Raw genomic sequence first — 72089 nt, forward strand, 5'->3', positions numbered from 1 at the left:
CAAATTCGTGAAGCGTTCCACATTTTTTAAAAAAAAAAACTGCTGGGAATATTGCATTCAATTTTTCCTACAGGTGTATGTTTACCTATCTAACTGTTGCAGTGTCTGTGAATGTGTTACATTTTAAGATATGCAGATCTGTGATCTAAAATGGTCATTCCCTTTGCCTTCCCACCCACCCACAGTAATGAAATGTCCAGGTTTTACATTACTCTGCCAGCATATGTGATTGGTTTTTTTTAAATAGTAGGCCAGGTAATGAGTATACTGTTAACTTGTTTTTTTGTTTTAATAACATTTCCCTAAGAATTCTTGGTGGTGAACATTTCTTCTTACATTATTTACACTGTCTTTATCTCCTTTGTTAAAATGTCTGCTCAGGATCCTTTGTCTACTTTTTCAGCTAATTTATTATTCTTACCAATAGGAGGACAGTGCAGCATCTAAGACATGTGTTTGAGTTTCACTCCTTCCTCATTGACTCAAGTCATTTCTTTGCCATATGGAAGCATTGGTTTTCAATTTTGGAAAGAAAGTTGTTTTTCTCAACTTTTATCCTATGGACAATTAATAGCCACTCATACCAGACACTTATAACTTTAATCTGCATTATTAATATTCTCCACCAGTGTTCTTTAAGTCTAAACATTTAATAACACATTAAGTCAGTGGTTCTCAACTTGTGGGTCGTGACCCCTTTGGCAGTCGAACAACCCTTTCACAGGGATCACCTAAGACCATCCTGCATATCAGATATTTACATTATGATTCATAACAGTAGCAACATTACAGTTATGAAGTAGCAACGAAAATAATTTTATGGTTGGGTCACAACATGAGGAACTGTATTTAAAGGGCCAGAAGGTTGAGAACCACTGCATTAAGTGAAGTCTAGGTTTGCAGTATTTCTCAGTTTCCCTGGTGTAAATACTCTCATCATCACTAGGTTCAAACTGCCAAAATGATGACATAGAATATGGACATGATAAGATATTTCAGTAGTACATTGTTATAGTTTATTTTCAGCATACTGATACAGTAGCAATGAAAATGCTCAAGAAAACTTGTAATAAAACAGCTGAATTATTGGGAAGTGGCAAGTGTTAAACATCTTTAAAAGTTTGATAAAAGTGTAATTGATTTAAAATATTTATTTGACCTGAATACACACACACACACACACACACACACTCTTATATATATAATATATAATATTTTTATTGACTTCAGAGAAGAAGGGAGACATAAAACATCACGGATGAAAGAAAATCATTGATCAGCTGGCTCCTGCATGACCTACACTCTGTATCAAGCCTGCAATCCTGACCAGAATCTAACCTTGACTTCTCGGTTCATAGTTTGTACTCAACCACTGAGTAATATTGGCCGGGCTGAAACACACTTTGTAACATACACTTTCATGTTTCCATACGCGCCTGTCTCCCTGAAACGAAATCCTCCTCCCCTTTTCAGTGCTTCCTCATTGGCATATGAAATTACTGCTGCAAGGACATAATCTACCTTTGTAATAGCTTATTTCAAATATATCCATATAAAGAAAACATGATGAAACTTCATGAATTCTATTCTAGCCTTTGATCACTATCTGTCATCATGGTGGTTGTAGTATCTATTCTCAGATACATTAGTGACTTATTTTACTTAAAACCCCTGGTAAATGGCCTGGACCATAGAGCTCAATTGATTAAAGCAACATCTCAATGACGCCAAGATTGCAGGTTCTATCCCCAATTGACCCATGCAAGAATCAAATGATGAATATATAAAATTTGTGGAACAACAAATGGATGTTTCTCTCTCTCCCCCTCATACTATCTCTCTAATCAATATATCTGTGCGTTCCTGTTTGTTTTTTACCAAATGAGTGAACACTATCACAGACCAGGGGCCCTGTGGTGACCCAGCCATAAGGGTTCTCATGAGGGCCGAGTACACAGTGAGGGAGAGAACAGGAGGGGAGGGGCCCCTGCTGTCAGTGTGGAGGGTGGGGAACAGGCTGAGCTGCACAGTCACCCTCAGGTAATTATGACATCTGTGCTCCCTGAGACTAAATCCTAAGGGGCTGGGAAAAGCTCTGGGCCTGGACATCGGCCTTGTGGCCTCAGCACCTTCCAGCCACGGGTTGAGACTGGGCTATTTTGGATTCAGGTAGTTGAGCCCAGATCCCTCCCAGGTGTTCCGGAGCAGCTCCTGATACTTGAGGCCCTCAAATCAGCTCACCTGCCTCTGAGCAGCCCACACACACCACTGAGCCCCACAGGTATTGTTTGAATCTCTCTACTTTTGCATTTCTCGGTAATTTTCCATTTTCATTTCATTGAAAATATTTCAATGGTGAGACCATTCTGCAGTACAAGCATTTCCAGAAGGAAAGGCTTGGTCTCAACATGATACCACATTGGGGGATGCATTACAGGTGGTCTCCCCCCTCCATCAGTTTGGCCTGTGCAGAACAGACATTTGCACCTTAAGTGAGGTCATGGAGCCTGGACTCTGAGGGACAGTATACTGTGGGATGTGAGGTTGAGGGGGCAGAGCGGTGGGGTGTTGGGACAGGGTTGGTGATAGGATTTTCTGCAGCATATGGGGGAGTGTCCATTGTGTATGTGTGTCCTGTGGCACTGTCTGGGTGGCCCCAATTATTTGTTTCTGTGTGTTTGTTCCCCTCAGGGTATTGCCCATGTCTACAGTGTGAATCTATGTGAATCTGGACATAAGCCCAGCACCTGAGTGCCCTTCTGTACCTGTGTATTTCTGTGCTTGGGTTATCTGTGAGCCCCCAGGTGAGCGCCTTCTTCTCTTTCAGGCATCTGGTATCCCTCTGGAGGTCCCATCTCAGGTCTCAAGGATGGATTAAGCATAGGGCCCGTTCAGAGAATCCCAGGCTGTGGGAAGGTGGGGAATTGGGGGAGACTCTGATGACAGGAGATAGTGTGGAATGGGAACATTTGTGAAGGACACTAGTCTGTGAAGGAGTTGAAGGATCCAGGATCCTGCGAAGGAATATGAGGATGAGTTCATGTGGGGGGAAGCTGAGGGGGAAGACTTCTGGGCTCCTAAGTCCCCACTGGCAATGAGGAAATAGGCATCCCAGGAGAGGGGTGTCCCTTGCCATGTCAAAGCTAGGCTGACAACTAATACAGGAAGCTGCCTGGGGCTCCGTGGAGCATCACTCCTGGACTTCTGAGCTCTGGTCATCTACTGGGTGTGCATGGCCCACCCGACACTGGAGCTAGGAGGGAGAATGAGGACCAGTGTGGAGAACTATCCAGTGACCCTGTAGCACAGGTTCATACACAGAACAAATGGAAAGGACAGGATCGCCATTGATGTCAACGTCAGCATTTTTCACCATCATCCTCACTGGGAGCACTCACCAGGTCAATGCAAAAGATAAGGAGAGTTGGAATCAGGTACTGACTGATGTTAATTGAAAAGAACAGAGATGCTGGGATGCTCACAGTCCTTGCCCTTCCCAATAAACATTCTTAATATGTGTGAATTCACCTTGACCATAGTAGGGGAATCCAGGCAGCCAGGGGTTTACCCAAGGTCATACTCAGAAGTGGTTTTGAGTTTGCTGCCCATGACATATTGCCAAAATCCTTTTTTGGAAGTTCACTCCTTTGAATCTTGAAAATCCATGTTGATGAGAAAGCTAACCATCATGACTGACTACCACTGTCATTTCCTACCTGTCCCACTCTCCTTTGCCCTAACACAGCCCAAAAGAGGTTGGCACTATATGCTTACCTTAATGAGGCCCATCAAGTATACCAGGTTCTGCTGGTGAGGTTTGCTGCAGTTCTGTTATGTACGTTGACCAATGAAATGTGGTGGGAGTGAAGCCTATCACCACTAACAGAAGACTCTGGATCCATTGAGACTGTCCACCCTCTGTGTCCAACTCTGATAATGTCAACAGGTACCTACATGGTGGCACCTCCTTTATTCTGGTCCTAGGAGAATCAGGATGGACATGTGGTATGAACAAGAAAGATACCTTCTTTAAGCAAAGCCACTAAAGATTTGGGGCTGTAACATCTAACCAATCCTAATGGCTATGACGCACCAACTCTACTCTCTAGGAGGCTTTGATGTTATTGTCAGCCTAACATTAGAGGCCAGACCTCTGTTATAGACACACCAGAGGCCCAGTGCATGAAATTCTTGCACAGAAGGGGGTGTTCCATCAGTCCAACCTGCACCCACTCCAATCAGGACCCCTCAGGGGATGTCCAACTTCCAGAAACCCCTCTTACAATCAGGGACTGCTGCCTCCTAACCACTCATCTGCCTGATTGCCCCTAACCCCTCTGCCTGCCTACCTAATCACCCCTAACCTCTGCCTGCCTGAGTGATTGCCCCTAGCCTCTCTGCCTGCCTGTCTGATTGCCCCTAACTGCCCTCCCTTGCCAGCCTGATCTCTCCCCTAAGTGCTCTCCCCTGCTGGTCTGATTGCCCCTAACTGCCTCTGCCTGACTGATCACCCCTAACTACCCTCACTTGCCGGTCTGATATCGCCCAACTGCCCTCCCCTGCAGGCCTGATCTTGCCCCTAACTCCCCTCCTCTGCCATCCAATTTGGTTCTGATTGGTCAGTTTCTATGCCAGTTAGCATCAAAAGCTCCACCTACTAGGCAGCCATTGGCTCCTTACATTCACCCAGATTGGTCCGTTTCTATGCCAGTCAGTGTCAAAAGCTCTGCCTCCTAAGCAGCCATTGGCTCCTTACATTCTCCCAGATTTGGTTCTGATTGGTCAGTTTCTATGCCAGTCAGCATCTCTGGGCCTATCAACAGCGCCTGATCAGAAAGGTGGGGCTGACCAGCAGCCCAGGTGGAGGGCTAGAGAGAAATGGAGGCACTGCTGTTGGCCAGGCCGGGAGAGAAAGAGGCAAATTCTGATCAACGGCTACTACAGAGGCTTTGGATCACAACTGGCCTCTCTCTCTGCAGCCCTCTCTCCGGGTCTGATCCGCAGCCCCCAAGGCAGTCAGTGCTGGGTCGGGGTGCCCACAGCAGCCCCAGTCAGTGGCGCTGACAGAGGAGGGCAGTTGGGAGCAAGATCAGGCCTGCAGGGGAGGGTAGTTGGGGCGAGATCAGACCGGCAGGGGAGGGCAGTTAAGGGTGACCCAGCACTGTCTTCCGGTCTGGTCAAGCCTTGGGTGGTGATTGGTGGTTGGGACCCTAGCTCTTTATTATATAGACTAGAGGCCCAGTGCACAAAAATTTGTGCAATCAGGGAGGTCCCTCAGCCCAGCTTGTGCCCTCTTGCAGTCTGGGACCAATCAGGGGATGTTTGACTGCTGGCTTAGGCCTGCTCCCCAGGTAATCGGGCCTAATCTGGCAGTCAGACATCCCTCTGGCAGCCCAGGAGCCCTCGGGGGATGTCCCCTTGCCAGCAGGGAGCAGGCCTAAGCTGCAGTCGGACATCCTTATTGCTGCTGAGGAGGCAGGAGAGGATCCCACCACCACCGCTGTGCTGGCAGCCATCAGCCTGGCTTGTGGCTGAGCAGAGCTCCCTATGTGGGAGCACACTGACCACCAGAGGGCAGCTCCTGCATTGAGCATCTGCCCCCTGGTGGTCAGTGTGTGTCATAATGACCAGTCATTCCCAGTCGTTCTCCTGTTAGGGTCAATTTGGATATTATCTTTTTTATTATATAGGAGTGGCTGGCCAGCCTGGGTGAGGTGCTGGTGGCTGTTTGCAGGCTGGCCACAGCCCCTTCAGGGTGGGGATCTCCACTGGGGTGCCTGGCCATCCTGGGTGAAGGGCTGAGGGCCGTTTACAGGCTGGCCACAGCCCCTTCAGGGTGGGGGGTCCTGCTGGGTTGCCTGGTCAGTCTGGGTGAGGAGCTGAGGGCTGTTTTCAGGCTGGCTAAGCCCCCCAGCGGGGACCCTCACCCCCTGAGGATGTGGCCATCCTGGGTGAGGGGCTAATGGCTGTTTGCAGGCTGGCCACAACCCCAGCCACCCAAGCTCCCAGTGGAGGCTGGCTGGAAGCAGGTATCTGGGAGTTAGTTGTCTTCTATAATTGAAACTTTTTTGCCATGAGCAGAGGCCACAGCCGGCTCAGAGCAGGTGGGGAGCTTGGCTTCCTCCATCGCCCAGGCAACCAAGCCTCCTGCTTGCTCCAGTTCCTTGGCTGCAGGCCGCCATCTTGGTTGGGTTTACTTACATATAGTCGCTCTGATTGGCTGGTGGGCGTGGCTTAGGGCATAGTGAATGTACGGTCAATTAGCATCTTTTTCTTTTATTAGTGTAGATGGTTTTGCCTTCTAGTCCTGCCTTTTATTTACTCTACAATCAGGCAATCTACATTGAGTCTCTGAGCCTAGATTTCCTCTCTATGAGACAGAGATTTAAACCATCTCATGTTGACACATCACCTGGTTGTCTCCTGTATGCACCCTAACCAGTGCCTGTGAGGAACTCTGTAATGGAGGTACATATACTTGACTGGAGTCAACCTGCAACCCTTCAGTCCTAGGGCCAACACTCTATCCACTGAGCCAAACCAGGGAGGGCTAACATGTACACTTTTTAAACATGCCCTTTTGATGTTTCCATACGTACCTGCATTCCTGAAACCAAGTTCCTCCTACCCTCCTCAGTGCTTCTTTCTTGGCATATAAAATAACTGATGCATGAACACATTCTGCCTTTGAAATAGCTTATTTGAAATCTATCCATATGAGGAAAATACTCATGAAACCCCATGAATCCTATTGCAGCCTTCCATCATTATCTACCATGATAGTTGTTCTTGTATCTATTTATCTATAGGTACATTAGTGGGTTACTTAACACAAAACACCCGATATGTCTGGCCATGCCCAGATAGCCCAGTTGGTCAAAGCATCATCTCAATAACGCCAAGATTGCAGGTTCCATCTCCAGTCAGGGCCTATGCGAGAACATTTCTGACCAACCCAGGAAGGCCCAGTCTAATCCACTGTAGGAAATTACAAGAACAACAAATTAATGCGTCGCTCCCTATTTCTCTCTCTCTAAAATCAATATACATGTTTTATTCACCCAGTCAGTCCACACACATGTGAACACCAGCACAGCTCAGGGACCCCATGGTGACCTGCAGCCAGTGTCCTCATGAGGGTCAAGCATGCAAGGATCCAAAGACCAGCATGGGAGGTGCCCCTGCTGTCAGCGTGGAGGGTGGGGAATCCACACTGAGATTCACAATCACCCACAGGGGATGATGACATCTGTGCTTCCTGAGACTAAGAGGCTGGGAGTAGATCTAGGTCTTGATATGCCCTTTGTGGTTTCTGCCCCTTCCAGCCAGGAGTTGAGACTGGGCTGTTTCAGAATTCAGGTGGTTGAGGAGCTCAGATTCCTCTCAGGTGTCAAGGCTGGGAGCAGCAGTGGCAGCTGGGCAGGTGGGTGTGTGCAGGAAAAAGCCCAGGGCAGTTGCCAGGGAGAGTTCTTCCTGGGTGATGTGAGTGGCACTGAGGCCCTCTCTAGTCCCAGTGAAGCCTGGTGACCGCTCTGTTCTTTGGGGCCATGAATAGTGGGAAACGGAACATAAGTTACCAGGGTAGTCATGACCTGAGAGTCAGCATGTCCTTCAAGAAAACTTGTGACCCAGGAAGGGCCAACCTAGTCCACTGTAATGAAGGCTCCAGCCATTGACCGGCCCAGGGAGGGAGAGGAGCTGTCTCTGTAGAGGCTGATGAACTATCTGCCCAGCATGATGTGCTGCAGGCTGCTGAGACTCAGGGTCCTCTCCTGGGATGCAAGTGTCTTGAAGTTTAGCCACTAAAAGTTGTAGATATTTATCAATCTAAGGGAACAAATGGTCTTCTTCTTTCCTAATTGGGTAAACATCCACCATTGCCTGGCCAGTGTGGCTTAATGATAAGAGTGTCAGCCTACACACATGAAGGATGGTGAATTAAATTCCTGGTCAAGGGCAAGTGCCTGGGTTCAAAGTTTAATACATGGAAACTATTGGGGCCTCGTGCAGGTGGAATCCAGTTGATGTGTGTCTTTTACTTCCAAGTTTCTTTCTCTCTCTCTCTCTCTCTCTCTCTCTCTCTCTCTCTCTCTCTCTCCATTCCCACTCTTCCACTCTGAATAAAAATCAATGGAACATATCCTCCTTTGAGGATTATGAAAAACAAAAATAGAACCATCCACCACCGCTACCCTGACAAGGGGCCTCTGCCTGCACAGCCCACCCCTCCTTGTGCTGTCTTGCCTTTTCCTGGGATGTTCCCACGGCAGCTTGGACAAGCTCTGTTTTCCCCAGGAGTTGGCAGAGAGGAGCCCCAGGCAAGGTCCTGGGAGGAACGTGGGTTCTGTGTCTCCCTGAGAGAAGCTGGCCAGGGCTCTTCTATCTCCATCCAGAGGTCTCTCCAGCCTGCTCCTCCCCACCCTCTAGGCACCTGGCTCACTGCAACTGCACCTACTTCTGTATTTGGGAGAAGCCCATGATGCTTTGGGCTCACAACCCAGTTCACCTTTGGAAAGTCCTGCCTCTGGCCAGCACACTCACACCCCTGAAGTTTTGGTATTGTTTGAGTCTCTGTTTTTGCATTTTGTGGGGTAATTTTCCATTTTGATTTTATTAAAAATAAAGCTGCCCCCTCCACACACACGCACACATAAAGCCAGTCCCAGTGGTAGCATGAATTCTCCAGGAAATGGTGCTGTGTTTTTAGTTATGAGAGCATTCGGCTATACATTGGCAGAGAATATAGCCTAATGGTTTTGTGGATTGTACTGGCCTCTCTAGGGTGTTCACCTTAAGGTTGATGCTCAACAGGCAAGAACTCAAAGGTAGAGGAAGGTTAACCCTCTAATGAATCCCAGATTGTGTCTTTTGTAACCAGTCAGCACTCCTGTTGGTTCTGATGGCGATAGTCTACACTGCTTGCCAAAATTTCCTGCCACTGAGGAAAGGCTCTTCCTCCCAGGATATGAGAACTGACATGCAACAAACTGCACTTTCTAATGTGTACTATTTGGTAATCTTTGATGTACATATAAATCTGTGAAACCATCACACATGAAACAAACTTATCTGTCTCCAATACACATGGTGGAGCAGAAATAGATTTATAATTTTGAGTACCCAAAACACAGAGTTTATTCTTTTTAAATGTATTTTAAACATTACTTTTATTGTATCTTTTAGGGAAATGGAAGGGCGGGTGAATGAGAGCGAAACATCTATATCAGAGAAATATATCAATCTGATGCCTCCTGCCCTCCCCTGCTGGGTTTGAGGAGGGCATGTGCCCTGACTTGATCTAGTGACCTTTAATAATAGGGGATGATGCCCAACTGACTGAGCAACACTGTCCAGGGGAGAGTCAATTTTTGTTTTTTCCTACTAACAACTCTAAACCTTTTTTTGGCACACCCTATTTATCTCCTGTCCTTTTATAATATCTCTCTCTCTCTCTCTCTCTCTCTCTCTCTCTCTCTCTCTCTCTCTCTTTCCCTTCCCCAGTCCTTCTTGCAGGCATTGGTTTTCCTTCCATTACAACACATTGGTTCATATTTTTTTATAATTTCACTAGAGGTCCAGTGCATGAAAGTCATGCACGGGGGTGGGGGTGGGGTGTCCCTTAGCCTGGCCTGTACCCTCTCACAATCTGGGGCCACTTGGGTAGGGTCCCTAGGCCTGGCTGACGATCAGAGCCTATGGGGGCTTTCCTTCCACTGGCTGCCAGCAGCTGGCCCCGCCCCTGCCACTGCCACTGCTTGCCATCTGTGCAGCGCTGCCCGCCCCTCCCCCAGGTTGCCTCCCTCTGCGACAGGCGTGGGGTGCGATTGCTTGGCTGGCCTGGGCCTTCCTCTGAGGGGCGATCGCTAGCTGGCCTGCACACCATCTCAGTGTCACTGGCCAGTGGCCTGGGCCTCCCTCTGTGGGGCAATCGACTGCAGGGCTCCAGGATTGATCACCCAGAAGAGGGAGGCCCCGCCCACCTGGCCAGGGCTCTGTGATCAATCGCTGTGCAGAGGGTGGCCTGGGCCTCTCTATTTGGGGCAATCGTGGAGCCCCTTTTCACCCCCCCATGGATTGCCCCACTGGTTGGTGGCCTGGGCCTCCCTCTTTGAGGTGATGATCACAGAGCCCCTCCATCTATCATCTCACAGCGGGCAGCCTGGGCCTCCCTCTGTGGGGCAATCATGGAGCGAAGGGGGGGGGGGGGTGGGCGGAGGGGGGGCTCTAACCAATCACATCGCACCCCCTTGGCTGGTCTGGAGCCAGTGTGTGTCATAGCGTGGTCTTCTGGAAGGTTGTCCCGATGGTTGTGTGCTGTTTGGTTGTTCAGTTGGTTTGCATATTACGCTTTTATTATTATAGATAGGCACTATAATGTGTGTCTCTTTAACAAATATTGGTTTCCTCCATGCTGCACAATTATTTTGAGATTCAATACAAACGCTTATGTAAATAGTTAATTTTTTATTGCTGAGTAGTATTGTAATCTGTGAATTACCACTTTAACTATTGATGCGTCTATGATTTTGGTCATTTCTAAGGTTGGGATATTATAAATAAATCTGCTGGGAATATTTGCGTTCACTTCTCTATATTGATATATGTTTTACTGATCATAATGTTGTTGTGTAGGTGAATGTGTTACGTTGTAAGATATGTGGAACTGTGATGTAAAATGGACATCCTCGCCCTAACCGGTTTGGCTCAGTGGATAGAGTGTTGACCTGTAGACTAAAGAGTCCCAGGTTCGATTCTGTTCAAGGCATGTACCTTGGTTGCAGGCACATACCCAGTAGGGAGTGTGCAGGAGGCAGCTGATTGATGTTCCTCTCTCATCAATGTTTCTAACTCTCTATCCCTCTCCCTTCCTCTCTGTAAAAAATTAATAAAATGTATTTTAAATGGTCATCCTCTTTGCCCTCCTACGCACCCATAGTAATAAAATTCCACATTTTCTGGAATCCTGCCATCACATCCAATGGTTAATCTTTTTAAATACTAACACCATAAATGAGTATAGTATTAACTCCCTTTCTTTTTAATTCTATTTACTTAAGATTTTTTATGGTGAGAATTTTTTTCATACATTTATTTCCACTACCTTTATCACATTTGTTAAATTGCTCAGAATCTTTCACCAATTTTTTAAATGAATTTATTACCTTGAGAACATTATGCTAGGAAAAATAAGCCAGTCAGAGAAAGATAAATATAACATGATCTCACTCATGTGTGGAATGTAATGAACAACATAAACTAATGAAGAAAAATAGATCACGAGACAGAGAAGACACAAGCAGACCTTCAAACCTCAGAGTGAAGGTAGGAGATGGTGGCTGGGGTGTGGGAGGGGTAAGAGATCAACCAAAGAAGTTGTATGCATATAAGCCTAACCATTGAACACAGACAATAGGGGAGTGAAGGCCTGGGCTGGAGGTGGGGATGGGTTGGAGAGAAAAAAAAAAGGGGGGGATATGCAATGCTTTCAACAATAAAGAATTTTTAAAAAATGAAATGAATTTAAACAATAGGAGGACAGTGTACAAGGTAAGACATGTTTGAAGTTCACTCATTTCTCAGTGACTGCAATGACTTCTTTGCTCTGTGGAACCAGAGGTTTTAAATATTGGAATGAAAATTTTTTTTCTCAATTTTTAACCCATGTAGAATTTAAACGCACTTGTACCATGTACTTACAGATTTAATCTGCATTGTTAACATTCTCCACCAAACTTAGTAAGTCTGAGCATTCAATAATGCATTCAGTGAAGTCTACATTTGTAATCTTTGTTAATATCCCTGATGTAAATACTCTCATCATCATGTGGTTCAAACTGACAAAATGATGACACTGAACGTGGACATGATGAAATATTTCAGTAGCACATTATTATATTTTATTTCCAACATGCCAAAACGGAAGCACCAAATATGCTCAAGAACTTTCATGATAAAACAGTAAAATTATTGGGATGCATCAAGTTTAAAGCTTTCTTAAAGTTTGATTCAAGTAGAATTGACATAAAATGGACATTTGAAAAACACAACATACACTTTTGATGTTTCCATACGTGCCTGAAACCAAGTTCCGCCGGCCCTTACCAGTGCCCGCAGGCAGTGACGTCATAAGGTGAAGCCAGTGGTGGTGAGTGGGGGCCTCCCTGAGACAATCCGGGAAGGGGTGGCAGAGTCCAGTTGGAAGGCCTGCTGGGAGCATGCCCCCTCCCCCCATTTGGGAGATGAAGGGAGGTCACTATAGCTGCTTTGGACAACTGAAATTAGAAAGGGGGTGGTGACTGGCTTGTGGGCGCTGTGGCAGGACTTGGCCTTCTCCTCAGAGGCCTCACAGTTTGCCTCCAGCCCAGGCTGCCTTCAGGAGGGCTGATGGGCAGCCCCTTCAGATGAATCATTGCCAGAAGGAAATTTGCAGTCCTGACTGCACATAAAGAATCCAGGGACGTAAACATGTTTGCTTATTTATGAGGAAAACTGCATCTCGAAGGTACATTAATAGTAAACTCTCCACAAGGATGGTTCTTCAGAGAATATGACAAACGGAAATGTACAAGGAGACAGTCATGATAGTAACCTTCCACAGAAGTTCAAAAACTGGCTGGAGGACACAGTAATAGGGTATGATATGCAATAGAGAAAATACTATGTGAGATCCTGAGGAGCCTTAGATATTTACAACACGTCTCAGGAAATCATCTTTCGAATCCCAACACCGGCCTCTATGTGATCTCCAGAGGATTCTCTGCTTTAAGAAAGACTGCAAGTTGGCTGATTCATGCCTCCTGTGTCACTGGAAGTATTTATAGACATTAAACATGGGTGTCACTAGGGAAAGCAGTTTCTAGTTCACCATGGGCTCTGATCACTCCAGTGTCTAAAGTTATGTTGGAATCCCTCAGAAACAGCTTCTCACTTGGGAAAATTAATTTTTATCACTCAAAGACTAACCTAAGTTAAAAACATAAAGAGATGACTTCAATCAGAAACCATCAGATTTTAGGGATTAAATGAAAACAAAGTGGGGATCATGACTATGACACTAATGGTGTGGGGTTTCTCTGAAATCTGTGATATTGATTCTTTTATCCTCTTACATGGAAGAAGACAGACTTCCACTGGGTTCAGATGATTCTGATAACTGTTCTAAAGAGAGAGCTTTAGATTTAACCATATGTACTTGAAACATAACCACCTTAATTGTTTAATTCTTTTTCAGGAAATTGCTTATTAATTTTAGAGATAGAGAGAAAGGGGTGGAGAGAGAGGGAGAAGAAGAAGAAGAAGAAGAAGAAGAAGAAGAAGAAGAAGAAGAAGAAGAAGAAGAAGAAGAAGAAGGAAGAAGAAGAAGAGGAAGAAGAAGAAGAAGAAGAAGAAGAAGAAGAAGAAGAAGAAGAAGAAGAAGAAGAAGGAAGAAGAAGAAAAGAAGAAGAAGAAGAATCGATACGAAAGGAAACAAAAGGAAATCAATTGCCTCCTCTATGATTTCCAAACAAGGGTCAATTTTGAAACCCAGCTATGTGCCCTTACCAGGAATCAAAGACACCTTCCTTTAGTGGGGGTGCTTTATGGGAGGATGCCCCAACCCACTGAGCAACCTGAGCAGGGCAGCACCTTAATTCTTAATGTTTGCTTTAAGAGTGTAAATTAGGCCCTAGGTGGCTTAACTCAGTGGAAAGAGAGTGGGCCTGTAGACTGAAGGGTGCTAGGTTCAATTCTGGTCAATTGCACATGCCCAGACTGTGGTTCTAACACCAGTAGGGGGCATGCAGGAGGCAGTGGTCAATGATTCTCTCTCTTCATTGATGTTTCTATCTCTCACCTCTCCCTTTCTCTCTGAAATTTTATATGTATATACTAGTGGCCCGGTGCACGAAATTTGTGCACGGGGGAAGGTATGTTCCTCAGCCTGGCCTGCATCCTTTCCAATATGGGACCCCCTCGAAGGATGTCCTACTGCCAGTTTACAGGGATAGGGCCTAAACCGGCAGTTGGATATCCCTCTCGCAATCCAGGACTGCTGGCTCCCAACCACTTGCCTACCTGCCTGCCTGATTGCCCCTAACCGCTTCTGCCTGCCAGCCTGATCAACACCTAACTGCTCCCCAGCTGGCCCGATTGCCCCTAACTGCCCTCCCCTGCCAGCCTGGTCACCCCTAACTGCCCTTCCCTGCTGGGCTGGTCACCCATAACTGTCCTCCCCTGCAGGCCTGGTCACCCCTAACTGCTCTCCCCTGCCAGCCCAGTCACCCCTATCTTCTCTCCCTTTCCAGCCTGGTTGCCCCTAACTGCCCTCCCTTGCCAGCCCGATTGCCCCTAACTTCCCTCCTCTGCCAGCCTGGTTACCCCTAACTTCCCTCCCTTGCTGGCTTGGTCACCCTAACTGCCCTCCCCTGCTGACTTGGCCACCCCTGACTGTCCTCCCCTGCAGGCCTAATTGCCCCCAACTGCCCCCCCCCCGCTGGCCTGATCATCCACAACTTCCCTCCCCTGCCAGCCATCTCGTGGCAGGCATCTTGTGTCCACATGGGAGCGGCCTTCTGGTGTGTTGGAGTGATGGTCAATTTGCATAATATTTCTTTATTATATAGGATATATATGTATCTGCACTAATAATAGACAAACATGGTAATTGACTGTACCTTCGCTATGCCCGCAATTGGCTGATCAGAGTGATCTGCAAATTAACTGCCAACAAAGATGGCGGCTAATTTGCATACTGCAGGCAGGGCAGGACAGCGCGAGCTGCCATCCAGGCCCCCGTGTGCAACCTGGGGGCGGGAGCTCAGGGAAAGCGGTCGCTGATCGCTTCGCCTGAGCCCGCGCCCACCCGCTAGAGACATGGGGCCCACTCCCGTGTGCGAACAGGGGGCGGGCGGGGGCTCAAGCGAAGCGATTGGCATCACTTGCCTTCGCCTGAGCCCCCGCCCACCCATCGGGGGCACGGGGCCCTCTGAGAGAGAGAGAGAAAGAGAGGTAAAGAGAGAGGTGGAATTTGACACCCCGCTTCTCTCCCTGATCGACCATTGCGATTCCAATCCAGCAAGGGCTGCCTTCAGGCCACAGGTCCAGGTCCCTCACCCCCACCCCAGGCCTGAGAGCATGGTGCTGGGCAGGGGTACCCAGGGGTTCTGGAATGCAGCATGAGAGGCCGGCATGACGTGGGCGGGGGGGCGCTGTGTTTACACCACCAAGTTCCCCACATCTGCCCTGGCCCGTGCATGCCTCCTCCTTCCCCTCAGAGGCCCAGCTCCTGCCTACATGCTTGCTGGGCAGGCCCAACTGCACCGGGGAGTGAGCCATGGCGATCGGGATGGCCACTTTCTGGGATGGGACGGCTGGACCACAGCGATTCATGAGGGCGATGAGGCCCGTGGGGCATGCACAGCCCTCGGGCGGCGGGGGTGGCTGGCCAAGCCGAGTCTGGTTTCAGTGGGGTCAGTGGGAGCCTGAGGCCACCCTAACCCCCACAGGTCCCAGGTGGATGGTGGCTCAGTGGATAGCGGTGTCTCCATGCATGGTGCCCAGGGGCGGCTGTGAGCTGCTGCAACCCTGCCCATACTTCAGGGAGGGGGAGAAGGCTCGCAGCCACCAGCACCCTAGGCTGCACCGCCTGTGCCTCAGCCTGCCAGGTTGGCAGGGTCCAGAGCAGGTGAGCTGCTCCCTTCCCCCAGTGGTAGAACAGGGAGGAGAGCACTGGGTGCAGGGATGGGACCTCAGCTGGGATCCTTCTGGTGTGGAGAAGGGGCCCAGCCTGGGCCCAGTGGGGAGCTTAGGAAATCCGGCTAAGCAGGCGCTGGTTCATACCAACTCTTACTCTGCCATCTTCCTCCAGCTCTTCAAGCTAGCCCCCCTGCCCCACCTGTCCGGGGGAATGGATTCTGGGTGACCTCCCTGAGCTCAGACTGTGGACCCAGAGACCTCAAAGAAGAGTGCCCGGCCAGGCCCGGGCAGAGGCCAGTGCAGAACTACCAGGGCAGAGTTGCTTCGGTGTCTCAGTGAAGTTTGCAAGTGACCCAAGGAGGAAACCCGAGAGGGGAAAGGCCGGGAGGCATGAATTGCCAGCACTTTAGCCACTTGAAAACAGCTCCTCTTGGAATGTGAGGTGGTTGTATGTTCCGCTGAGAAATAAGGGGGCTGAACTCCACCATCGCTGGGCTCCTGTCAGTCCGAGGCCCAAGCGTCCACCACAACAAGGAAAAAAACAGAGCCAGGGGCCCAGAGGAAGGGAGGACAATTGAAGAAAACCGTGTCTAGACTTTCCCCAGCCCTCTCCTTCTTTCTGCTGCCTACAAGAGCCCCAGGCCCGGCCACAGTTCTGTGTCCACCTTTTAGTCCCCTATTCTCCAACCGCAGAGGAAAGAAATAAGGAAGGAGTCTGTGCTGCCTTCAGAAAGTATCTATATACCTGATCAGCCAGTTACCTCCCACAGAGGGACGCCAGACTGCGGCTTAGGCCCTCTCCCCATAGGGACATCAGTAGGACATCCTGTGAGGGCTCCCAGACTGTTACAGGGAGTAGGCTGGGCTGAGGGATTCCCCCTTAGTGCACAAATTTTTGTGCACCGGGCCTCTAGTGTATTTATATTAAAGAGAGTAAATTAGTATAACATTTGTGGGGTCCCACACTTTCTGTGCTTTGGAAGGAATATAAGAAAGGCAGAAAATCACTCTTTGTCCAATATTGGGTTATTTTGCATTGCTGACCAAGGCCTTGAAAGAAAGTCTGTATGACTTTGTGGTTCTAATTTGCAGCCTGGTGCCTCTATTATGGGTGAGTTCAATGGTCACCCAGAATAGGAATCCTTTGTTGTGCCTGTGTGAACAATATGAATTATATTCTCTGTTCTCAGTAAGTATTACATAATTCTCAGCAATGTTTAGAAGAATACTTCCCCACAAACTGTAAAGGAGCCATGTGCCATGATGTATGAAATTTCATAGGCTGGTGTCACTTGTTAAGACTCTTAGGTTTAAATGGAACTAGCATTAGAACAGAAACTCTATTCCTAGTGAGTGGGAAAGACCAGAAAATTGGATGAAAAGTGCCTACTCTGTGGCTTCTGTGATGTTTGCTTACACACATTCTAAGGGCCTCCATAACTGTATTCTGTGGCTGAAGTCATTGGCAGAAAAAATAAACACACATTTTTTTGGAGTTCCCTGGCCCATCTACGGTGTTCATCTCAAGGCTTCCTCAACTGGGAAGACCTCAGAGCTGAGGAGGGATAATCCTATAATCAGTCCCAGGATATATTTTTTTGTAACCAGTCAGAATTCCTGGGAATTCGGATGACAAAAGTCTTCACTGCTTGCCACTATTGGCTGCTTCTGTGGCAAGGCTGATCCGGGAAATTAGGAGAGAGATGGCAGAATCCATGTAAGTTTGCAATTTTAATTTCCTAACAGAACAGGGATATCCATGCCTTTATTTGGAAGTGGTTCTTAAGGCTTTATTAAGTATATTTATAACTGACATACAATAAAATGCAGTTTTCCTAATGTGCACTATGTGGTGAGCTTGGACATATGGATAAAGCTCTGAAAAGACATGTGAAATAAACATATCTCTCACATATAGAGGTTAGGTCAAAAGTAGGCTTACAGATGTGAATATACAAAACACAGAGTTTATCCTCTTTTAAAAATAAGTCTTTTATATATTTAAAATATTTTTATTGACCTTTTAGAAAGAAGAAGAGAGAGAGAAAGAAATGTTGATAAGAGAAAGTAACATTGAACTGCTGCCTCGGGTCCACCACCTACAGGACATCCAGACAGGCGTGTGTCCTGACCTGGAAGGGAACCAGTGACCTTTCAGAGTAAGGGATGGTGCCCAACCAACTGAAGTACAATGCCAGAGAAGAGATTATTCTTGTGTTATTATTTATTAACTATTGTATTAATTTCCTGACCAACAACTCTAAACCTAACTTACAACACCCTATATTTACCTCCTGCCTTTTATATTCTCTCTTTATGCCTTCCCCAGCTCTAAATGCAGTCATTGACTTTCCTTCCTTTACAAAATTAGTTCATAGTTATATAGGATTTCTGACTCTATTACAGATATTCCCAATTTTGCCATACTCCTGCCCCCTTCTCTCCCTCTACCCTACCCCCACTGTTTCTAGTCCCTCACCACATGATTGTCTATGTCCATGGCATATATATATATATATATATATATATTGTTTAAAATATTTTTGTTGATTTTATAGAGTGGAAGGGAGAGGGAGAGATAATAACATCAATGATGAGAGAGAATTGCTGATTATTTGCCTCGTGCATGACTCCACCCCCACACTGGGAATTGAGCCTGCACCCCATGTATGTGCCCTACCAGGAAAAGAAGCAGTATCATATGACCTCATCATTTGTAAAATATAATAAACAGCATAAATTGATGAACAAAAATAGATTCAGAAACATAGAAGTGTCAAACAGATTCAAACTTCAGAGGGAAGTCAGGGAAGGGAGGGGTTAATGGATCAACCAAAAGACATATTCATTCGTATAAGCATAACCAATGGACACAGACAGACACTATGGGAGGTAAGGGCATGTGCTAAGGCATGGGGGTAGCTGGGCAGAGCTCAATGGGGGAAAAGGAGTTATAAGTAATACTATATGTAATACTTTAAACAAGAAATAATTTTAGGAGAACCAAGATGGCGGCATAGGTTAACGCCGGAGTTTGCTGCTTTGAACAACTACTTCAAAAGTGAAACTAAAAGACAGAACGGACATCACCCAGAACCACTGGAACGCTGGCTGAGTGGAAGTCCTACAACTAGGAGGAAAGAGAAACGCATACGGACACTCAGAGGAGGTGCAGTGCTGAAGTCAAATTCTGAGGTGCGGAGTGCGCAGAGCGGGCTGGCGGCAGAGGGCGCGGTTGGCGTTTTCAATCGGGAGGGAGTCGCAGACTCTGAGCTCCAGATGCAGGCTAGTCTTTAGGGACCCAGACTCAAACGGGAGAAGCGGGACTGCCTGGCTTCGGTCAGAGCGAGTGCAGCTTTCTCTCCGAGGTTTGCAGCGGGTGCTGGGACTCAGAGAGGCAGAGCCCCTGGGGACAGGACTGAGAGCCGCCATAACTGCTCTCTCCGGCCCACCCTGTTGATCCTGTGCGACCTGCCCCGCCCAAGCCCTGCACAGAGGCATTTGCCGGATAGCCTCAGGCAAACACCAGATTAGCACCTCCCTAGAGGACAGAAGTTCTCTCACTGCTGACACAGCTGATTCTCATAGCCACTTGGCCTGGAGGTCAAACCCTCCCTGGAATTAGCTACAACAATCAAGATTTAACTATAAGACTGCGAACAAAGACCACTAGGGGGTGCACCAAGGAAGCATAACAAAATGCAGAGACAAAGAAACAGGACAAAATTGTCAATGGAAGATCTAGAGTTCAGAACCACACTTTTAAGGTCTCTCAAGAACTGTTTAGAAGCCGCCGATAAACTTAATGAGATCTACAAGAAAACTAATGAGACCCTCGATCTTATATTGGGGAACCAACTAGAAATTAAGCATACACTGACTGAAATAAAGAATATTATACAGACTCCCGACAGCAGACCAGAGGAGCGCAAGAATCAAGTCAATGATTTGAAATGCGAGGAAGCAAAAAACACCCAACCGGAAAAGCAAAATCAAAAAAGAATCCAAAAATGCGAGGATAGTGTAAGGAGCCTCTGGGACAGCTTCAGGCGTACCAACATCAGAATTATAGGGGTGCCAGAAGATGAGAGAGAGCAAGATATTGAAAACCTATTTGAAGAAATCATGACAGAAAACTTCCCCCACCTGGTGAAAGAAATGGACTTACAGGTCCAAGAAGCGCGGAGAACCCCAAACAAAAGGAATCCAAAGAGGACCACACCAAGACACATCATCATTAAAATGCCAAGAGCAAAAGATAAAGAGAGAATCTTAAAAACAGCAAGAGAAAGAAACTCAGTTACCTACAAGGGAATACCCATACGACTGTCAGCTCATTTCTCAACAGAAACTTTGCAGGCCAGAAGGGAGTGGCAAGAAATAGTCAAAGTGATGAATACCAAGAACCTACAACCAAGATTACTTTATCCAGCAAAGCTATCATTCAGAATCGAAGGTCAGATAAAGAGCTTCACAGATAAGGAAAAGCTAAAGGAGTTCATCACCACCAAACCAGGATTATATGAAATGCTGAAAGGTATCCTTTAAGAAGAGGAAGAGGAAGAAAAAGGTAAAGATACAAATTATGAACAACAAATATGCATCTATCAACAAGTGAATCTAAGAATCAAGTGAATAAATAATCCGATGAACAGAATGAACTGGTGATTATAATAGAATCAGGGACATAGAAAGGGAATGGACTGACTATTCTTGGGGGGGAAAGGGGTGTGGAAGATGCGGGAAGAGACTGGACAAAAATCGAGCACCTATGGATGAGGACAGTGGGTGGGGAGTGAGGGCAGAGGGTGGGGCAGGAACTGGGAGGAGGGGAGTTATGGGGGAAAAAAAGAGGAACAAATGTAATAATCTGAACAATAAAGATTTAATTAAAAAAAAATAATTTTAAAAAGAAAAAGAAAAAATAGAACCATGACCTGGTTCACAGGTAAAGGTTCAACCACCGAGCAACACCAGCTGGACTACATTATTTTAAAATTTATGAAAATACATATAGTTTTTATTGTTGATAGTGTTGTGCCCAGATTTCAAGGTTCCCAAAAAGCCCATCAGGGAGCCAGCGAGTCCGATGCAAAAGCAAAGAGTCCTTCATTTCGAACTAGTTCAGCTCCCCGACCACACTCACCGATGCAACAACGGTAAGCCCAGTGGCCGCGAGAGAGCGAGGCCTGATGGGATTGTGGGTTTTATAGTAAGGGCAGGGGAGGGGACTGTGGGCCCCGCCGATTGGCCAGGCGTGAGTTGGGTCACAGGATGTGGTCATATTGATGGCATGCACTTCCCTTGATTATCATTGGTTAGTCCAGAGAAATTCTGGGTGTGGCCAGCAGAGGCCTGGGCCTCTGGGAAGAAGCCCCCGCCCAGCACATGGCTCTGCCCAAAAATGGAGGACCCAGGGCAAGATGGAGGGCGCAGTCCTCGCCCCTCCCAGGGCGAGCTGAGCCTGGGCTCCAGGGGCCAGTCGGTTGCCGGGGGTCCAGCAGATCGACCAGTTCCAGCCGAGACAGGAAGTCCACATCCTCCGTCTCATCCCTGGGGGCGCCGGCATCACCCCGGGCAAGGGCACACCCCCCGTCCCGCCGCCGCCACATGGGTCCAGTCCGGGGGCGGCGGGCGGGTGGCCTGCGCCGGGCTCCCAGCGTGGGCTGGGGAGTCGGTGCCCGAGGCGGCCAGCAGTGTGGTCAGGCTGTGCCTCATGGGGCCCGGCGGCCGGCCCATGTAGGCCCCACGATGACTCGCCCTTTCAATAGTATTATCGATGTCTCCCATTTCCCCCCTCTGTGTATATTCTCTGGTGGGTCTCTTGTATTCCTCTCCACCTCCTTCCCCTCGGAGATCTGTTAGTCTGCTCCAGTGAGCCAGGCCTCTGGTCCCATCTACTCCCTCCCCTGGCGTCACTTGCTGGGCCGCACCACCTTCATTCACCCAAGTCAGTGGTTGGCAAACTCATTAGTCAACAGAGCCAAACATCACCAGTACTTCTTCAAAATAGATGCTCCCAGGCCGAAAGCTGACTTCTGCGTATGGGCCACGAAGTTTCAATCGCACTGTACGTGATCGCCCGCACGTGGTATGTTGTGGAAGAGCCACACTCAAGGGGCCAAAGAGCCGCATGTGGCTTCCAAGCCGCAGTTTGTCGACCACTGACATTGGCTGGGACTCCCCTGGGCGGTTGAGAAAACTACATTACCCAGAAGAAACTGCACTCATGTGGGCGGAGTTAAAGGCATTTGGGTGTCTGTGCATATGGTTAGGGCGGGACTTCCGCCTTCCTCCTCAAGGTGGTCATTTTAGCTTTTTAGGTCTTTGTTCACAGGCTCACAGGCTTCAGGGCGCTGGTCGGGAGTGGGAGGAGGCCTGGGAGGCAGCGCGCCTGCCGTGCGGGGTGTGTCTGAGGCTCCTTGAGCCCAACAGCCCGAGATTGGGGTCCCCGTGCCTCCCGGACTCCTCTCTGCTCACAGCGTCCCCGCAGCCGGACCCCATTTCACCCTCCAGCCTTGGGGACCGGCCTCTCAGGTCCCAGCGCTCAGAATGGTGAGTCCCGCGTGGGTGACACAGGGCTGATGGGGGGAGAGGGTGAAAGGCTGCAGGGCCGCCTGGTGAGGACGTGATGGTGCGCCTGCGCAGGAGGACTCGGGGACCCGGGTCTGTTGTGGGTCTAAAGCAGTGGTTCTCAACCTTCCTAATGCCGCGACCCTTTAATACAGTTCCTCATGTTGTGGTGACCCCCCAACCATAAAATTATTTTCGTTGCTACTTCATAACTGTAATTTTGCTACTGTTATGAATCGTAATGTAAATATCTGATATGCAGGATGGATTTTCATTGTTACAAATTGAACATAATTAAAGCATAGTGATTAATTACAAAAACAATATGTATTTATAGATGTGTTTTCCGATGGTCTTAGGCGACCCTTGTGAAAGGGTCGTTCGACCCCCAGGTTGAGAACTACTGGTCTAAAGGAAACAAAGAGATGAGGTGTGGTTTTGCACGAGGCTGGGAGCATAGATGGTTGTGAAAAAAAAAAGGGACATTTTCTGAGGCAGGGTTCTAACTTTTCCTAACATTGCTCAGAGGAAGAACAGACTAGAAGACAGAGAGGACAGCAGCTGTGGGCAGGAAGGGGAAGTCCTGTAAATAATCAGGTAACTGGCAGAGTGAGCCCTGAGGACTGAGCCCTGAGATAACACAGGCATCTGGAGGGCACCTGGCCCCGGGGCTGGGCAAGGGCACTGAGCAGCCTGAGCCCATAGAGCCTGGCGGTGGCCAGGCTCACAACAGACTGTTATCTTTCCACAAATTCCTGAAAATACAGGATCGATTAGGTGTACAGGTTTGTGAACTTATTTCAGAGCCTCACCTCCTTTTGGCCTCTGAGATAGTGGAGTCCTTGGACTATCAGCTGCTCTTGTATCCCACTGACCCAGGTACTTTGAACAGACTCTAAGCCCAGAATCCTAAGACCACGACTAGGGCTTCAAAACGTGGACCTTGTATTTGGAAACCATTGTAATGAGTGCGAGGTCCTCCAGACATAGGGTCCAGAATGTGCAAAGGCTGGGAGTGAGAAGTGAGCTGAATCAGGAACCCTCGGGTATATGTTTTAAAATACATGTATATTTTTATTGATATTAAATGTAGAAACAAAGGGAGAGGGAGAGAGACAGAGAAACAGGCATGAGCAAAAAACAAGGATTGGTTGTCACCTGCACAATCTCTACCATGGATCCAGCCCACAACCCAGGCATGTGACCTCACCAGTGCATGGGTCTATGCTCAACCAACTGAGACACGTCAGCCAGGACTGTACATCACTTTAATACAGGGAATCATGGTAAGGTTGGTAATGGTAGTAGTAGCTCAGAAAGGACAGTGAGCCTGAGGACTGGCTTTCTTTCTGTGGCCACTATTTATGAGACATGGATGTCACAACACAGTATAGGGACAGAAGTTGTCCTGTAGAGTGTGGAGGATAGATAATGGTTTTGCAGTGGCCAATACCTTTAAAAGATCAGTGGACCTGAGATTAATTGGAGGCCAAAGAGTAATTCAAACAAGATGAGACTAGGGCTGGTACATAACTTTTCTAAACTCTCACCAGGATTTTGTTGTGACCCTTGTTGTGTCCTGGCTCTGGGGAGTTGCAGTCAGTCTTGTGGATTAGCTAAGAGGATTGAGTGGTCATCTGTGAGACTCACTGGGCATGGTGCAGAGGGCCATCAGGGCTGGGACTTGAGTGAAGGTTAAGGGAGAGATGTTGGCTGTAACTAGTGAAGGGACATCAAGTGCAGCATCACAGGAGGTGGGATATGGATATCTGAGATCTGGTTGTTTTTCTTAATAGTTGAGGTTGAAGGAAAAAAACAGTCATGGAGAGAGGTATACATAGTAAGACTCAAGGCTGCCTCTATGAGTGTGGACTGTCAGAGTCTGTGCAATGCTTGATCCTGATTAAATTTGGCAACCATCCTCTGGACTATACATGCTGGGTAATAAGTAAAAGGCCAGGAGATGAATGTGGGGGTTGCAGGTTTGAGAGAGGTGTGGAATAAAGAGTGATGTGCACTTGGAGAGTGAATGTGAATTCATGGCCACAGCATCATGAGAGCGACAAAAGAGTGAATGAAGGAAGAGTCTATTTATGGTGGTCCCTGGATGTAGTAAGAAGGTGAATTTTAGGATAATTGCCTGTAGAAAGAGGTGTTTGGGTGCTACATTCTAGGTTACGAGCTTAGGTGCCATTTAACTACCCACCTGTCTTTTGTTGGAAGTGACACACTGGTTGATGGGAATGAGATAGCATTCATCAGTGTTACCCAGCCCTGTAAATCTCCACTGCCATGGGTAAGGAAGAAGGGTAAGAGAATTGGATTATGGAGGTTGTGTGAACTGTAATTTTGGAAAGAAAGGTGATTAGAAAAAAAATTATCCACACGTTGGAAAATTTGCATTACCTTTGATGTTGTGCCTCTGGGAAAGAAGCTGTGTGAGAGAAGTGTTGTTCAAAGAACTATGTGCAGCAGGTAGTGGAAAGCAAGGGCCTCATATCTTGGGATCAAGCTGATGAAGTGTGATGCCATGCTTTTGGTGTCTTCAAGGAACAATCAGAAGGACTACAAGTCTATTTCCTGAAGAGACCAGTATCAAATCACTCACACTATTTTTATCATCAACATCCCTCTTCAACCTGTTTTTGACACCCACTCTATTGATAAGAGGCAGTGTGGTATACATGGGAGTTCCAGAGCTCAAGTATCTTCTATCTGCTCAACTGCCATAATTGTTGTGGGAAGAAAAATATCAGCACAAATATAAGAAGACAATGTCTTTCATAAGATGAAAGCTTGGTATTTAACATAATATGTAGAGTAGAAAGAGAAGATGGGTGTGGAGGGTGGGGAGTATGACAGACGTATAAACTTAGGATTGAATCTGATCATGGGCTGTACTGTCTCCATTATGACAGGATATGAACTTTGAGGACGTGGCCATTGCCTTCTCTCAGGAAGAATGGGGGATCCTTGATGAGACTCAGAGACTTCTGTACTGCAGTGTGATGCTGGAAGTGTTTGCACTTGTGTCATCTGTAGGTAAGACCTTCACTATCTCCCAGTGTCCGGAGGTGATGACCTCTCTTCCTTTATTCGTCAGCTATAGCTTTCTCTTTCCCACAGCCAGAACATGGCCTCTGCTACTTTCCCCCACTGTTCTGACAAATATGCTGTGGCTGCCAGGGATGAACTGGATGGGGAGCTCTGAGCAAAGGACTCCAGGAACATCCCTATCACCTGTTTCCTCAAAAAGTATAGGAAACTGAAAGTCAGGAATCTTGCAGTGGGCTTAATGGGTCCCAGCTTGCACTTTCATGGGAGGCTGACAGTGTCCACATGCATGACTTCAACTTCTGCACTCTTTCTTTAGGTAAAGGTTCTTTGTAGCAGTTTGTGCCATGTTATGATCTTTACATACATGAACCATGGGCTGTTCTTATAAGGCCCTCATTCAGTTGTTGTAATATTTTCTTCCCTGAATACTATAGCAGTCAGTGTTGCTTGGCCCAGTGCTGCCCGCTCACTTCTTCATCAGCTGTGTCTCTGCATTGGTGACTCTGCAGTATTCTGCAACATTGACTTGAGCATGTGTTATGACGTGCACATATGTGCTAAGTAGTCCTCAAAACCAGCTACTCCTTTATTGAATTTTACTTGGAGTAAGACAGAGCCAATGTCTTGCACAGCTCGCCCCAGTCCTCAGCAGACAAGCTGTGCTGAGTTTTCTTAGTTGAAAGATTAGCTGGAGATCCATATTCTAATCCATGTGGTGCTTGCCATGCTTGTGTCATATTTCTGGTGAGGTCTCCCTATGTTGTGGTCTTCATTAGCCTAGAAAGTTATAAGAGCCTCTTATTAATCCTTCCTGCACATCTCTTATTTTCAGACAATTTCATAGAACCAACGTGTGATGTGTAACACACTTTTGTAATGGGACTTCCCCCTGTCACCACATTCAACATTCATTTCCTTACCCTTTCTCACTTTTCAGGTTGTTGGCATAAAACCGATGGTGATGAGGCCTGTTCTGATCAGAGTGTATCTATAAAAGGAGAGTCACAGGTCAGGACTTCTAAGACAGCTCCAGTCACCCAGAAGATCCCTCTGTGTAAGCGATGTTTCTCTGTGTTAAAAGGTATTTTGCACCTGACTGGATCTCATGTAACATATTTTGAGCAGAAAGCATTCTGTAGTGACTCATGTGTTGTAGACTTCTGTTTCAGTTCAAATCCTCAACAGAAACAGAGGAATGAATGTGGAGAGGAGTCCTGGAAACAAGCTATAGACAGGGCTTCCTTTGTGAGCATTTCCAGCCTCTACTTATCTACGGTGCCTTCAACTAGCAGGGAGTATGGGGAAGACTTGCAATACAACTCATATATTCCTAAGCACCACACCTCTATCAACACTGAGGAGTTACCCTGTGGCCATGAGATTTCACAGGAATTTCACAGGGGAAAAAGTCATCACCAGTGGGGTGAATGTGAAAATGCTGCAAGCCACAACCTGAAAGTTGTTCCGTGCCTGGGTGTGTGTTCTGGAGAACTGCTTTATGAGTATAACAAATGTAGGAAACTTTTTAGACAAATCTTTAACCTCAATCGACATAAGAGAGTTCACACTAGAGAAAAGTTGTATGAGTGTAGAGAATGTGGGAAGTCCTTTCGTCGAAGGACTCACCTCACTGTACACCTCAGAGTTCACACTGGAGAAAAGCTGTATGAGTGTAGAGAATGTGGGAAGTCCTTTCGTCAAAGTGCTCACCTCACTGAACACCTCAAAGTTCACCCTGGAGAGAAGCCATATGAGTGTACTGAATGTGGGAAGTCTTTTAGCCTAAAATATAACCTTATTAGACACCTGAGAGTTCACAGTGGTGGCAAGCGATATGAGTGCTGTGATTGTGGAAAATCCTTCAGTGATAAGTCTTACCTCAAACAACACCAGAGAATTCACACTGGAGAAAATCCCTATAAGTGTAGAGAATGTGGGATATCCTTTCCTCGAAGGGCTCACCACTCTGTACACCTCAGAGTACACATTGGAGAGAAGATATATGAGTGTACTGAATGTGGAATGTCCTTTCCTCGAAGGTATCGCCTCACTGAACACTTCAGAGTTCACACTGGAGAGAAGCCATATGAGTGTAGAGAATGTGGGAAGTCCTTTCGTCGAAGGCCTCACCTCACTAGACACCTCAGAGTTCACACTGGAGAGAAGTCATATGAGTGTACTAAATGTGGTAAGCTCTTCAGTGACAGAAGTGCACTCAATAAACACCTCCAAGTTCACACTGGAGAGAAGCCATATGAATGTAGAGAATGCGGGATGTCCTTTCATCGAAGGGCTCACCTCACTAGACACCTCAGAGTTCACACTGGAGAGAAGCCACACGAGTGTCCTGAATGTGGGAAGTTCTTCAGTGAAAGAAGTACATTCTTTAAACACCAGAGAGTTCACACTGGAGCAAAGCCATTTAATTGTAGAGAATGTGGGGTGTCCTTTCGTCAAAGGGCTCAGCTCACTGTACACCTCAGAGTTCACACTGGAGAGAAGCCATATGAGTGTACTGAATGTGGGAAGTCTTTTAGCCAAAAGTCTAACCTTATTAAACATGTCAGAGTTCACATTGGAGAGAAGTGTTAAATGTTGAGGGAGTGTTTTATTTTTCTCACTTAAAATAACAACACTGAAGCAAACCCTTTTCCGATCTAATTTCCTGAATTTAAACCCCTTTTAATGGAACATACACTCTTCTAGATTCCTCATATGTTTCCAGTACAAATGAAGCTTGAAGGCAGTGCATCGCCCAGATCTACTACCCGATTGAATTGTGGCTGAAGAGATTGTACCTCTGCCACCTGGCTTACCTGAAGACTGTGTATCAGTCCCAACCCCAGCGTGCTCAGGGGAAATGTATTCTGTGTTCTCACTTGTGCTTGAGAACATTATGATCCCTCTACTCCTGACAGGATCTTCATTTATCTCCAAGGAGGTAATGCACCTGACCCAGGGTTTATCCAGGGCACCCATCCTCAGCTAAGACGTGCAGCCTCTGTCAGGGACATGTGGTTCTCACATTATGCTGTGATGAATTGTTCCAGGTTCTAATTCACCAACCCTCTTTCTGTCATCTGTTCTGGTTTGTGATCTTTTAGTAAAAGTATTTTTTCTTTAGTACCTTTAATTTTTTTGGTTATATTCACTTCCAGGGATGATTTTGAAGCACAATTATGTGATCTCTCATGGTAGAGTTAACAGATATTATGTGGTTCCCAACTTCTATGTGCTTTACGAGGGACAGCATAATGCCATAAAATCACTCTTTGACCAATATTGGCTTATAGTGCATTGCTGCCCAAGTCCTTGAAAGAAAGACTGCATGACTTTGTGGTTCTAATTTGCAGGTTTGATCCCAGCCCATATGGGGCTATGTAGGAGGCATCTAATTTTTTCTTCTCTCTCACATTGATGTCTCTCTCAATTTCTCTCTTCTTCTCCCCATTCCCTTGCACTCTATCTAAAAATCAATGGAAAAATATCCTCAGGTGAGGATTCCAAAAAAAAGCCATACATTCACCCTGGTGCCCTGAGATGGGGCCTCTGCCGGCACAGGCCACCTTTCCTCACTCTTTCCTGCCTTTGCCTGGGTTGTTCCCACCACAGCTGGGCTCACTGTGCCCTTCCGAGAGTTTGGTAGAGAGGAGCCCCAGGCAAGGCCCTGGGGGGGGATTTGGGTTCTGTGTCTACCTGAGATATGCTGGCCAAGACTCTTCTGTCTCTATCCAGAGGTCTCTCCAGGTTGCATTTCCCCATCCCCCAGGCACCTGTCCTGCTGCAAATGAACTTAGTTCTGTATCTGGGAGAATGTATCTGGGAGAATCCCCATGATGCCAGGGGTCCCCAAATGAGTTCACCTTTAGAAAATCCTTCCTCCAGTCAACCCATTCACAATCCTTAGACCCACTAGTTTTTGAGTCTCTGTTTTTGCATTTTGGGGATTATTTTCCACTTTGATTTTTATCAAAAATATAGCACATCTCTTCCCCACCCCCTCACCCAGCCAGTTCTGGGGGTAGCATGGGTTCTCTAGGATATGGTGCTGTGTATTTTCAGTGGTGAGAACATTCTGCAATATAAGTGTTTCCAGAAGGAGAGTCTTGGTCTCAGTATAATTCCACATTCAGAGGATGAGTTATGGTTGGTGTGCCCCCCCATTAGTTTTGCCTGTGCATGGAAGATCTTAAATGAGGTGATAATTTCTGGATTCTGGGGAATAGTGTGCTGCTGGGGTGTGTGGTTGAGGAACAGAGAGGTTGGGTGCCTGTGATCGTGTTTCTGCCAGACCATGGGCCAGGTTCCTTGAGTGGATGGGCTGAGGGAAGGCTGTAGGGATAAGAACTTGAATCAGATGGTATGGATGCTCAGCCATAAGGGACACATATAAAGACTGAGGCTGTGGATACTGTTGAGCCCAGCTGTTCCAGACGCCCCAAATACTGAGTGTCCTGTCCTCAGGAACTGGCATCTAGTGGAGGACAGCCCACAGAGAATGGACCAGGATACCTGAGACAGGTGACAGCAGCTGTAGGGGAAGGTGAAACCAGTGTTGGTCAGTGGGGTCTTCACTGAGGAAGTCTGGGAAGGAGGGTCAGGTTCCAGGTGGGAGCCTGCAGGGAGCCTGCCTTGTGCATTTGTGAGCTGTAGGGAGGTCACTGTGGCTGGTTTTATCAGCAAAAATCAAAAAGTGGTAAAAAAAAAAATAAAAATGAAATAAATGGTGGCCAAATAGGCAGAGGTTATTGTACATCTCATTCTGAGCCAGACTGGAAATACAACTAAATCAAAGTACATCCACCTGGTATTAACAAATTGGATGCAGCATATTTTACAACACGGAAGCGCAGAGGACACCAGAAGAATGGCAAGAACTAGGAAGTGGGCTTGAGAGTGACGGCCGCCAGGGGCCAAGGGGGTGAGGAGAAGCCTGTGTTGCCCCAAAGCTGTGTCCCTTCACGATTTGAGTAACACCCAGCTGTGTAAGGAAAAGCCACAGGGCAGCTAGCTGCCAGGGAAACTGGACCAAAGGCAAAAGCCCCGAAAGGCTGCCCCATGAAAAGCTGCCCAAACAGCATGGTGCTGGGGAGAGACCAAAGAGCAGTTTCATTGTTTTGGTTTTGCTTTGTCTTTGCTTTTATTCCCTAAATGCAGAACACAGGACTTTTCTATTGCAAACACTCCCTCAGGGCTTTGGGGCAAGGAGAGAGGCACAGACTTGAGGTGCCTGAGGAGAAGCTGGGGAGTGAAGCAGGGCGGGGAGAGGTGCCAGGAGTCCGTCATTGAGACATTCTTAACCTTCCAAACCTAAGCAGCCATTTCTCTCCTGGGTTCTATCCTTCCTTCCTCTGCCCCATAGTTTCATTCATTCCCTGGATATAAACTGTGTGGCCACACTCACCAAGTGCTGCACAAAAATGTCCCTAAATGTGGGTGCTGCCTGAAATCCCTATTTAGCTCATTGTGCATTTTCTCCCTTCCATTTGCATATATATATATATATATATATATATATATATATATATATATATACACACACACACACATATACTTTTAAATAAAGTTGATTTTTATTTTTTTAAATTTTTTTTATTGATTTCAGAGAGGAAGAGATAGAAACATCAATGATTGGCTGCCTCCTGCACGCCCCCTACTGGGGATGGAGCCCGCAACCTGGGCACAGCCTCTGCTGGGTCACTCCAGCACCAGCACAGTGGTGGGTTGGCAACACTGCTTTCCATAGTGCTTAGGAAGCTGGGCCGGGGGACAGGGTCGGAGGTGCAGGGCGTGCTTTTGGTTGTCTGCAACCTGAGATGTGCCCGGCTTTGTGATGGCTGTGGGTGGGGAGATGGGCACCACTCATCCGTGCTTATGGTCACTAACAGGCAACAGTGCTGCCCTCTGGCGCAATTGGGTAAGGGACGCTCCAAGAGGCGCCTATGGGGAAGCAAACAGACCCAGGGACCCACCATGGGAGGAAGAGGCCCATGGACTGCGGGGTGGTTCCTTCTGTCCCCAGGCGGTGCTCTGGGCGCCATCTGCCTGGAGTCCGGTTACTGCGTCTTTGTCTGATCTTTGATCAATATCACGCTTGCCTCCCTGGAGCGCTGAGCCCACTGTCACCTGCATTGAAAGCAACCATCTCCAGGCCTTGCTGGTGTGGCTCAGTGGATAGAATGTCAGCCCCTAGACTGAAAGGTCCAGGGTTCGATTCCTGTGAAGGGCGTGTACCTAGTTGCAGGTTCCCCAGCCCTAGTCCGGGTGTGTGCCGGAGGCAACCAATCAATGTGATTCTCTGATATCCATGTTTCTCTCTGTTTCCTCCCCTCCCTTCCACTCTCTCTAAAAATCAATGGGAAAATATCCTCAGTTGAGGATGAACTGAAAAAAGAATAATTATTTCCAAGGAGCCATCAATAGCCCGTTCAGTCCAACGGATAAGTAACCAGACTGAAGACCCAGCTCCCTCGGTGTGTCGCTGACAGTGTCATTTCGCACAGGGACCAGGAGTCTCCAGTCCATGGCCGAGGCCAGCCGCGGAGGGGCCTGGAGCAACCTGGTTGAGCCCCGTGTCCAAGCCTAACCCAGCAGGTCAGCATCTTGGAGGCATCTGACCTCCAAAGACCCTGAGGGCTCCCAAGACCTACCACCCACTCCTCAAAGAAACACCTCCCCCTCCAGCCTCCACCTCAAACAAAGAACTCCTCTTTCTGGGCCCTCAGCATATCCATTGGGATGGCCAAGGGCCCCCTGTTCCCTGGCGCCCACCCCTGGTGTCCTGTTTTCTCCAGGACAGAAGTCACCCAGACTCTCCTTTGCCTTAGCTCCCAGCTGCTTTATCCCTAACTTCATCCAAGTGAGGATTGGGCTGGGAACACACACCCCCATTCCTCAGTGTCCCCACATTCTCTTAGAGGGGGTGGACAGGAGCATTCTTCCTCTGAGATGGGAGAAAATGGGTCATTCGAGCCAAGGGGATGAAGGCAGCTACCCTGAGCATGAATCAGTATGGCTTGGCTGAGTGCTGTGGGCCTGACTGGGTGACTAGCCACCCTCTCCCCAAAAGGGTAGCTGGGTCAGGACTGGGGCACAGGCCCCCTTGTCCTGGGCAGGACGGCTTGGAACCAGCCCATCTGTCTTTTCTCTCCGTGTCCAAGAGTTGTTTAAATGAAACAGATTTGAAGAAACTTCCCCTAAACCAATCTCTGCCCTTTGGGATGGGAGTAACTATTTATATATTTACTTATCTAAGAGTATAGGATTGGTGCACAAAATTCATGCACTTGGAGGAAGGGGTCCCTCAGCCCGACTTTCAAGAGCCAGGCCAAGCCAAGGGACCCCACCTGCGCATGATCGGGCCGGGGAGGGACCACAGGTGCATATATGTTTCCCCAAGTTATAGCCGCTTGTTGTACGGATCCCTGTAGTGTTAGGAAGTGGCCCTTTTTTATCTCTTGTTATGGCCTGTTCTTTGAGGTCTGTTTTATCAGATATAAGTATTGCTACCCAACCTTTATTTTTCATTTCCATTTGCCTGAAAAAAATTTTTTTTTACCCTCCCTTCACTTTCAGTCTGTGTGAGTCCTTTGTTCTGAGGTAGGTCTCTTGTAGACAAGCAGATATATTGTTCAGGTTTTCTTATCCATTCACCTACCCTATATCATTTGATTGGAGCATTTAATCCATTTATGTTTAAGGTTATTATTGTACTTGCTTTTTGCCACCAGAGAAAAGATCATTAGGAAAGAGAAAAGAGAGCAAGAATAATAGCGAGGAATAAAAGAAAGAAAAAAGGCAGGAAGGAAGGAAGGAAGGAAGGAAAGAAGGAAGGAAGGAAGGAAGAAAAAGGAAAGAAAACACAACAAAACAAACCAAAAGGCACAAACAACAAACACTCAGGAAAAAAAAAATGGGGGTGGCAGAATCTGTAGATGCTGAGCTTAAATAAAGAAAATAAGGTTAAGGAATTGGATAAATAGGGGAAGGACAACAGTTTACAACAGAGGATGAAGAAAAGAAATGAGAAGGCAAAAAGAAAATTAAAAAAATAAAATGAAATAAAATTTTTTGTAAAGGAGATTAGAGGAGACAGCAGAAAGCCCTACATTTAAGAAGTGAAGCAAGTTAAAAAATTAGGAGAAGAGAAGAGCAAGGCAAGAAAGAAAGAAAATAAAAAGCGTAGTAAAGAAGAGGGGAAAGGGAGTAGGGCCAGGGAAGAGGAAATTAGATATATGAATAAATCAACAGAGATTAGAATAGTAATACATCAATACAGCAGATAAATTAGAGCCAATTTTAAAAAGGAGAAAAAAGAATATAGAAAAACTAAAATGGGTAAAAGAGATGAAAAACGGGAAGAAATAAGAAGTGAGAAAGAAAAAAATAATAAAAGTAAAAACAATAATAAAAATAAAAAAGTGAAGTGTCGTTAACTTCGGCTGAGATTTCATGCCCCATGGCTGCTGGTGTAGGACCCCACTCTTCTGTTCTGACTGCTAATTCTGGGCTTCCTGTTAGGTACTGAGGTGCTGGCACCTGTCAGTCACTGTTTTTTGGCTTTTAGCTCCCTGCTTGGAGCTTCAAGAGACCCACAGGTCCTCTGCTTGTGTCTGTCTCCACAGGACTTGGTTCAGCCAGGCAGGACCAATTGGCCCTTTTTGCCTGTCTGCCAGCTGTCAGGCTTAATGACTCAAGGATCTGTTTCTGACAGGGTTTTAGGTGGAGATGGTGCTGTTTCGCTTTCAGGGAACAAGATGGATGCTTATATCCTGACCCAGAACTGCTCCTCCACGTGTGTCCCAAAATATTATTTTGGCCTTGGTTGGTCAGAGCTCCTTAAATATATGCCAATGGGGTTGGCTGGCAACCTGGAGCTTTTATCATTCTGATTTCCCGAACAGCCGGGTGGACCAGCCCCTCTTCCAATCAAGTCACTGAAGACACTTTGGAATTATTCAGACCCATTAGCTTGGCCTCTGCCTTTGTTTCCTCTGTAAGCTCAAGATGCAGGGTGTGGCAGTAAGTATTCCCTTCCCTGACCCTACTGGGAGGGGCTAACAATTCTGTGGAGAAATGGCCACTTAGGTTTGGAAGCTTAAGAATGTCACACTCCTAGGAAAATAACCCAAAAAATCAGAAAGTATAAATGGACTCCTTTGTTCATAGCAGCACCATTGTATTTACAATCGCTACAACTGGAAACAAGCTAAATGCCTATCAGCAGATGAGTGGATTAAAAAATTGTGGTATAGCTGCCCTGACCAGTTTGGCTCAGTGGATAGAGCGTCAGCCTGTGGACTGAAAGGTCCCAGGTTTGATTCCGGTCAAGGGCATGTACCTTGGTTGCGGGCACATCCCCAGTAGGGGGTGTGCAAGAGGCAGCTGATCGATGTTTCTCTCTCATCGATGTTTCTAACTCTCTATCCCTCTCTCTTCCTCTCTGTGAAAACTCAATAAAATATATTTTTTAAAAAAAATTGTGGTATAGCTACATAATGGAATACTGCGCTTCTGTAAAAAAGAAAGAACTCTTACCATTTGCAACAGCGTGAATGCACCTAGAGACGTTATGCTAAGGGAAATAAGGCAATCAGAGAAAGATAAATATCATGATCTCATTCATTTGTGGAATATATGAACATTTATGAACAACATAAACTGATGAACAAAAATAGAGCCAGCATCATAGACACATTGAACAGACCAACCAAACTAAGGGGGAGGGCAGGGGAGGGAAAGGAGTAAAAGATCAACCGAGACCTTGAAAAGAGGGCAGCTGGCAGGACGGAGGTGAGGGATAGGAAGTGAGTGAGTGAGACTATGAAAGGAGAGTGTGTGGATGTGTGTGGTGTGTGTGTGAGTAAGGGAGAGGCAAATCCGGCAGGAGCAGCAGAGACTGGCAGACCAGGCTATCTAGGACAGAGAGAGACTACCCCTGCTGTGGGCACTCCCCGGACTGTGGGACTCAGCCCGCGCCATCTTGAAGGGGAGAGCGGCCTCTTCTTGGAACTCATCAGCACCACCACCCAGACAGGCCTTGGAGACTGCCCATGACCCAGCAGCCACTCCAGCCAAAATCCTGCTGCCCCACCCGCAGACTCACAGACCCTGGGATCTCCACCTCCAAAAGAGCACCATACCCGCAGCAGTAAGTGCAGCTTCCCCCTCCCCAGCAGCAGACCTCTGACACTCCAGTACGCAGGTCTCCGAGGCACACCACTCCATAGACTTCTCTTAGGAGTCACTGTGAGCCCACAGACACAGGCGCACTGCTCCCCAGTAGAAATTCTGAATTTCCTCTGCCTGAAAAACTGCCCACACACACCCAGCTCTGCAACTTCAGCACCAGGGCCCTCCAGCACCAGGGCCCCTCAGAGTACGTTATGCACTGCCACAGTTGCTCATTCCCCCTGAGCCCAACCATCCACAGGGCACTTTGGAAAGCCACAGTGAGCCTCTGCTGGGTCCGATCTTGGACTAATAGGGACGCACTCCGCTGGGCAGTAGAAATTCTGAATTCACCCTTCCTGGATGCCTGCCCAAAGACACCTCTATTAAGCATGCCAGGGCCCTTCAGAGTGCTTCAGTATGCCTGCACTAGCAAACTCACTGCGGGTGATCCTGTGTGCCACTGCTGGGAATGCGCGCCTATCCAACACAGGTGCATCAGCAAAAACTGAATTTCCCCGCCCCACAGCTGCAGAACTCTGGACACTACTGTTGCATGCTTTTCCAGTGTGCAGGTCTCCCAAGACCACCGCTCCACAGGCAGCCCTGGGGCCCCGCTGTGAGCCCCGCTGGATACACACTTAAATAAACAGGGTGCACTGCTGGGCTGTAGAAACGCTGAATTCCCTCTTCTGGGATACCTGCCCACAGACACTGCAATCCAGAGGCTCCAGTGCCAGGCCCTTCACAGTGTGTCAGTACACCCTGCTGGCAAACACCACAGGTGCCCCTGTGAACTGCCGCTGGGATCGTGTGTATCCAACCACGGAGGCAGCAGCAAAAGCTGAGTCTGCCCACCCCACACTATAGAACTCTGGACACCAGTCATGCCGTTCCAAAACGCAGGCCTCCTGAGCCCCACCACCCCAACGGACGGTTCCTGGGTGCCACTGTGAGCCCCGCTGGGCACGCGTGACTTCAACCTAGGGGGCATAAAGCAGCAAAAATTGGATCACCCCCTCCACGCTGCTGACTTCTAGACACCTCAGTTGCGCCTTTCCAGCTCACAGGCCTACATCAAGGGAACCCAAATAGCTCAAGTAGGGAGCTACACTAGACTACCCAGCCCAGGAGACCTGAGAGGTGACACCAGTAGCACCACACACAAAAGAAACTGGGTAGCAAAGCAATCGGAGCTACAATTAAAACATTACAGCAGCCGAAACCGGTTTGGCTCAGTGGATAGAGCGTCGGCCTGCGGACTGGAGGGTTCCGGGTTCGATTCCGGTCAAGGGCATGTACCTGGGTTGCGGGCACATCCCCAGTGGGGGATGTGCAGGAGGCAGCTGATCGATGTTTCTCTCTCATTGATGTTTCTGACTCTCTGTCTCTCTCCCTTCCTCTCTGTAAAAACTCAATAAAATATATTTAAAAAAAAAAACAAAAAAAAAAACATTACAGCAAAACATGGGAAGACAAAAAAGCAATCCACAAAGGAAAGAAAAGGAGGAATCGCCAGAAAGGGAGTTAAATGATATTGAGGCTACTGACTTATCAGAGAAAGAATTCAGAGTAATGGTTATAAGGATGCTCAAACGGCTGGATGACAAATACACATAACTCAATGACAATTATAAGGAGCTGAATGAGAATGTCACCAACATGAAAAGGAAGGATGTGGGAGGAATGCAAGAGATCCACCAAAGAATACATACAGAAGCAGAAAATGGGAGACATTGATAATATATCAACAATAAAAATATTATGTATTTTCGTAAACTTTAAAATAATGTAGCCCAGCTGGTGTATCTCAGTGGTTGAGCCTCAACCCATGAACCAGGAGGTTATGGTTCTTTTCATTTTATTTTTATTTTTTAAATTATTTATTAAGTATCACATATAATATGATATATAACTCCTTTTTCCCCCATTGAGCTCTGTCCAGCCACCCTCACACCTCAGCACATGCCCTTAGCCCCCATAGGGTCTCCTCATAGTGTCTGTGTACATTGGTTATGTTTATATGAATGCATATAAGTCCTTTGGTTGATTCCTTAACCCCCTCCCTCTCTTGAATTCCCTCTGAAGGTTGACAGTCTGCTCAATTCTTCTATATGTCTGAATCTATTTTTGTTCATAAATTTATGCTATTCATTATGTTCCACAAATGATGAGGTCATGTGATACTGGTTCTTTTCCTGGTCAGGGAGCATACATGGGTTGCAGGCTCAATTCCCAGTGTGGGGGTGGAGTCATGCATGAGGCAACTAATCAGCAATTCTCTCTCATCATTGATGTTATTATCTCTCCCTCTCCCTTCCACTCTCTAAAGTCAACACAAATATTTTAAATAAAGTATATATACATGTACATAGGCCATGGACATAGACTATAATGTGGCAATGGTCTAGAAGCATTGGAGGCAGGGTAGATGGAGAAAAGGGGGGATGAGTATGGGGGAAATTAGGAACATCTGTAATAGAGTCAGCAATCCTATATAATAAAGAGCTAATATGCAAATGGTCATCATGCCCTCATACCCTCGAGCCCTCACACCCTTGCACCCTCGTGCTGGGGCCATGGGACCTGAGGCTGGGCCAGGGGACATGAGGCCGTGTCCCCAGCCATGGCAGGGCTTGACAGGGGACCTGAAGCTGTGTAGCCCTGAGACCGGGCCTGGGGACCTGAGGCTGCACTGCCCACCTGGCAGGGCATGTTGGGGACCTGAGTGGACCTGAGGCTGCGTCACCTGCCACGGCGCTGGGGCCGAGGGACCTGAGGCCAGGCAGGGGGACTTAAGTCCACGCCCCACACCCTGGCATGGGGCCGGAGGATCTGAGGCTGGGCCAGGGGACCTGAGGACACACCTTCTGCCCTGCGGGGCTTGACAGATTTGGGGCCGGCTGAGTCTGGGTCTCTCACAATTTTGAGACACACACAGGTGGGCGCGGATTTGACTATGGATCCAGCAGCATGCCTCAGACTCTGACAGGAGGGAGATTTTCATATACATTTTACTAATTTTCTTTAGTCCCTAACACTTCTATTATAAAGGGAAAATAGCAATATTAAAATATTTCCTCTAATTAATTCCCTTTTAATGTGCACATATTTTTTGCACCGCACCACTAGTCTATATGTATAAAAAGGCATAATGGATATGTATATAAAGGCCATAATGATCTAACAACCAGTCACTATGAAGACCACTGTGGCCAGCTAACCAACCCCATCAGCGGGTGGGGCTGATGGCCAAACTCACGGCCCCTCCCCCTGCCAGCCCGCCCCTGATCGGATTCTCCCACCCAGATTAAGAGCAGGGTGTGCTGGCCAAATGTCCCCTCCCTTCCCCCTGGCCATATGTGTCCCTGATCAGCCTGCCCCACCACGATAGGCCTTCAGGCCCTCCCCGTGGCTGGCCTTCCCCTGATAGCACCCTCCTCAACCCAATAGGGGATGGGGCTGGGCAGCCAACCTCCTGCAGCCCCTCTCCCTGTCCAGCCCCAGCCCTGATCACCACCCCACCTCAATAGGGGGTGGGGCTGACTGGCCAACCTCCTACAGCCCCTCCCCCAAGCTGACCAGAACTCAGATGGGCCCCCACCACCCTGATCGGCCCACAGCCCATCCCTCTGGCCAACCCTCACCCTTGATTGCCACCCCACCTCAATGGGGGGCAGGGTTGGCTGGACAACCTCCTGCATCCAGCTCCCCCTGGCTGGCCACACCCCTGGTGGGCCCACAGCCCCACCTCTGATCATCCTTCCACCACAATAGGGGGCAGGGCCAGCCGGCCAACCACCCATGGCCCCTCCCACAGGCCACTGGTCCCAGATTGGCACCCTGCACCCACCCTATTTGGGAGCAGGGCCCACTGGCCCACAGCCCACAGTCCCTCCCCATGGCCTGCCCCACCCCCAAGTGGCCCCCAAGCCCAATTATGACTGGGCCCGCTAGCCAATCACCCACAGCCCTTTCCCCCAGTTGGCCCGCCCTGGATCAAGGGCACTGATCAGGCCCCGATCCAGGCGGGTGGGCCAGCACCCTCCCGCCATCTCCTGCTCCTGACAGGCCCAGCCCCAATCCACCCTGATTGAGGCCAGGACAGCAAGACCCTACCTATGCACGAATTTGTGCACTGGGCTCTAGTAAAAAATAATAGTGGGCACAGCTAGTGGCGTTCAGTGGTTGAGTATGTGCCCAGCAACCAACATATCGCTGGTTTGATTCTAGGTCAAGGCACATACCAGGTTGGAGGCTCCATCCCAGTGAGGGTATGCTGGAGGCAGTTGGTCAATGATTCTCTCTCATCATTGATGTTTCTTCTTCTCCCTTTCTCTCTAAGAAATCAATAAAGACATTTAAAAAATGAACAGTGTTAAGATTGGTTTGACTCAACAACAACAGTGATTGTGGGCCATCACGTTTTCTTCCAACTCTTGTAAGCAAAACCTTGTCCTTTTTTGTCTTCATACAGGATGTCCCAGGCATAACTTGTAGGGAACAGGAACCAGCCTGGAGCTGGTCTGCCTCAACTTGGCCTATAGTGTTTGAGTTCTTGACTTTATGCAGAAAAGATTTCACAACAGGAGTTCAGAGATTTCAAGAGAACATTTATTAAAAATGGGGATAATGAAAAATATCAAGGGCTTAGGATAGAACAAGGACCAGCAGAGAAACTAGGTGGGGCTCCTATGGCTCTCTAGAAACACTACTGTGAGCTCACTGGAGAATCAGAGAAAAGGAGGCCTTGAGCACAGGTTGAGGGGGTTCGCCCAGGGTGAGCTGTCCCTGCTCGTTGCTGCCTCAGTTGCAGGTCCAGCGGGATCCCTTAAAAGCTTAGAAGAGCCTGGCCGGTGTGTTTCAGTGGTTGAGTACTGATCTATGAACCTGGAGGTCACGGTTGCATTCCCAGTCAGGACACATGCTCAGGTGGTGGGCTGGATCCCCATTGTGAGGCATGCAGAATGCAGCCTATCAGTGATTCTCTCTCATCATTGATGTTTCTATCCCTCACTCATCCCTTCCTCTCTGAAATAAATAAACAATCAGGCCTAATTGAATACAATAGATCAATTAGTCTTAATTTATCTCTTTTAATAAACATAAGGGTAATTTTAAGGAGAAAAATTCTATTTCAATAGAAGTTATTAAAACTGAAATGTTGCCGAAACCAGTTTGGCTCAGTGGATAGAGCGTCGGCCTGCGGACTGAAAGGTCCCGGGTTCGATTCCGGTCAAGGGCATGTACCTGGGTTGTGGGCACTTCCCCAGTGGGGGATGTGCAGGAGGCAGCTGATCGATGTTTCTCTCTCATCGATGTTTCTAACTCTCTATCTCTCTCTCTTCCTCTCTGTAAAAAATCAATAAAATATATTTTTTAAAAAAAACAAAAACTGAAATGTTTTCTTTCCCTTCCACCAGACCTTTTGTTGTAACTCTTGCTATTTTAATTACTACAGTTTGTCTCTGCCAGGACACAAGCCCACCCCCTTCTGTGCCCAGGCCTCATCATCCCTGACAGACAACAAGGATCTCTTGGCTTTGAAATAAAACTCCGTCCCTCTTCAGCATGGAAGTAGTCAGAGGAACCACACCGACATCCATTTTCCCTGAAAGAATTCAGAGCCAGGATCCTTGAGGTAATATCTCAGGCAGTCAGACAGACATGAACAGAGCAAGGACGATGGGCCAACTAACGCTACCAAATGTAACTACGTCTTTCCACCTCTACGTATGGGAGACAGAGGAACTCCCCAGAAGCAAAAAGAAACTAGGCTACAGATAAAGCAGCCCAGGAGGCTGCCCTAAAACCAGTAGGGCCTCTACTGATTCTAGTGACTCTTCCAGACCCTGACCTACCCACCTCACCAGCTTACATGGAAAACCAATCTAGAAAAGCTGGAATCCTTAACCAATCTTTACTCAAGTTCTTACAGGCTTCTGGATTGCTTCACCCAGGAAGCAATCCAGAAGCACGTCCAAGATGCTCTGCCTGTGCCAAGTTCTCATCCAGTCCATCCTTTTCGCCCTGATGACTCTGTTTGGGTAAATAAATTTACCACCAAGGACTGACTCCTGCCTAGAGGGGACCACATGCTGTTATCCTGACCACCCCCAGCAGTCAAGGTCAGTGGAATCCCGACATGGCTTCAGGCAGCACAGGCAGAAAGATAAAACTTTCACATGCGCCAGATTATGAATTCTCTTTATAGGACTTAGTAACTGGAACCTCAAAGCTGAGTAAGTTAACGATGTTAACAACCCCCAAGAGTCAATGATTTGACTCATTTACATAAAACCAGTGGGGAATGAAGCATTGTAACCTCCATCTTGAATAAATAACTGCTGTTTAAAATTCTCTGCTATTAGTAGATAATCCCTTGTCCTGCAAACTCTGTCACTTTAAGACAGTCTCTTATTCTATAAAATGACTTTGTTTTTAGTTTAAATAAAATAAAAAGATAAACTAAACTGTCTGATCTTTTAAGCTAGTCATCCAATGTAATAGACTAATACTGATAATAATTCCCATATTCTTATGCCAAATACTAACTCATTATGTATTCAAGGTTACAACTGTTTGTAACAATAACTCACTGAGAATTCTTTGTAATATCTGCAAACAAAGAGGCTCAAAAAGTATAATACGGAAAACTTCCTGTATGTGTTGCTCAGAGATTTGGAAGACACCTCCCTCTGGGCCACGAGAAATAAGCCAATTAAGGCATCTTGTATCTCATTCACTGATTTACGAAAAAACATTATCAATAAATTAGTGTTGGGTGAATGAAGATCTACTTGTATTTGTTGTGCTTTTGTTGGTATTGGCTTCATTATAATTCTTTCTAAAATGTAACTTTCCCCTCGTTACAGTGGGGGTTGTTTTAGACAATGTACATTATTATGAAATCAAGGAAGAAGAAACATTTCTGTAAGTGTTGTGTAGTTATCTTTCTTGTTGGAGCTATGGTGGGGTAGGTGGCAAATGATTGCCCTCTTTCCCTTCTGATATTAGGACCTAAGAGTCAGGCAGATGGAGGTGAAATGACTAGCTTGGTTACTAACATGTCATAATGAATTGGAGGATAAGGTTCAGATGTGCAGCCACATTGGTCTTTGGAACACAATACAAGAGAAAAAAATTTTAAAAAATTGTATACTTGGAGAGAACCAAGATGGCAGCATAGGTAAACACCGGAAATTGCTGCCTCCCACAACAAATTCAAAAATACAACTAAAAGACAGAACGGACATTATCCAGAACCACAGGAAGGCTGGCTGAGTGGAAATTCTACAACTACAAGGAAAGAGAAAAGCACACTGAGACTCAGAGGAGGTGCGGAAGTGCAGAGGTACGGAGGTGCACGCGGCAAGGGTTGGCAACTGAGGACCCGGCTGTCTTTTTTTTTTTTTTAATATATTTTATTGATTTTTTTACAGAGAGGAAGGGAGAGAGATAGAGAGTTAGAAACATCGATGAGAGAGAAACATCGATCAGCTGCCTCCTGCACATCTCCTACTGGGGATATGCCCGCAACCCAGGTACATGCCCTTGACCGGAATCGAACCTGGGACCTTTCAGTCCGCAGGCCGACGCTCTATCCACTAAGCCAAACCGGTTTCGGCCCAGCTGTCTTTTTGAATCGGGAGGGAGTCACAAGCCCCCAACTGCTCTGAACTCCAGTTCTGGGTGAGCCTCTGGGGACCTAGACTCATACGGAGAAACTGGACTGTCTGGCAGCGGGCAGAACTTGGAACTCGAGGGCGGCTTTCTCTCAAAGGTGCTTGCAGCAATTACCTGGACACTGAGACGCGGGGCCCTTTAGGGCAGGGCTGAGGATCAGCCATAGCTGCTTGCTCAGCCCTTTGATTCCCTGAGACCCCGCCCCACCCAAGCTGTGGCAGAAGTTTTTGCATATGAATGCCCTGGCCCTTTGCAATCTGAAAATTACCTAACAAACTGCAGCTGGGCCAGACAGACCTGGAACTTCCAAGAGAAGGCCCAAGGCCCCACAGCAGCTTGCATTGCTTCACAGCTGGGCCTCATTTGGGCACCTCCAAACCCCAAACAAGGAAGGGAAATCTGCAGATCTCTTCGTAGCTCCTGCTGGGTAGCCTCAGGTAGAGGCTAAATTAGCACCTCCTTAGAGATCCAAGTGCCAGTGTACCCAGTGGTCAGAGTGGGACCGTCCAGATTACAACTCCTCAAATCCATAAGGGACACACTCAGGGGGCAGACTCAGTGAGCACCAAAGCTCCACTGAAGCAAGTCTTGCCTCATAAGGGTGTCTTCAGCAAAGTTCTCCCACCATAGACACAGCTGATTCTCACAGCCAATTGGCCTGGAGGTCAATTCCTCCCAGTGATACCTACAACAATCAAGGCTTAGCTACAACAAGACTGTGCACACAGCCCACAAAGGGGTGAGTGTTTGCAATAAAAAAGTCCTGTGTTCTGGGTTTATAGAATAAATGCAAAGACAAAACAATGAAACTGCTCTTTGGTCTCTCCCCAGCACCGTGCTGCTTGGGCCTCCTTTCATGGGGCAGCCTTTTGGGGGTTTTGCCTTTGGTCCAGTTTCCCTGGCAGCCAGCTTCCCTGTGGCTTTTCCTTACAGTTGGATGTTACCCACGTCATGAAAGGAGACAGCTTTGGTAAAACACAGCTTTCTCCTCACCTTCTTGGCCCACTGGCTGGCTGTCCCTCTTAAGCCCACTTCCCAGTTCTTGCCGTTCTCCAGGCATCCTCTGCCCTTCCTTGTTGTAAACTGTCTGCTCAGCTGCATGTAATTTGTTATTGCCAGGTGGATGTTCTTCAATTTAATTGTATTTCCAGTCTGGCTCAGGACGAGATGCACAAAACCTATGCCTATTCAGCAACCATTTATTTTATTTTTATTTTTTTTACCACTTTCTGATCTTTGCTGTTAAAACCAGCCAGAGTGACCCCCCCCCCCCCCGCCTACAACTCACAAATGCACAGGGCATGCTCCCTGCAGGCACCCACCTGGAGCCTGCCACCCCTTCCCAGACTTCCTCAGTGAAGACCCCACTGACCAACGCTGGTTTCACCTCCCCCCATAGCTGCTTTCACCTGTCACAGGTATCCTGGTCCATTGTGTACTGTCCTCCACTAGATGCCAGTTCCCAAGGACAGGGGACTGTATTTGGGGCGTCTGAAACAGCTGGGCTCAACAGTATCCACAGCCTCAGTCTTTATATGTGTCCCTTATGCCCACCCATGGCTGCTGACCCTCCATCCAGCCTGATTCAAGTTCTCATCCCTACAGCCTTCCCTCGGACACACACTCAAGGAACCTGGCCCATGAGCTGGCAGAAACACGTTCACCGGCACCCAACCGCTCTGCCCCCTCAACCACACACTCCAGCAGCACACTATTCCCCAGAATCCAGGAACTATTCCCTCACTGCAGGTCTTCCATGCACAGGCAAAACTTAGGGAGGTGGCACATCAACCGCAACCTATCCTCCGAATGTGGAATTATATTGAGACCAAGCCTCTCCTTGTGGAAACACTTGTATTGCAGAATGTTCTCACCATTGAAAACACACAGCACCGTCTCCTGGAGAACCCATGCTACCTCTAGGACTGGCTGTGCAATGGGGTGGGGGAGTGGCGTGCTATATTTTTAAAAAATTAAAGTGTAAAATCATCCCTAAAATGAAAAAAAAATTGACTCAAACACCAGTGAGCCTGAGGTGTGAGTGGGTTGGCTGGAGGCAGGATTTTCTACAGGTAAACTGATTTGGGGGTCCCTAGCATCACGGGGCTTCTCCCAAATACAGTAGGTTCATTTGCAGCAGGCCAGGTGCCTGGGGGAGGGGAAGAGCAGGCTGGAGGGACCACTGGATGGAGACAGAAGAGCCCTGGCCAGCACATCTGCGGCAGACACAGAACCCAAATCCCTCCCAGGGCCTTGCTTGGGCCTCCTCTCTGCCACACCCTGGGAAGGGCACAGTGAGCCCAGCTGCAGTGGGAACATCCCAGGAAAGGGCAGGAAAGAGTGAGCAAAGGAGGGCTGTACAGGCAGAGGCCCCATCTCAGGACACCAGGGTGAATGCTTGGGTTTTTTTGATAATCCTCACCTAAGGATATTTTTCCATTGATTTTTATACAGAGTACAAGGGAAGGGGGACAGGAAGAGAGAGACTGAGAGAAAAAAAAAATAAATGCCTTCTACATAGCCCCATAGGGGCAAGGATCAAATCTGCAGGTTAGAACCACAAAGTCACACAGTCTTTATTTCAAGGCCTTGGGCAGCAATGCAATATGACCAATATTGGTCAAGGAATTATTTTCTTGCATTATGCTATCCCTCCGAAATCACAGAAAGTTTTGGATCCACACAATATCTACATGATGACAGATCACAATCGTGCTTGAAAATCATCCCTGGAAGTGAATATAACAAATTAAAGGTACAAAAGAAAAAAACATCTTTACTAAAAGATCATAAACCAGAACAGAGGACAGCAAGCGGTTCGCAGGTTGGTGAATTAGAACCCGGAACAATTCATCACAGCATAATGTACGAACCACATGTCTGTGAAAGAGGCAGCACCTATTAGCTGAGGACGGGTGCCCTTGATGAACCGAGGTGCATTACCTCATCAGAGAGAAATGAATGAAGATCGTGTCAAGAGCTGGAGTAATCATAATGTTCTCAAGAACAAGTGAGAACACAGAATACCTTTCCCCTGAGCATGCAGGGGTTGGGACTGATACACACTCTTCAGGTGAGCCAGGTGGTAGAGGGGAAATTGTTACAGATAACCGGAATAAATCAAGCAATGCTCAGAGAGTTTGGAGTCACACTTTATTCACCGTGGTGGGCTTAGAGGAAATGAATTCAAATTCTAAGCAGAGCTACAAGCAGAACTTCCCTTTTTATTAAAGAGCCAGCCCTATGTGTGCTTAGTGGTTATCTCGCTGGTGGCCTTGAAAACATTACAGTTCTATCCAATTAAAAAATACACCTGGCATGGCATTGAGAGTATGGGTGTATCTAGTCTCTGGCCTACAAGGTCAGACAGCTAAGTTTATCTTCCTCATTATTCAAGCAGGCTAAAGCAGGCTAGAAAGCAAGGTTATTTTTTTTAGGATAAGAGACCGTCTAAAGAATGGCAGAGAATTCCAAACAGTAGTTTTACAAAATAGGGGTTAGCTTTCTCAAAATCTCTTCAGCCACAAATCAATCAGGTATTAGTTCTGGGCATCTTACCAAGTGCAATGCACCTCCGTCAAGCCTCACTTGTACCAGAAACGTAGGAGGAATCTAGCAGAGTGTATGTTCCATTAAAAAGGGGTTTAAATTCAGGAAAATAGGTCCCAAAGAGTCACCATCACTGTTGTTATTCTAAGTGAATACAATAAAACATTCCCCGCACATTTAACACTTCTCTCCAGTGTGAACTCTCAGATGTTTAATAAGACTATTTTTTTGGGTAAAAGACTTCCCACATTCAGTACATTCATACGGCTTCCCTCCATTGTGAACTCTGAGGTGATCAGTGAGATGAGCCCTTCGACGAAAGGACATCCCACATTCTCTACACTCATATGGCTTCTCTCCAGTGTGAACAGTCTGGTGTTCAATGAGGTGATCCCTTTCACAAAAGGACATCCCACATTCTCTACACGCATACGGATTCTCTCCAGTGTGAACTCTGAGGTGTACAGTGAGGTGAGCCCTTAGACGAAAGGACATCCCACATTCTCTACACTCATATGGATATGGCTTCCCTCCAGTGTGAACCTTGAGGTGCCCAGTGAGGTGATACCTTCGAGGAAAGGACATCCCACATTCTCTACACTCATACAGCTTCTCTCCAGTGTGAACTCTGAGGTGTCTAGCGAGGTTAGCCCTTAGACAAAAGGACTTTCCACATTCTGTACACTCATATGGCTTCTCTCCAGTGTGAACTCTGAGGTGTACATTGAGGTGAGGCCTTTGACGAAAGGATATCCCACATTCTCTACACTTATATGGCCTTTCTCCTATGTGAACTTTGTTGTGTTGTTTGAGGGTAGACTTATAACTGAAAAACTTCCTACAATGTCTGCACTCATATGGCTTCCCTCCAGTGTGAACTCTCTGGTGGTTAATGAGTGCGGGTCTTTTTCTGAAGAACTTCCCACATTCATTACACCCATATCGCTTTTCTTCAGTGTGAACTCTCTTATGTCGAATGACGTTCAAGTTTCGTCTAAACACTTTCCTACATTTGTTACACTCATAAATCAGTTCCCCAGAACACACACCCTGACATTGAACAACTTTCAGGTTGTGGCTGGCAGCGTTTTCACATTCACCCCACTGGTGATGACTTCTTGCATCAAGCAATTCCTGTGAAATCTCACTGCCACAGTGGAGCTCCTCAGTGTTGAGAGTGGCCTGGTGCTGGGGAAGCTCTGAGTTGTACAGCAAGTCTTCCCCAACCTCCCTGCTGGCTGAAGGCACTGAAGATAAGGAGAAGCTGCACCTGCTTACAAAGGAGGCCCCGTCCATAGCTTCTTTCCAGGGCTCCTCTCCACATTCATTCCTCTGTTGTTGGTGAGAGTTTGCACTGAAACAGAAGTCTCCAACACATACATCAGTACAGAAGGCTTTCTGCTCAAAGTATGCTGCATGTGACCCAGTCAGGTGCAAAATATCTTTTAACACAAAGAAACACTGCTTACACAGAGGAATCTTCTGGGTGGCTGGAGCTGTCTTAGAAGCCCTGACCTTTGACTCTCCTTGTATAGATACACTCTGAATTGAGTCGGCCTCCTCATCTTCCATTTTATGCCAACAACCTGAAAAGTGAGAAATGGTGAGGAAATGACTGTTGAATGTGTGACAGGGGGACTTCCCATTGCAAAAGTGTGTTACACATCACACCTTGGTCCCATGAAAATGTCTGAAAATAAGAGATGTGCAGGAAGGATTAATAAGAGGCTCTCGTGACTTTCTGGGCTAATGAAAATGAAGATCACAACACAGGGAGGCCTCACCAGAAATATGACACAAACATGGCAAGCACCACATGGAGGAGAATATGGATCTCCAGCTAATCCTTCAACTAACAGCATTCAGCATGGCTTATCTGCTGGGGACCAGGGCGAGCTGTGCAAGAGGTTGGTTCTGCCTTATTCCAAGTAAAATTCAATAATGGAATAGCTGGTAATTAGCACTTATGTGCACTTCATAACTCATGTGCAAGAATAATGTTGCAGAATAATGCAGAGGCACCAATGCAGAGAAACAGGTGATACAGAAATGAGCAGTCTCCACTGGGCCAGAGCAATACAGCTTGCTATAGTATTCAGGGAAGAAAATATTACAAACATCTGAATGGGGGCCTTACAAGAACAGCCCATGGTTCATGTAGGTAAAGACCATAACATGGCACAGGCTGCCATTAAGAAACTTTACCTAGAGAAAGAGTGCAGAAATGGAAGCCATGCATGTGGACACTGTCAGCCTCCCATGAAGAGAAAGTGCAAGCTGGGACCCATTAAGCTCACTGCAAGACTCCTGATTCCCTAACACTTCCTGTACTTTTTGAGGTTATGGGTGTTAGGGATGTTCATGGAGTCCTTTACTCAGGGCTCCCCATCCAGCTTATCCCTGGCAGCCACAACACATTTGACAGGACAGTGGGGGACATTAGCAGAGGCAATATTCTGGCTGTGGGAGAGAGAAAGCTACGGCTGAGGAATAAAGGAAGAGAGGTCATCACCTCAGGACACTGGGAGAATGTGGAGGTCTTACCTACAGATGATACAAGTGCAAAAACTTCCAGCATCACATCGTAGTACAGAAGTCTCTGAGCCTCATCAAGGAGCAACCACTCCTCCTGAGAGAAGGCAATGGCCACGTCCTTAAAGTTCATATCCTGTCATAATGGGGACAGTACAGCCCATGATCAGATTCACTCCTTAGATTATAAATCTGTCATAATCCCCACCCTCCACACCCATCTGCTCTTCACATCAGATTAAATACCAGGCCTTCATCCAATGAAAGGCACTGTCTTCTTATTTTCCTGTTGATATTTTTCTTCCCACAACAATTAAGGCAGTTGAGCAGATAGAAGATACCTGAGTTCTGGACCTCCCATGTATGCCACACTGCCTCTTATAAATACAGTGGGTGTCAAAAGCATAGGTTAGAGAGGGATGTTGTCCATAAAGAGAGTGTGAGTGATTTGATACTGTTTTCTCAGGAAATAGCATTGTAGTCCCTCCGACTGTTCCTCTAAGACAGTGGTCGGCAAACTCATTAGTCAACAGAGCCAAATATCAACAGTACAACAATTGAAATTTCTTTTGAGAGCCGAATTTTTTAAACTTAAACTATATAGGTAGGTACATTGTTATTAACTTAATTAGGGTACTCCTAAGCTGGCCTCTGCTAAAAACGTCCTCAATCTGATTGAGGTACGTTAGCTGAGGTCGACACCTTCCAACTCTCCCATCCACACTCATCTTGTGTACTTGTTTCATTTATCTCAGTGGTCAGCAAACTCATTAGTTAGCAGAGCCAACTATCAACAGTACTTCTTCAAAATAGACTCGCCCAGGCCAAAAACCGACTTCTGGGCATGGGCCATGAAGTTTCAATCACACTGTACATGTGCGCCCCCACGTGGTATTTTGTGGAAGAGCCACATTCAAGGGCCAAAGAGTCGAATGTGGCTCTCGAGCCACAGTTTACCGACCACAGCTCTAAGACACCAAAAATGTGGCATCACAATTCACCCTCTTGACCCTAATCCAGGGGTGGGCAAACTTTTTGACTCGAGGGCCACAATGGGTTCTTAAACTGGACCAGAGCGCCGGAACAAACGCATGGATGGAGTGTTTGTGTGAACTAATATAAATTCAAAGTAAACATCATTACATAAAAGGGTATGGTCTTTTTTTTTTTTTAGTTTTATTCATTTCAAACTGGCCGGATCCGGCCCGTGGGCTGTAGTTTGCCCACAGCTGCCCTAATCCCAAGGTGCTGAGGCCATCACTTTTCACAATCTGCTGCACATAGTTCTTTAAACACCACTTCTCTCACAGAGCTTCATTCCCAGAGGCACAACTTCAAACTAATGCAAACATGCGGAGGCGTGGATGAATTTTATCCTAATCACCTTCTTTTCCAAAATTATAGTTCACCACCTCCATAATCTCGTTCTCTCTTTCCCTTCTTCCTTACCCATTCCAGTGGAGATTTACAAGCCTGGGTAACACTGAGGAATGCTACCTCATTCCCATCAACCAGTGTGTCACTCCCAACAACAAAAGGCAGGTGGTTAGTTAAACAGCACCTAAGCTCTTACCCTAGAATGTAGCACACCCCTCTTTACAGGCAATTATCCTAAAATTCACTTTCTTGTTACATCCAGGCATCACCAGAAATACACTCTTCCTTTATGCACTCTTATGTCAATGTCATGGTGCTGTGGCCATGAATCCACATTCCCTCTCGAAGTGCACATCACTCTTTATACCACACCTCTCTCAAACCTGCACTCCCACAGCCCCAGCCCCCATACTCATCTCCTGGCCTTTTACTTATTACTCAGCATGTGTGCTACAGAGGAGGGTTGCCAGATTGAAACAGGATCAAGCACTGACCAGACTCTGGTAGTCCTCACTCATAGAGGCAGTCTTGTGTCTTGCTATGTAGGCCTCTCTCCTTAACCGTTTTTTTTCTTCAACCTCAACTATTACAAACAACAATCAGATCTCAGATATCCACAGCCCATCTCCTGCTTTGTTGCACTTGATTTCCCTTCACTAATCACAGCCAACATCTCTCCCTTAACCTTCACTCAAGTCCCAGCCCTGATGCCCTCTGCAGCAAGCCCACTGAGTCTCACAGATGACCACTCAAGCCTCTTAGCTAATGTACAAGACTGACTGCAACTCCCCACAGCCAGGACACACCAAGGGTCACAACAAAATCCTGGTGAGAGTTTAGAAATGTTATGTACCAGCCCTAGTCTCATGTTTGAATTACTCTTTGGTCTCCATTTAATCTCAGGTCCACTCATCCTTTAAAGGCCTTCACCACTGCAAAACGATTATCTATCCCCCACACTCTACATGAAAACTTCTGTCCCCATGCTGTGTTGTGACAGCCACCTCCCACAAACAGTGGCCCAGCAAGAAAGGCAGTCCTGAGAAACCAAGATGGCGGCATAGGTAAACACCGGAAATTGCTGTCTCACACAACCACTTCAAAACTACAACTAAAAGATAAAACAGACATCATCCAGAACCACAGGAAGGCTGGCTGAGTGGAAATTCTACAACTAGAAGGAAAGAGAAAAGCATACCGAGACTCAGAGGAGGTGCGGAAGTAAAGTGCAGATGTATGGAGGCACATGTGGAAAGGGGTGGCGGCTGAGGACACGGTTGTCTTTTTCAATCGGGAGGGAGTCTCAAGCTCCTGACTGCTCTGAACTCCAGTTCTGGGCGAGTCTCTGGGGACCCAGACTCATAAGGGGAGAGGGAGACTATCTGGCATCGGTCGGACTTCGAGGGCGGCTTTCTCTCAGAGGTGCTTGAAGCGATTACCGGAACACTGAGAAGCAGGGCCTCTTAGGACAAGACTGAGGAGAAGCCATAGCTGCTTGCTCCACCCTTTTGATCCCCTGAGATCCCGCCCCACTCAAGCTCTGCACCGGCTTTTGCATATGAAAGGCCTGGCCCTTTGCAATCTGAAAATTACGTAACCAACTACAGCTTACATTCCTTTACAGCTGAGCTCCTGCTAGGTAGCCTCAGGCAGAGGCTAAATTAGCACCTCCTTAGAGATCCAAGAACCAGTGTAACCAGTGGTCAGAATGGGACCATCCAGATTACAACTCCTCAGATCCATAAGGGACAACTCAGGGGCAGACTCAGTGAGCACCAAAGCCCCACTGAAGCAAGTCTTGCCCCAGAAGGGTGTCTCCAGCACAGAAGTTCTCCCACTGCAGACACAGCTGATTCTCACAGACAATTGGCCTGGAGGTCAATTCCTCCCAGTGATACCTACAACAATCAAGGCTTAACTACAACAAGACTGTGCACAAAGCCCACAAAGGGGTGCACCAAGAGTGTCCACCTCAGATAATTGGGGAGGCTGAGCCACTGGGCCCTATAGGACACCTAGCACAGAAAGCCACTCTATCAACACAGGGAAGCATAAAAAATGCCGAGACAAAGAAACAGGTCACAAATGACAGAAATGGAGGAAAGCAAACTACTGGATATAGAGTTCAAAACCACACTTATAAGGTTTTTCAAGACCTTTCTAGAAACCGCCGATAAATTTAGTAAGACCCTCAAGAAATCAAGTGAGACCGCCGATAAATTTAATGAGATCTTCAATAAGTCTAGTGATACCCTCGGGGTTGTGAAAAAGGACCAACTAGAAATTAAGTATACACTGACTGAAATAAAGAATATTATACAGACTTCCAACCACAGGCTAGAGGATCACAAGAATCAAGTCAAAGATTTGAAATACGAAGAAGCAAAAAATATCCAACCAGAAAAGCAAAAAGAAAAAATAATCCAAAAATATGAAGATAGTGTAAGGAGCCTCTGGGACAGCTTCAGGCGTACCAACATCAGAATTATAGGGGTGCCAGAAGATGAGAGAGAGCAAGATATTGAAAACCTATTTCAAGAAATAATGACAGAAAACTTCCCCCACCTGGTGAAAGAAATAGACTTACAGGTCCAGGAAGCGCAGAGAACCCCAAACAAAAGGAATCCAAAGAGGACCACACCAAGACACATCATAATTAAAATGCCAAGAGCAAAAGACAAAGAGAGAATCTTAAAAGCAGCAAGAGAAAGAAACTCAGTTACCTACAAGGGAATACCCATACGACTGTCAGCTGATTTCTCAACAGAAACTTTGCAGGCCAGAAGGGAGTGGCAAGAAATATTCAAAGTGATGAATACCAAGAACCTACAACCAAGACTACTTTATCCAGCAAAGCTATCATTCAGAATTGAAGGTCAGATAAAGAGCTTCACAGATAAGGAAAAGCTAAAGGAGTTCATCACCACCAAACCAGGATTATATGAAATGCTGAAAGGTATCCTTTAAGAAGAGGAAGAGGAAGAAAAAGGTACAGATACAAATTATGAACAATAAATACACATCTACCAACAAGTGAATCTAAAAATCAAGTGAATAAATAATCTGATGAACAGAAAAGAAAAAAAAATAAAGAAAGCCAGTCCTCAGGCTCACACTGTCCCTTCTGACCTACCAACCTGACCATGATTCCCTGTATTAAAGTGATGTACAGTTCTGGATGATGTGTCTCAGTTGATTGAGCATAGACCCATGCACTGGTGAGGTCACATCCCTGGGTGATGGGCTAGATCCACATTAGAGATTGTGCAAGTGGCAACCAATCCTTGTTTCTTGCTCATCCCTATTTCCCTCTCTCTCTTCCTCTCCCTTCCTTTCCACATTTAATATCAATAAAAATATACATGTATTTTAAAAAATATACCTGCAGGTTCCTGAATCAGCTCACTCTTCACTGCTTGCCTTTGCACATTCTGGAACCTATGTCTGGAGGACCTCGCACTCATTACGCTGGTTGCCAGAAACAAGGTCCATGTCATGAAGCTCTACTGCTGGCCTCAGATGTCAGGGCTTAGTTTCTGTTCAAAGTCCCCAGGTCCAAGGGCTACAAGAGCGGCTGACAGTCCCAGGACTGTACAATCTCAGAGGCCACAAGGGGGTGAGGCCCTGAAAGAAGCTCCACAAACCCGTACACCTAATCGATTCTGCATCTGCAGGATTTTGTGGAAAGAAAATGGTCTGTTGACAGCCTGGCACCCACCAGGCTCTATGGGCTCAGGCTGCTCAGTGCCCTTGCCCAGCCCAGAGGCCAGGTGCCCCTCCAGATGCCGGTGTTATCTCAGGGCTCAGTCCTCAGGGCTCACGCTGCCAGCTGCCTTGTCATTTACGGGACTTCCCCTTCCTGCCCACAGCTGCTCTCCTCTGTCTTCCAGTCTGTCCTTCCTCTGAGCAAAGTTAGGAAAAGTTAGAATCCGGCCTCAGAAAATTCCCTCTTTTTTTCACAACCATCTATGGCCCAGCGTTCTGAGAGTGAAAGTAAAACCGCTCGTGCAAAACCTCACCTCGTCTCCCTGTTGCCTTTACACCCACAACAGCCCGGGTTCCGAGTCCTCCTGCGCAGGCGCACCATCACGTCCTTACAAGGCGGCCCTGCAGCCTTTCACCCTCTCCCCCCATCAGCCCTGTGTCACCCACGAGGGACTCACCATTCTGCGCGCTGGGACCTGGGCGGCGGGACCTGAGAGGCCGGTCCCCAAGGCTGGAGGGTGAAATGGGGTCCGGCTGCGGGGACGCTGTGAGCAGAGAGGAGTCCGGGAGGCACGGGGACCCCAATCTCGGGCTGTTGGGCTCAAGGAGCCTCAGACACACCCCGCACGGCAGGCGCGCTGCCTCCCAGGCCGCCTCCTCCTCACGACCAGCGTCCTGAAGCCTGTGAGTCTGTGAACAAAGACCTAAAAAGCTAAAATGACCACCGGGAGGTGGAAGACGGAAGTCCCGCCCAAGCCGGATGCGCAGACACCAAAATGCCCTTAGCACCGCCCACATGAGTGCAGTTCCTTCTGGGTAATGTAGTTTTCTCAACCGCCCAGGTTAGTGCTATAATCCCAGCCACTGATTTAGGTGAATAAAGGTGTTGTTGCAGAGAGAGTGATGCCTGGGGAGGGACTAGATGGGACCAGAGGCCTGGCTGACTGGAGCAGACTAACAGATCTCTGAGGAGAAGGAGGTGGGAGGAATGCAAGAGATCCACCAAAGAGTATACACGGAGGGGGGAAATGGGAGACATCGATAATACTATCAACAATAAAAAATATATGTACTTTCATAAACTTTAAAATAATGTAGCCCAGCTGGTGTAGCTTAGTGGCTGAGCCTCGACCTATGAACCAGAAGGTTATGATTTTTTTCATTTTATTTTTATTTTTTAAATTATTTACTGTTTAAAGTATTACATATACTATTACATATAACTCCTTTTTCTGCCCAGCCACCCCCACACCTCAGCACATGCCCTTTCCCTCCATAGTGTCTGTGTCCATTGGTTATACTTATGTGAATGCATATAGGTCCTTTGGTTGATCCCTTAACCCCTCCCTCCCCTGACTTCCCTCTGAAGTTTGACGGTCTGTTTGACACTTATGTTTCTGGATCTATTTTTGGTCATCAATTTATGCTGTGCATTATATTCCACAAATGATGAGGTCATGTGATACTGTTTCTTTTTCTGTTCAGGGCACATACATGGACTGCAGGCTCAATTCCCTTTGTGGGGGTGGAGTCATGTATGAGGCAACTAATCAGCAATTCTCTCTCATCATTGATGTTATTATCTCTCCTTCTCCCTTCCACTCTCTAAAATCAACAAAAATATTTTAAACAAAGTATATACATATATACATAGGCCATGGACATAGACAATAATGTGTTGAGGGACTAGAAGCAGAGGGGGCAGGGTAGAGGGAGAAAAGCTGGGAGGAGTATGGCGGAAATTTTAGAACATCTGTAATAGAGTCAGCAATCCTATATAATAAAGTGCTAATATGCAAATGGTCATCGTGCCCTCGAGCCCGTGTGCCCTTGCGCCAGGGCCAGGGGAACGGAGGCCAGGCCGGGGGACCTGAGGCCGTGCTGCCTGCCTTGGCAGCAGGACCGGGGGAACTGAGGCTGGGCCAGGTAACCTGAGGCCATGCCCATTGCCCTGGCACTGAGGCCGGGCCAGGGGGCCTGAGGACACGCTGGGGGACCTGAGACCTTCACCGTCCCCCACCCCAGTTCCGGGGCCAGGGAACCTGAGGCCACAATCCCTGCCCTAGTGGTCTTGATGGGGGTGGGGCCAGCTGGGTCTGGGTCTCGCGTGATTACGAGGTGTGCATGGGTGAATGCGGACTTGACTCTGGGTCCCACAGCCCACCCCAGACTCTGACAGGAGGGGGATTTTCATAAACATTTTACTGTTTCTCTTTCATCTCTGACACGTCTATGATAGAGAAAGGGCAAATAGCAATATTAAAATATTTCCTCCAATTAATTCCCTTTTAATGTGCATGAATTTTGTGCACCTGGGCCACTAGTCTATTCATATAAAAAGGCAGCTACTATAAGGGCCATAACTGGTCACTATGATGCCCGCTGTGGCCAGCAAACAGGCCTGATCCGGGGGTGGGGCTGGTGGCCAAACTTGTGGCCCCTCCCCCTGCTGGCCTGCCCCTTATCATGAGCAGGACGTGCCAGTCAAATGACCCCGCCCCCCCCCCCCGCCATCCCCCCACCCCGGCCAGCTGCACCCCCCAGCCCCTCCCTGCAGCTAGCCCGCCCCTGAGAACACCCCCCCAACCCAATAGGGGATGGGACTTGGCAGGCAACCTCCTGCAGCTCCTCCCCCTATCCAGCCCCACCCTTGATTGTCCCTCCACCTCAATACAGGGTGGGGCTGCCTGGCCAATGTCCTGTAGCCCCGCCCCCCAGCCAGCCATGCCCCTGATGGGCCCCCACCACCCTCATCAGCCCACAGCCCCTCTCCCTGGCCAGCCCCAATCCTGATCACCACCACACCTCAATAGGGAGCAGGGATGTATGGCCAACCTCCTAAAGCCCCTTCCCCCGGCCAGCCCCACTTCTGATCCCCCCAACCCAAATACGGGGTGGGGCTGGCCGGCCAATCTCCTGCAACCCCTCCCCCCACTTGGCCCCATCCCAAATCAGCTTCTCCACCCCAATCAGGGGCAGGGCTGGCCAGCCAACCACCTATGGCCCTTCCGCCAAACGGATGGCCCTGATTGGCACCCCTCACTCACCCCATTTGGGGGTGGGGCCAGCAGGCCCACTGCCAACAGCCCCTCCCCAAGGCCTGCCCAGCCCCCAATAGGCCCTGCAACAAGAATCAGGGGCAAGGCACATGGTCCAATTGCTCGAGGCCCCTTCACCTGGTCAGCCCAGCCCTGATCAGGGGCCCTGATGGGGCCCTGAACCAGGCATTCTGGCCAGCAACCTCCCACCATGTCCTCCTCTTGACAGGCCCAGCCCCGATCCGCCCTGATTGGGGCCAGGCCGGCTGGACCCCACCCATACACTAATTCGTGCACTCAGCCTCTAGTAAAAAATAAGTGTGCACAGCCAGTGGGGCTCAGTGGTTGGGCATGTACCCATCAACCAACATCTCGCTAGTTCCATTCCAGGTCAAGGCACATACCCAGGTTGGGGGCTCTATCCCAGTAGGGGAAATTCTGGAGGCAGCTGGTCAATGATTCTCTCTCATCATTGATGTTTCTTCCTTCCCTTTCTCTCTAAGAAATCAATAAAGACATTTAAAAAATGAACTGTGTTAAGATTGATTTGACTCAACAACAGCAAAGTGATTGTGGGTCATCACATTTTCTTCCAAGTCTTGTAAGCACAATCATGCCTTCTGTCTTCATACAGGATGTCCCAGGCACAATTTGTAGGGAACAGGAACCAGCCTGGAGCTGGTCTGCCTCAGCTTGGCCTATAGTGTTTGAGTTCTTGACTTCATGCAGAAAAGATTTCACAACAGGAGTTCAGCGATTTCGAGAGAACATTTATTAAAGATGGGGATAATGAAAAATATCAAGGGCTTAGGATAGGACAAGGAACAGCAGAGAGACTAGGTGGGGCTCCTATGGCTCTCTAGAAACACCACTGTGAGCTCACTGGAGAATCAGAGAAAAGAAGGCCTTAAACACAGCCAGGATGAGCTGTCGCTGCTCATTGCTGCCTCGGTTGCAGGTCGAGCGGGATCCCTTAAGCTTAGGAGAGCCTGGCCGGTGTGTTTCAGTGGTTGAGCATTGACCTGTGAACCTGGAGGTCATGGCTGTATTCCCAGTCAGGACACATGCTCAGGTGGTGGGCTGGATCCTCATGCAGGAGGCAGCCTATCAGTGATTCTCTCTCATCATTGATGTTTCTATCCCTCACTCATTCCTTCCTCTCTGAAATAAATAAATATAATTTTGAATGTATGTTTTAAATCAATTATACGTACATCAAAGTTTAAAAAGTGATTAAAACTTGCCACTTCAAAGGAGACATATGTAATACTCTTTGTAATACTTTAAGCAATAAAACAATTAAAAAAACAAAAAACAAAAACAAACTTGCCACTTCCCAATTATTTTACTATTTCATTATGAAAGTTCTTGAGCATGTTTGTACCTACTGTATCAATATGTTGTGAATAAAATATAATGATTTACTACTGAAATATCTCATCAGCCCATACTCAGTGCTATCATTTTGCAAGTTTGAAAGTGACGATGATGAGAGTATTTACACCAGGAAAATTGACAAATACTACAAACCTTGACTTAACTTAATATACTATATTGAATGCTTCAACTTAAAGTGAATTGTGGAGAATGTTAGCAACTTAGGTTAATCTTATAAATGTATCGTGCAAGTGGGCTTTAAATTGTACATAGGATACAATTTGAGAAAAACGATTTTCTTCTGAGTTTTATGGTTCCAAATGGCAAAGAAAGAAGTTGAGTCCTTAAGGAATGAATGAGTTACAAACAGATGACTTAGATGGTGAAATGACTTCCTATTGATTAAATCATAAATTCACTTTAAGAATTGGCAAAAGTTTCTGACCAGACTTTTCAACTAAGGAGATAAAGACAATGTAAATATTGCATAAAGAAATGCTCACGATTAAAATTTCTTAGGGAAATGGAGTTAAAACAAAACAATTTAACACTACTGATTTTCAGGCCTATAATTTAAAAATATTAAACAGCACATGTGCTCACAGGGTTAATGAACAACTAGAATTTTCATTATTGTGAGTGTCTGGGAAGGCAAAGAAAGAACCATTTTATTTTATTTTATTTTTAATATATTTTATTGATTTTTTACAGAGAGGAAGGGAGAGGGATAGAGAGTCAGAAACATCGATGAGAGAGAAACATCGACCAGCTGCCTCCTGCACACCTCCCAATGGGGATGTGCCCGCAACCAAGGCACATGCCCCTGATCGGAACCAAACCTGGGACCCTTCAGTCCACAGGCCGGCGCTCTATCCACTGAGCCAAACCAGTTTGGCAGAAAGGACCATTTTAGATCACAGTTCTGCATATCTTAAAAGTAAAATACACACCTATACTGCAACAGCTAGATAAGAAAAAAAGATAAAGAACTGAACCCAATATTCCCAGAAAATTTATTTATAATACCTCAAACCTGGATATAACCAAAAACTATAGTCAGATCAATAGATAACATGGTTATTCACAGAACACAATACTACTCAGCAATAAAAAAAAATAACTAACTTTTCACATAAGCATTAGTGTTGAACCTCAAATTAACTGTGTATCATGAAAGAGTCCCATACTTGTTTAAGAATACACACAGTAAAGTGTTTATAACATTATGAAAAATATGGACTAATCTTGTAAAGGAAGGAAAATCAATGACTGCATTTAGAGCTGGGGAAGGCAGAAAGAGAGATTATAAAAGGTAGGAGATAAATACAGGGTGTGGTAAAGGAGGTTTAGGGTTGTTGGTAAGGAAATTAATACAATAGTTAGTAAATAATAAAACAGGAATAATCTCTTCTCTGGCCATTGTGCTTCAGTTGGCTGGGCACCGTGCCTCGCCCTGGGAGGTCACTGGTTCCATTCCAGGTCAGGGCACACGCCTGCCTGGGTGCCTGTAGGTGGCAGACAGGAGGCAGCAGCTCAATGTTTCTTTTTCTCATCGCCATTTCTTTCTCTCACCCTTCCTCTCTTTCAAACAGTCAATAAAAATAGTTTAAATATATAGAAGACTTATTTTAAAAAGAGAATAAACTCTGTGTTTTGCATATTGACATCTGTAAGCCTACTTTTGACCTAACCTGTATATGGGTGACAGATACATTTATTTCACATGTGATGTTTTTAGAGCTTTATCCATATGTCCAAGCTCACCAAATAGTACACATTAGAAAAAGTGCATTTTGTTGCATTTCAGTTACAGATATACTTAATAAAGCCTTAAGAAGCACTTCCAAATAAAGGCCTGGATATCCCTGTCTTGTTGGGAAATTAAAATGGGAACTTTACCATCTCTCTCCTAATGTCCTGGGAGGATCAGTCTTACCCCAGGGGCAGCAAATGTTGGCAGTCAGTGTAGGCTTTTGCCATCAGAATCCCCAGGAATGATGACAGATTACAAAAAATACAACCTGGGACTGATTATAGGATTATCCCTCCTCAGCTCTGAGGTCTTGACAGTTGAGGAAACCTTGAGGTGAATACCCTGGATGGGCCAGGGAACTCCAAAAAAATGTGTGTTTACTTTTTCTGCCAATGACATCAGCCACAGAAAACAGTTATGGAGGCCCTGAGAATGTTATAAGCAAACATCACAGAAGGCACAGATCATTGATCATTTGTGGAAAGCGTTCAGAAGAAGCACTTTTCAACCAACTTACTAGTCTTTCCCACTCACTATGAACACAGTGTTTCTGTTCTAATGTTAGTTCCATTTAAACCTCAGAGCCTTAACAAGAGACACCAGCCTATGAAATTTCATACATCATGGCACATGGCTCCGTTACAGCATGTGGGGAGGATTCTCCTAAATCATTGTAAGTCACTGTAGTCTTTCCTACTCACTATTGTGGTCCCATCTAAACATCAGTCTTACAACAAATGATATCAGCATATACAATTTTGTACATCATGGCACATGGCACTTTTCCAATATGTGGGGAGGATTTCCCCTAAACATTGCTGAGAATTAGGTAATACATACTGAGAACAGAGACTATAATGCACATTGTTCACACAATGATGGCAAAGTCCTCCTCTTCATGGGAAACATTGACCTCACCAATAAAAGAGGCACCAGACTGCAAATTAGAACCACAAGGTAATGCAGTCTCTCTTTCAAGGCAGCAATACAAAATAAGCCAACATTTGACAAAGAGGAGTGTTATACTATCATGCTATGCCTTCCAAAGCAGAGCATATTCTTGTATTATTATTTATTAACTAGAGGCCTGGTATACAAAATTCATGCACAGAGGGGGGGGGGTCTCCTCAGCCCAGCCTGCACACTCTCCAATCCGGAACCCCTTGGGATTGGACCTAAACCAGCTGTCAGACATCCCTCTCACAATTCGGGACCTCTGGCTCTTAACTGCTCACCTATCTGCCGACCTGATTGCCCCTAACTGCCCCCACTTGATGGCCTGGTCGCCCCATGCAGCTTGCTGTTCGGTCATTACTGTTACTGTGACAGCGCCCTGGACAATTTGCATATTCCTCTATTATTAGTATAGATTATATTTTTCATACCATCAAATCTAAACCTACATTGATGCCTCCTGCCCTTTTATAATTTCTCTGTTTTCCTCAGCCCTTAATGAATGCAGTCATTGATATTCCTTCCTATACAATAGATTAGTTCATATTTTTCATAATTTTATAGGCACTCTAAGGTGCGTTGTTTAACAAATCGTCGTTTTCTTCATGCAATACAGTAATTTTGAAATTCAACTCTTGTCCTTATGTGAATAGTTAATTTTTGATTGGTGCGTAGTATTATGTTCTATGGATAATAACTTTGCATATTGATCTTTCTATGATTATGGTTATTTCCAGGTTTGGAGTATTATAAATAAACTAGAGACCTGGTGCACAAAATTCATGCACTGGGGGGGTTGTCCCTCAGCCCAGCTGTACCCTCTCCAATCTGGGACCCCTCAGAGGATGTCCAACTGCCTTCTTACAATCCAGGACTGCTGGTTCCCAACCACTTGCCTGCCTGCCTGATTCACCTAACCGCTTCTGCCTGCCAGCCAGATCACCCCCTAACCGCTCCCCTGCCAGCCTGATTGACACCTAACTGCTCCCCTGCCAGTCCAATCACTCTGAACTGCACTACCCTGCAGGCCTGCTCCCCCCTCCCCCCGCAACTGTTCTCCCCTGCTGGCTATCTTGTGACAACCTGGGGGTGGCCATCTTGTGATGCTAGGGTGTGAGGGTCAATTTGCATATTACCTCTTTATTATATAGGATATGCTTGGAATATTTGTGTTCAGTTATCTCTACTTGTGTATATGTTTTACTTATCAAACTATTGTTGTGTAGGTGAATGTTTCACACGTTAAGATATGCAAAAATAAGACACAATATGGTCATTGCTTTTGCCTCCCACAAACCCATGGTATAAAATAAATCCAGTTTTTATGCAACTCTGCCAGCACCCGCAATTATTAATTGTTTTAAACAACACCTGGAATTGAGCCTAGTGTTAACTCACTTTTGTTTTAATTCTATTTACCTAAGAATTTTTTATGTTGAACATTTTTTCATACATTTATTTACACTATCTCTATCTCCTTTGTTATAATGTCAGCTCATAATCTTTTTCATATTGTTTAAATAAATTCATTATTTTAACCAGGAGGAGGACTATGCAGCATCTAAGATATATATTTGAATTTCACTCATTCCTTAATGACTCAAGTGACTTCTTTGTCATATGGAACCATAGGTTTAGAATACTGGAAGAAAAACTGTCTTTCTCAATTATTATCCTCTGTTCAATTTAAGCCAACTTGTAGCATATACTATACATTTAATCTGCATTATATACTTATACATTTAATCACATTCTCCAGTATCCTTTTTTAAGTCTAACATTGAATAATGCATTAAGTGAAGTCTAGGTTTATAGTATTTGTTCCTTTTCCTGGTGTAAATATTCTCATCATTGTCCATTGCAAACTGCTAAAATGATGGCACTGAACATGAACATGATAAGATATTTCAGTAGCACATCATTATATTTTATTTGCAACATGGCATTACATTAGCAACAAATATGTCCAAGAACTTTCATAATAAAATAAAATTATTGGGAATTGTCAATTTTTTTTCAATATATTTTATTGATTTTTTTTAAAATATATTTTATTGATTTTTTACAGAGAGGAAGGAAGAGAGATAGAGAGTTAGAAACATCGATGAGAGAGAAACATTGATCAGCTGCCTCCTGCACATCTCCTACTGGGGATATGCCCGCAACCCAGGTACATGCCCTTGACCGGAATCGAACCTGGGACCCTTCAGTCCGCAGGCCGACGCTCTATCCACTGAGCCAAACCGGTTTCGGCGGGAATTGTCAATTTTTTAAACTTTCTTGGAGAAACCAAGATGGCAGCATAGGTAAACACCGGAGTTTGCTGCCTCAAACAATCACTTCAAAAATACAACTAAAAGACGGAACGGACATCATCCAGAACCACAGGAAGGCTGGCTGAGTGGAAATTCCACAACTAGAAGGAAAGAGAAAAGCATACCGAGACTCAGAGGAGGCGCAGTGTGGAGGTAAAATACTAAGGTGCGGAAGTGCATGCGAAGAGGGCTGGCGGCTGAGGGTGCAGTTGTCGTTTTCAATCGGGAGGGAGTCTCAGGCTCTGAGCTCCAGTTCTGGGCGAGTCTCTGGGGACCCAGACTCATACAGGAAAAGTGTGACTGTCTGGCATCAGTCGGAACTCGAGGGCAGCTTTCTCTCGGAAGGGCATTCAGCGATTGCCCAGACACTGAGAAGCGGAGCCTCTGAGACAGTCATAACTGCTAGCCCCACCCTGTTGATCCCGTGGGACCCACCCCACACAAGCCCTGCAGGGAGGCTATTGCTGGATAGCCTAAGGTAGAGGCTAGATTGGCACCTCCTTAGAGATCCAGGAGCCAGGAGCCACCCAGAGGTCAGAGTGGGATCATCCAGTTTGCAGCTCCATGGAAACATAAAGGACACACTCAGGGGGCAGACTCAGTGAGCACCAAAGCCCCATTGAAGCAAGTCTTGCCCCGAGAGGTGTCTCCAGCACAGAAGTTCTCCCACCTTAGACACAGCTGATTCTCATAGCCAATTGGCCTGGAGGTCAATCCCTCCCAGTGATACCTACAACAATCAAGGCTTACCTACAACAAGACTGTGCACAAAGACCACAAGGGGGTGCACCAAGAGTGTCCACCGCAGGTAATTGGGGAGGCTGAAGCATTGGGCCCTAGAGGACACTTAGCACAGAAAACCACTTTATCAACACAGGGAAGCATAAAAAATGCGGAGACAAAGAAAAAGGACACAAATGACAGAAATGGAGGAAAGCAAACTACTGGATATAGAGTTCAAAACCACACTTTTAAGGTTTTTCAAGAATTTTCTAGAAACTGCCGATAAACTTAATGAGACCTACAAGAAATCTAATGAGACCCTCGAGGTTGTGATAGATAAAGGACCAACTAGAAATTAAGCATACACTGACTGAAATAAAGAATATTATACAGAATCCCAACAGCAGACTAGAGGATCGCAAGAATCAAGTCAACAATTTGAAATACGAAGAAGCTAAAAACACCCAACTGGAAAAGCAAAATGAAAAAAAGAATCTAAACTTTCTTAAAGTTTGATGTAAGTATATTTGATTTAAAGTATGTATTTTTTAAACACATGCTTCTGGTGTTTTCATGCATTACTGCATTGCTGAAAGCAAGATCCTTCTGCCCTTATATCAGTGTTTCATTCTCGGCATATAAATTAATCGATGCAAAAACACAGTCTGCCTTAGAAATAACTTACACAAGATATATCCATGTAAAAAAAGATACTTATGAAATTCCATGAATCGTATTCTAGCTTTCCACCACTATTTGTCAGTATGATGGTTTTATATCTGTCTATTCTCAGGTACATTATTGGGATTATTGGATTATTTTACTTAAATTGCCACATTTGTCTGGCCATGGCCAAATAGCGCAGTGGGTCAGAGAAACATCATGATAAAGCCAAGGTTGCAAGTTCTTTTCCCTGTAAGAGCGATTACAAGCATCAACCAAAGAAGGTATGAAATAATGGGGGGAAAATGCTGTGTGTGGCTCTATCCCTGTTTCTCTCTCTCTCTTAAATATATATATTTTCAACCAGGCATTTCACACACATGTGAGCATCAGCACAGCCTAGGGACCCCATGGTGACCAGCAATGACCAAGGGAACAGTAAGGGAGGTGCCATCACTGTCAGTGTAGGAGGTAGGGAACCCAGGCTGAGCTGCACAATGACCCACAGGGCATGATACCATCAGTGTGGACCCTGGGACTAAAAGAAAAGCAGCTAGGACAAGCTTTGAGCTAGGACATGTCCCTTGTGGTTTCTGCACGTTCCAGCCAGGGGTTGGGACTGGGCTATTTCACATTCAGATGTTTGAGGAGCCCAGATTCCTCTCAAGTGACAAGGCTGGTGGCAGCTGGGCACATGCGTTTTGGCAGGAAAAAGCCCAGGGCATTTGCCAGGGAGAGTTGGTGCAGGGCCATGTGTGTGGCTCTGAAGCCCTCTCTAGTCACAGTCCAGGCTGATGGTCCCTCTGTTCATTGGGGCCGTGGATAGTGGGAAATGGAGCAAGCTCGGCTGCAGGAGTTCCGAGGGCGTCATGACCTGGGGGTCAACATGTGCTCCAAGAAAACTTGTGACCCAGGCAGGACCAGCCTAGTCCACTGTTTTGAAGGCTCCAGCCATTGACCTGCCCAGGGAGGGAGAGGAGCTGTCTCTGCAGAGGCTGATTCCCTATCTGCCCAGCAGGAAGGGGTTGCAGGCTTCTGAGACACATAGTCCTCTGCTGGGCTGCAAGTGTCATGAAATGTAGTCACTAAAGGAGATTCCAATATTTATCAATCTAGAGAGAGAAAGTGTCCCTGATCTTTCCTTCATGGGTAAGCACCCACCCTGACGCCCTGAGACTGCTCTACTGCCTGCACAGCCGCCCTCCCTGCTACACTCTTTCCTGGCTGTGCCTGGGATGTTCCCACTGAAGGTGAGACATGCTTCTGAAGTGAGTTGATGGACCCTGACCTCTGGGCATAGTGTGCTGCTGGGGTGTGTGGTTGAAGCAGCAGAGAGGTTGGGGTCTGGGGAGGGGCAGGGTCCTTGAAAAGGTGGGCTGAGGGAAGGCTCTAGGAATGAGAATTGGAATCAGACTGGATGTAGAGGCAGCAGCTAAGGGCGGGCACAGCTGAGACCTGTGAGGACCGAAGACATGAATACTGTTCACAGAACTGTTCCAGGCTCTGGAGATACAGAGTTCCCTGCCCTTAGGAGCTGGAGTCCTAGTGGAGGACAGTCCACATACAATGAGCAGGACAGCTGTGACAGATGACAGGAGCTCAGGCATAAGGAGAAGCCAGTGGTGGTCAGTGGGGGCCTCCCTGAAAAAAATCCAGGAAAGGGTGGAAGAGTCCAGTTGGAAGGCCTGCTAGGAGCATGCCCTCCCCCCTCCCCGCCCCATTTGGGAGATGAAGGGAGGTCACTGTGGCTGCTTTGGACAACTGAAATTAGAAAGGGGGGTCCTGGCTCACATGTGGGCTCTGTGGCAGGACTTGGCCTTCTCCTCAGGAGGCCTCACAGTTTGCCTCCAGCCCCAGGCTGTCTTCAGAAGGGCTGATGAACATCCCCTTCAGAAAAATCATTGCCGAAGGGAAATTTACAGTCCTGACTGCACATAAAGAATCCAGGGGCTTAAGGATGTTTGCTTATTTATGAATAAAAGTGTATCTGGAAAGTGCTTTAGTTTACTCACCACAGGGATAGTTCTCCAGAGGAAAAGGAATAATACGGAAATGTACTAGGAGACAGTGATGATGGTAAGCTTCCACAGAATTTCAAAAAACTGGCTGGAGGACACAGTAATGGTGCAGGATCTGCAATAGAAGAAATACTATTTGAGATAATGAGGAGCCTTGGACATTTACAATACATCTGTCTCAGGAAATCATCTTTTGAATCCCAACACCAGCCTCCATGTGATCTCCAGAGAACTCCCTGCTTTAAGAAAGACTGCTAGTTGGCTGACTTGTGCCTCCTGTGTCCCTGGCTATATTTATAGACATTAAGACCTGGGTTTCACTAGGGAAAGCACAGTTTCTAGTTCACCGTGGGCTCTGCTCACTCCAGTGTCTAAAGCAGGGGTCCTCGAACTATGGCCCGCGGGCCACATGCGGCTCATGGAAAACATTTATCCGGCCTGCCAGGTGTTTTTGCTGCAGCTGCCTGTTGTTTAGGCTGCAGTGCGCATGTGTGGAATGTACGCCGCACTCTCCGACTCCTTTCCTTCTCGCTGTCTCTCGACTCCTCCTCTCAGTCTCGGGTGTGATCTGACGAGTCACGAGCTTGCCTGTGCAGGGCCTGCTGCTGCCTGAGGACTGAGGTAAGAACAAGTTAGGATTTATTTTGTTTTTGAAGTTAGGAGGTCTATTTTTTATTTATTTTTCAGTTAGTAGGGCCTTTTTATTTGAAGTTAGGTGAGCCTTTTTTTTTTGAAGTTGGTTAGTTGGTTGGGGGTGGTTTCTAGGGGGGATTGCATCACAGTGATAATGCAAATTGTCAGTGCTCAGAGGTAATGCAAATGGTCAGTGCTCAGAGGTAATGCAAATAGTCAGTGCTCAGTGGCAATGATAATTGTAAGTGCTCAGTGTTAATGCAAATGGTCAGCGCTCAGTATTAATGCAAATTGTCAGCAGTCAGTGTTATCACAAATGGTCAGCAGTCAGTGTTAATGCAAATGGTCAGTGCTCAGTGTTATCGCATGGGGGACCTAAACTGGTATTCTGCCTAGGACCCTATGGGAACTTAATCCAGCTCTGCAGACAGCCAAGGAGTAGGAACCCCAATTTAATTGACAGTAAGTGCATTTATATTTTGATTGCTATTCAGTTGTGTATGATGTTGTATGTTGTGTGCTGTGTAAGCCCCGGTTCACACTGTTGCGATCTCTGAGCAGTGCGAGTTCAGCCATATGCTTGTATGGCTGAACTTGCGTTAGATTCGGAAGAAAAAAGGCATACGTGCCTTCTCTTTTCCTGCAGTGGAATCTGATTGCATGGGTCTTCTCACCCATGCGATCAGATTCCTGTGTGAGTTCACAGATCACAGTGTGGTTCGAACAGGGTAGTGTGAACTGAAAAGGTGGTGGAGGAACCGGCTCTGTAATCGTGTGAGCCTGAGCCGGAGTTCCACCAATATGGGCACTGGTGAGGCTGAAATGATGTGGACTTGGAAGGCTGCATTAATGGACACTGATCAGACTGCATTGATGGGCACTGATCAGACTGCATTGATGGGCAGTGCAATCTGTATGTCTCTGTGTGGGCAAAGTTATTGTTGGTATATTGTTTTTGTAGCGCCGTATATATATATATATTGGTATTTTACTAATAGCAATTAGGAATCCCTAGGAAACAATGATGTCAAGAAAGAGAAAAATTGACTCGGAGTGTAGGATATTCAAAGAACAGTGGATTTATGATTACTTTTTCATGCAGTACAGGAAAGAGCTGTGTGTTTGGTATGCCAGAATATAGTGTCTGTGTTCAAAGAATACAATTTGCGTCGACACTATCAAACTCAACATAAAGATAAATATGATTGGTCGGAGAAGTGAGAAAAGATAAAATATTAAAACTGAAAAATACGTTGACAACTCAGCAAAATACTTTTGTGAAGGAGAAGCAGCTAAATATTTCATCACTGCCAGCAAGTTTTCAAGTTGCCAAGCTAATCGCGTGCACTGGCAGACCACTCGTGGAGGGAGAATTTGTTAAGGAATGCCTTCTTTCTGTTGCCAAAGAGATGTGTCCAGAGAAGGCCGAATTATTTAGTACAGGGAGTCTTTCAGGATCTACAATTACACGAAGGACTGAAGAAATGGGAGACAATTGCATCAGCATTTGCAAAACTCCGCAAAAAACTTTCCTATTTTTCCTTGGCACTTGACGAAAGCAATGATGTTCGCGATTCTGCACAACTTCTAATTTTTATTCGTGGGACGAATGGCTATCTCGAAGTCACAGAAGAGCTTGCTGCACCGCAAAGCATCAAAGGAACAACTACAGGATAGGATATCTATGAAAAGGTCTGCCGAACTGTGAATGGTTTGGAGCTGGACTGGGCTAAACCAGCCAGTGTGACAACTGATGGTGCTCCTAGCATGGTGGGGCCTAAGAAAGGAGTAACTGCTCGCATTAACCAAGAGATGGACAAACATAAGCATTCTCATCCAATAGCCATACACTGCCTCATCCACCAACAAGCGCTGTGTAGTAAATCACTGAAGTGGGACTCTGTTAGGAAAATTGTGGTATCTTGTGTTAACTTCATTAGAGCTAATGCACTAAACCACAGACAATTTCAGGAATTTCTGTCTGAGCTAAATGTTGCCTATGAAGACGTACCACACAGAAGTCCGTTGGCTGAGTCGAGGGAGAGTTTTGAAACAAATTTATGACTTACTTCCACAGATTACAGCTTTACTGCTTTCAAAAAACAGAGTACCAGAGCTCAATGATGCAGAATGGAAATGGCACCTCGCCTTTCTGACAGATGTAACAGAGCTACTCAACAGTTTCAATGTGCAACTTCAAGGAAAGGGGAAGCTCAGCTGTGATTGCAATCACATGTGAAAGCAATTGAAGTAAAATTAGGCCTCCTCATCAAACAAGTGAAGGAGGGAAATTTCTGCCATCTCCCCACAACTCAAAACCTGTTAGCGGAAAAACCATTGATTGCATTCCCAAACAAAACATGTGTAGATTCACTGGAAAAGTTGCAAAAGGAGTTCCAATTTAGATTTAAAGAGCTTCATCTCCATGAACAGGACATACAGCCTTTCCGTAACCCATTTTCTATTGACATTGAAAATGTGGATACAATTTATCAAATGGAACTGGCTGAACTGCAGAATTGTGACTCTCTGAAAGACCCATTCAAGTCAAGCAGCCTTCCTAATTTCTATGCATCTCTCCCCTCTGAGACATATCCTAATCTCAGGAACCATGCACTCAAAACGGCAATCATCTTTGGCAGCACTTATGTCTGTGAACAGACTTTTTCCAGAATGAAACATCTGAAATCTCCAACCAGATCTAGACTAACTGATGCACACTTGCATCACTTGTTACGACGAGCAGTGACAAATATGGAACCGGACATTGACCATCTCATTAGCCAAAAGCAGGCCCATAGTTCCCATTGAAATACTGGTAAGTTTGTTGATTTAACTTTACTTGTTCTTCATTTTAAATATTGTATTTGTTCCCGTTTTGTTTTTTTACTTCAGAATAAGATATGTGCAGTGTGCATAGGAATTTGTTCATAGTTTTTTTTTTTAAACTATAGTCCGGCCCTCCAATGGTCTGAGGGACAGTGAACTGGCCCCCTGTTTAAAAAGTTTGAGGACCCCTGCTCTAAAGTTATGTTGGAATCCCCCAGAAATAGCTTCTCCCGTGGGATAGTTAATATTTATCACTCAAAGACTAACCTAAGTTAAAAAAATAGATGACTTTAATCAGAAACCATCAGATTTTAGGGCTTAAATAAAAACAAGGTGGGGATCATGACTCTGATACTAATAATGAGGGTTTTTTCTGAAATCCATGATATTGATTCTTTTAGCCTCTTACATGAAAGGAGACAGACTTCTATGGAGTTCACATGGTAATGATAACTGTTCGAGAGAGAGAGAGCTTTAGATTTAACTGTATGTACTTGAAACATCAACACCTTAGTTATTTATTTAATTTGCTCTTGGGGAATAGGTTATTGATTTGAGAGAGAGAGGATGGGAGAGGGAGAGAGGAAGAGAGAGAGATACATCGATGTGAAAAGAAATATGGATCCAATGCCTCCTCTATGCTTTCTGAACAAGGATCAAATTTGCAACCTAGTTATGTGCCCTTACCAGGAATCAGGCATGGTTTGGGGGGGGGGGTGCTTTATGGGAGAATGCGTCAACCCACTGAGCCCCCTGAGCAGGACAGCACCTTAATTCTTAATGTTTCCTTTAAGAGAGTAAATTAGGCCCGAGCTGTCTTGGCTCAGTGGAAAGATTTGGCCTGTGCACTAAAGGGTCTCGGGTTCAATGCAGATAAAGGGCACATGCATGGTCGGTCGTGAGCTCAAATCCCAATGGGGGGCGTGCAGCTTTCAGCTGATCAGTGATTCTCTCTCATCATTAATGTTTCTATATCTTACCTCTCCCTTTCTCTCTGAAATCACTTTTAAAAAACTATTTTTTTAAAAAAGAGTAAATTAGTATGCCAGCATTCATGAGGTCTCAAACTTTCTGTGCTTTGGAAGGCACATAAGAATGGCAGAAAATCACTCTTTGTCCAATATTGGGTTATTTTGCATTGCTGACCAAGGCCTTGAAAGAATGTCTGCATGACTTTGTGGTTCTAATATGCACCCTGGTGCCTCTGTCATTGGTGAATTCAATGGTCACCCAGGATAGGATTCCTTTGCTGTGCTTGTGTGAACAATATGAATTATACTCTCTGTTCACACTAAGTATTACATAATTCTCAGCACTTTTTAGGGGAACTCCTCCCCACACACTGTTAAGGAGCCATGTGCCATGATGTATGAAATGTCATAGGCTGGTGTAATTTGTTGTAAGACTCTGAGGCTTAAATGGAACCGCTATTAGGACAGAAACACTATTCATAGTGAGTGGG

The 72089-nt window shown here is 46.5% G+C and overlaps 1 long non-coding RNA gene across 1 annotated transcript; it reads left to right on the forward strand.

Moving 5' to 3' along the window:
- The first annotated feature begins 21158 nt into the window (after positions 1 to 21158).
- LOC308535767 lies at positions 21159 to 28773 on the forward strand. The gene is made up of 5 exons (XR_013997298.1): positions 21159 to 22230; positions 25167 to 25290; positions 25375 to 25621; positions 26243 to 26977; positions 27229 to 28773. It is a non-coding gene; the product is annotated as an uncharacterized lncRNA (long non-coding RNA).
- The last annotated feature ends 43316 nt before the right edge of the window (positions 28774 to 72089 follow it).

This window comes from Myotis nattereri (assembly GCF_964212035.1).
Source record: "Myotis nattereri genome assembly, chromosome: 21".
Classification (NCBI taxonomy): Eukaryota; Metazoa; Chordata; class Mammalia; order Chiroptera; family Vespertilionidae; genus Myotis; species Myotis nattereri.